The sequence below is a fragment of the Nerophis ophidion genome, linkage group LG13 (genome assembly GCF_033978795.1).
Source record: "Nerophis ophidion isolate RoL-2023_Sa linkage group LG13, RoL_Noph_v1.0, whole genome shotgun sequence".
Lineage (NCBI taxonomy): Eukaryota > Metazoa > Chordata > Actinopteri > Syngnathiformes > Syngnathidae > Nerophis > Nerophis ophidion.
In genome coordinates, this window is record NC_084623.1 from 41,213,146 (window position 1) to 41,274,093 (window position 60,948).

The following is a 60,948-nucleotide window of genomic DNA, read 5'->3' on the forward strand; positions in this document are numbered from 1 at the left end:
CGTTAAAGATTTCTTTTTTTGTGAAGAAATGTTTTGAATTAAGTTTATGAATCCAGATGCAGCTCTATCACAATCCCTAAAGAGTGCTATTTAAGTTGATGATTACTTCTATGTGTAGAAATATTTATTTATAATTGAATCACTTGTTTATTTTTTAACAAGTTTTTAGTTATTTTTATATCTTTTTTTCCAAATAGTTCGAGAAAGACCACTACAAATTAGCAATATTTTGCACTGTTATACAATTTAATAACTCAGAAACTGATGACATAGTGCTGTATTTTACTTCTTTCCCTGTATTTTTTTTAACCAAAAATGGCCTTCCTCTGATTAGGGGGTAATTGAATTAAAAAAATGTTCGCAGGGGGTACATCACTGAAAAAAGGTTGAGAACCACTGCTCTAATAGACTAAATGTGTAGAATTGTATTTTTGATTAATTATTAAAATGTTGGCTATTTAATAGATTGTATGTTTAATCTTATGATACCCTTGCATTTCTGCCTGTCAGTCTCTCTGAGTCTGTGTGTTTGTGTGCGTGTTTGTTAAAATGCCTTTTTTTTTTCAACATTGCAAATTGACGCTGCTTTAAAACGTACTTGAATTGATGTCGACAATGCGGGGTGATTTTGGCTAAAATGATAGTTAAAGTTATTTTTCACAAAACTTTGTCTCACTCTTATTAGCTAGCTAGCAAGTTAGAAGCTATCACTCTAATCGAGGTTGAGTCCGCATCCTGCCTCCAAATATCTGACATCATGTTCAACTTAAAATGCTTGCGTATTAGAGATGTACTGCCTTAAAAACAAGGTCACCTTTGCAAAATTAGCAAGGTAATGATGTTTTAAACAAGAATAACAAGAAATATCTTCAAACTTTACACGTAGTTTACATGCAAGTGGCAGTGCAGACCTTTTCCGCCTGGAAAAACATGAGTGATGACGTCTCAACTATTGTCGACAAATATAATTGTCAGCCACAAATTTTGTTCTTGACATTTGTCGGCAATGTCGACTAATCGTTGCAGCCATACTTAACAGTAGTCAGGCTGTCCAAAGGGTCGTCGACATTTCACTGTTGTAGATTATTGGCCGTTATAGGCACCAGACAGGAATGCATTGTTTTACAATCTTTACCCTGCTGCTACTCAGCTTTGATGATGTTGAAGATAATGTTTTTCTAAGTGGTGCAGAGACACCAATACCACATTGTTACGACACATTGACGGTTTAACACAGTTTGAGTGTACCAAGAGTTACAAATGGCAAGATAAGAAAACATAACCATACATACTATGATAATCAGGTAAACAGAAAACAATTCCCACCAAAACTTGGAACGAAGCAAGCATGAGTCAACTAAACACAGAAAAAGAGGATAATTAACCAATAAAAGACACGTTACATTAAAAAAAAACAGGCCAGATTAGGTACAACATTAACTACAAAATGTACACAACGTTAAAGTTATCACACTTCTTGTACTCACTGTCATGAGAGTCGCTGGTAGTTTGCTGGCTGCCTCTTATGGGGAGCGTCGACTGATCACTGTAGGCTGATCTGATGCACCCTTAAGTAGCATGCACTGATTGGCCTGGTTAGACACACCTGGGCTGCACCTCCAGGTGTCTCAGGTATTTGCAAAGAGGCAGAACAAAAAAAAACAACCATGCACACAAATACACTACGGGACGCAACACACAGGCACAATGTGTTTAATAAGTCTTAACTTGGTGTATATCTTTGAATCACCTTGGCAACAGGTACAGACAGAGCTGTTATTGGGGCATGGGAGAATGCATTTCTGCCAGGAAGCTCTGAAGAAACAAGAGGATGGAAAAGAGGATAATTTAAACAGCGAGAAGAAGGCAAGAATGTGTCTGCTCCAGGAAAAGCTACAGAGAGAGGAACAGGAGGAAGAGGAACAGTTAGTAAAGGAAAAGGAGAAAAGAATACGTTTGCGTCAGCAAGAGCTAAAGAAAGAAGAGGAGAGGGAAATGGAATTGTTAAAAAGGGAAAAAGAGAAGAGAACACATCTTCTACGGGAGAGGCTGAAGAGAGAGGAAGAGGAAGAAGCGCAGCAGTTAATGATGGCGAAGGGAAAGAGAATCTGTGTCCTCCAGGAGCGGCTAGGTGAAGAAAAAGACGAAAAGTTGAAAACACTTTATGATGAGAACCTGAGAAGGATAGATGGCAGCAAAACATTGAACACATATATTGAAACCAGAGCACATCGTAGACAGGAGGAAGAAGATAAGGAAGAACAGTTGAAAAGTGACCAAGAGGAACTCAGTACGGAGGAAGAAAATGATGCTGAAGAAATAAAAAGGGAAAAAAAGTCAAGAGCACACATATTCCAAGAGGAGTTCTCTAGTGAGGAAGAAGAAGAGGATGAGATGTTGAAGAAGGATAAAGACATCCAAAGTCAGGAACAGCTCAGCAGTGAGGAAGAGGAGGTGGGACAATTGAAGGTGGAAAAAGAGAGAAGAACTAGCTTCTGCCTGGAAAAGCTGGAGACAGAGGAAGAGGTAGCACGGTTAAAGAGAGACATTTTCAAGAGAAAAAGTCTCCTCCTGGCAGAGCTTTGTGCAGACTTTAAGAAAGAGCTGCAATTGAGAATACAATTCTCCCACGACGAGCTGATAAGGGAGGAAGAAGAGGAGCTTGAGAAATTGAAGAGGGAAAAGGAAAGAAGAACGCATCAACAAAAAGAGAAGCTGTTGAGGGAAGAAGAGGATGAGGTAGCACAATTAAAGAAGGAGAAAGAGAGAAGAATTTGTTGCTGCCGCAAAGTGCTCAGAAGACATGAAGAGGTAGAAGTGGAGCAACTTAAGCAGGAAAAAGAGACAAGAATGCGACACCACCTGCAACAGCTTGACAGAGAGGAGGAGAGTTTCTTGAAGAACGACAAGCACATGAGAAAAAATCTCCAAAAGGAGCCTAGTAGGCTGGCAGAAGAGGCTGAGAGATCAAATAGGCAAAAAGACCTGACAGGTCTTCGCCAACAATTACATCCGAAAAAAGAAGAAGAGGAGGATGAGCAGTTGAGCAACGCAACTACAACATGGCTTTGGCAGGAGGAACTAAGGAGAGAAGAAGAAGAGGATGAAAGGAGAAACTTTAACTTACGACGAGACAGACTTCTCAGAGAGGAGGATTTGGATCTGCTAAATAAGGAGAAAGACAGGAGAATGAGTCTTTACCAGGAGAGGCTGAGGAGAGAAGAAGAGGAGGAGTTGGAGTTTTTGAAGAGAGAAAGTGTGGCCAAAGTTCATTATCACAAGGAAGCACTGAACAGAGAGGAAGAAAAAGAGATAAAGCAGTTAAAGACAGAAAAGGAAGAAAGAATACGGGTTTTCCAAGAAGAGTTGAGGAGAGAGGAAGCCAATGAAAGGGAACGATTAAAGAGGGTAAGGGAAAGGAAATCGTCACCTGGCCGGGAGGAAAAAGGTAACAAGCAGTTAACAAGGGAAGAGACAAAACTGAAGCCCCATGGAATGGATCCGGGAATAGAAGAAGAGGAGGCGATGCGGTTAATGAGAGAGGAGATGCTCTGCCATGAAGACTCTAGGAGAGAAGAGGAAGAGGAATTAGAGGTCTTGAAGATGGATATTATAAGAAGGTGGCTGCAACAAGAGAAGGGGGGAGAAAAGCTCGAGCAGGATGTTTTCAAGAAGGAGGTTAAGGCAAGAACACAGCTCATCCAGGACGGGCTAAGTAAAGAGGATGAGGGGCTGAAAAGGGAGAATGAGAAAATAATGTATAGCTGGCAAAAGGAACTGAGTTCAGAGGAAGAAGAGGAGCCAGTAGATTTAAAGTGGGAAGGGGAGAAGAAAAGAAGCCTGCTACCACAGGAAGCAGTGCTTTTAATAAAGAAAGAGGAAATTACAGAACAATTACCGACGGCTAAGACATGTGGAACACATTTCCGCCAAGAACTGAAAGAGGAAATGGATGAAGCAAACCGGTTTAATAAGAAAAAAGAAAAAGGCATCTATCACTGGCCTCAGGAGCTCGAAGGGGAGGATGAGGAGCAAGTGGCGAGGGATGTGAAAGTTTTAGCAAGGGAAAAGGAAATAATAATTCATTCTGGCTCAGAAGAGTTGAAGAGAGAAGAAGTGAAGCAGTCAGAGAGGGAACAAAAGAGTAGACTCTGCATCCACCTGGAAGAGCTGAGAAGAGAAGAAAAAAATGAGGCAGATGAATTGAAGAAAGAAAAGGAAAAGAGAATACGTCGTCTCCTGGAAGAACTGAGGGAAGAGGAAGAGGAGGAGGCTGAGAGGTTAAAGAAGGACAAAGAAAAGAGAATGCGCCTCCTCCGAGAGCAGCTGAGGAGAGAAGAGCAGGGAGAGCGATTGAAAAGAGAAAATGAAAGAAGAATACGGCTTCAGCAAGAGGAACTTATTGGACAGGAAGAGGAGGAGTGGTATAGGATGGACAAGGAGGAACAAATGCGACTCTACCTGGAAAAACTAAGAAAAGAGGAAGAAGAGACAGGAGAGCAATTGAAGATTAAAAAGGAGAAAACAATGCAGAATTACCACGAAGAGCTGAGGAGAGAGGAAAGGATGCAGGTGGAACAACTACAGAAGGAAAAAGAGAAGCGGATAGGTCTTCTCCTGGAGGAGCTTAAGAGACAAGACGAGCAACAATGTAAAAAGGAAAAGGAAAATAAATTGCATGACTGCCGGGAAATGCTGCTGAAAGAGGAAAATGATGCCGTGGAAATCTTTAAAAGGGAGAAAGAGAAGAGAATTAATTGCTGTCAGGAGGAATTGAAGCGAGAGGAAGAGGAGGAAGAAGAGCGGTTGAACAAAGAAAAAGAAAATAGAATACGCCTTCTTCAGGATAAGCTGAAGGAAGAGACAGAAGAGTTGATGGTAAGATTGAACAATGAGAAGGAGCATAGAATGCGTCTTCGACAAATAGATCAGAAGGGAGAAAACGATGAGAAGAAACTGAAGACTGAATACAAAGAAAGGCTGAGGTAGGTTAATCTTCATAAATCATCCTCATATAGCATCTGGTAAAGTGAAGAAGTTACTTAAACCCAAATTTACCAAGTAGATTTTTGGTGATTAGTAAAAATGGGTCCCAAAACTCACCAAGTTTTCGTTTGATACTGTAACATCTCACAGCATTATTGTGAAGATACCGTGGTATCTACAATACTGTTACATCCCTAGTAACTACTGTTCAAGCCATTATGGCACCAAGTTTCAGTACGCATTCAGAGTGGTGAGGTCCATAGCTGGTGGGGCACAAATTTTTGAGTCAGATTTAAAAATTGAATAGCTCAAATTTAACGTAGAATACACAGTATGCACATTGACTGCTGGTAAATATCTCAAATAAGTCAATTTCAATTAACTTTATTGCCAATCTCTCACACAAAAAATGTGTCAAATATTTCCAATACACACCCTGCGATGAGTTGGCGACTTGTCCAGGGTGTACCCCGCCTTCCGCCCGATTGTAGCTGAGATAGGCGCCAGCGCCCCCCGCGACCCCAAAAGGGAATAAGCGGTAGAAAATGGATGGATGGACAATAAATTACCCGGCAATGAATTCTGGTCTGAAGTTAACATACACTCATCATGGGTTTGACCGTCTTAGTTCTTTATGATTCTTTTTCAGTTTTTATTGGAGGATGGGTGGATTATATGTACAAAACCCAAAACTAGTGAAGTTGGCACGTTGTGTAAATGGTAAATAAAAACAGAATACAATAATTTGCAAATCCTTTTCAACTTATATTCAATTGAATAGACTGCAAAGACAAGATATTTAATGTTCGAACTGAGAAACTTTTTTTCTTGCAAATAATCAATAAATTTAGCATTTAATCGCAGCAACACATCGCAAAAAAGTTCGCACAGGAGCATTTTTACCACAGTGTTACATGGCCTTTCCTTTTAACAACACTCAATAAACGTTTGGGAACTGAGGAGACCAATTTTCATTTCATGAAAGCTGATATTATACCCAATCATGGCACCCACCTGTTCCCAATTAGCCTGTTCACCTGTGGGATGTTCCAAATAAGTGATGGATGAGCATTCCTCAACTTTTTCAGTCTTTTTTGCCACTTGTGCCAGCTTTTTTTAACCATTTTTGCAAGCATTAAATTCTATATGAGCTTATATTTGCAAAAAATAACAAAGTTTCTCTGTTCGAACGTTAAGTATCTTGTCTTTGCAGTCTATTTAATTTAATAGAGGTTGAAAATGATTTGGATATCATTGTATTCTGTTTTTATTTACCATTTACACAACCTGCCAATTTCGCTGGTTTTGGGTTTTGTACATGTAACGAGGGAGGCGCTGAACATGGACCATGTTCCGTGCCTCGAGGTGGTTGGTGACAGCTGTGGCGGTAATTCCAGAACCCGCCTTTGGACACCAGTGGTGAGAGATGCCTTCAAGCTGAAAGAGTCCTATCGGGTCCTTTTGGCTTATGAGACTCTGGAGGCAGCGGACATGTATTGACAGGCCAATCGGTGTGCGACTTTAGCTGTTGCAGAGGCAAGAAACTCGCACATGGGAGGAAAAGCCATGGAGAACGACTTCCAGACTTTTTCAAAGCGATTCCGGACCACCATCTGCTGCCTCGATAAGGGGTGCACTGTCAACACCATGTAAGGTGGGGACGATGTGCTGCTGACCTCAACTGAGGATGTAGTGGATCGGTGGAAGGAATACTTCGAAAATCTCCTCAATACCACCTACATGTCTTTCAATGAGGAAGCAGTGCCTGGGGACTTTGTGGTAGGCTCTTCTATTTCTGTCCTGTGAGGAGAGCTCAGAGAGTATGGGGTATCAGACTGCCTGACTGTGGCAGTCCTCTCCCTGTATGATCAGTGTCAGAGCTTGGTTGACATTGCCGGCAGTAAATCAGACCCTTTTTCAGTGAGGGTTGGACTCCGCCAGTGCTGCCTTTTGTCACCGGTTCTGTTTACAACTACTATGGATAGAATTAGTAGGCCCAGTCAAGGGCGTTGAGGGGATCCGGTTTGGTGGCTGCAGGATTAGGTTTCTGCTTTTTGCGGATGATGGGGCTGGCTTCATCTGGCTAGGATTTTCAGCTCTCACTGGATAGATTTGCGGCGGAGTGTGAAGCGACTGGGATGAAAATCAGCACTTCCAAGTTCAAGTCTATGGTTCACACCATCTCAGGGTTGAGGATGAGATCCTGCCCCAAGTGGAGGAGTTCAAGTACCTCAGGGTGTTGTTCGCAAGTGAGGAAAGAGTGAATCGTGAGATCGACAGGCGGTGAGGCATCTGCAGTGATGCGGACCATGTATCTGTCCGTCGTGGTGAAAAAGTAGCTGAGCCGGAAGTTACTGGTCAATCTACATTCTTATCCTCACCTATGGTCGTTAGCTTTGAGTTATGACTGAAAGAACAAGATCACAAGTACCAGCTACCAAAATTAGTTTTTGTCTGTAAGGTGGCAGGGCTCTCCTTCAAGATAGAGTGAGAAGCTCTCTCAGAGCAAAACCACTGTTCGAGATAGGGTGAGAAGCTCTCTCAGAGCAAAATCGCTGTTCCTCCACATTGAGAGGAGCCAGATTAGGTAGTTCAGGCATTTGCTCAGAATGGCCCCCAAGTGCCTCCCTGGGGATGTGTGTAGGACACGCCCGATCGGTAGGAGGCCACAGTAAAGACCCAGGACACATTGGAGACACTATGTCTCCCAGCTGGCCTGGGAAAGTCTCCCCCGGGAAGAGCTCAAGTAGCTGGGGAGAGAGAAGTCAGGGCTTCCCTGCTTAGGCTGCTGTCCCCGCAACCCGACTTCGGATAAGCGAAAGAAGATGGATGGATGATGGATTATACAGAGTACATCTTCACTTCACATGTACAATTTTGGATTTCTTTAGCCTTTTTTACAAATGTTTTACACATTAGGGTAAAATCAAAAATCCCATTACAGTTTTGATTTAATTGTGTTTTTTTTAAACACATAGAATACATACGCTAGTGTGCTGTAGCACCTATGCTAAGTAAAGTTCCTTAAGGGCAATCCATTGAATGTAAAAAATAAATCACAACACGCTCATTTCCAGACAATTTACAACGTCAAACCATTTGGTATTAATACACATTTTATTTTGTTTATATTTCTACCGACAAAAGGTTATCGTCAGTTTCCATGTACGTATGTGCAACAGTATGCAGCACAATGTGCAGGCATTCTTGTAGTTTAGTTGTAGTTTCCATACCTTTTATTTTCTCCCACATGATTAGGCTTGCCCTAGGCACACAGATCAAAACTTTGTGTCCCATCTCCCTTTTGGCTTTCATGTTTTTGTTTACTGTTAATAAGTCATCACTCACTTTCCCTGACAACATTCGCATAGACAGTTTTTACTTTGGAACAAGTTTTAAGGGTCTGATGAACACTACGGCTGTGTATATGTACATCCTGAGGTCTCTGCGACAGTGTATTCTGGCCAAGAAAAGAGAAGAGGAAGAACTGTTGAACAAGTTATCTGGCCAGAAAGAATTACGTCACTCTGTACTGAAGGATCGAGAAGAAAAAGAAATTAGGCTCAGGTCAGACACACACAATTGTAGAGACACACACATCGTTGGAGACAATTTCTTTAAGGCTCATTGCATTTTTATTTCATTTGTAGTTGTTAAGTGTTTAGATTGGTCAGTGAAAGACATACATGGTTTCAATTTAAAAAATGAAGTCTTAAAAGGGGTATTACAATTTTGTTGCTAGATTTAAAGGTGCCCTATTATGCAAAATAACTTTTCTAACATTATGGCACCTGCTGTTCCTTCATATATTTGGATCTGCTATTTAAAAACTAAACCATGGTGGTATTGCAGTGGTATATATACACATATATACATACACATATATATGTACACATGTATACATAAACACATATGTAAATATAAACATATATATCACATATGTATATACGTTCACATATACAAACCCCGTAGTTGTTAAGTGTTTAGATTGGTCAGTGAAAGACAAATACATGGTTTCAATTTAAAAAATGAAGTCTTAAAAGGGGTATTACAATTTTGTTGCTAGATTTAAAGGTGCCCTATTATGCAAAATAACTTTTCTAACATTATGGCACCTGCTGTTCCTTCATATATTTGGATCTGCTATTTAAAAACTAAACCATGGTGGTATTGCAGATATATTTATAAAATAATCTTGCCTTCCTACCTACTGTCACCAAACGAGCCGTTAGTAATTGCTTCCCCAATTGTGACGTCAGCGGATGTGGTAGAAATGTACCCAAACATCTTTGCGCGAATCTGCTATTTTTAATTTATATTTGTTGAAGATAAAAGTAACAATACATTCAAAAAATAAAAAAGGGATATAGGGAGGTGTACTGATTTACAAACAACAAATGTTGGCTATGGATTGTTAATCTAAATAAGGGGTGCCCACACTTTTTGTGCAGGCGAACTACTTATCAAATGACCAAGTTGATTTACCTCATACACATATATATACATACACATATATATGTACACATGTATACATAAACATATATGTAAATATAAACATATATCACATATGTATATATGTTCACATATACAAACCCCGTTTCCTTATGAGTTGGGAAATTGTGTTAGATGTAAATATAACGGAATACAATGATTTGCAAATCCTTTTCAACCCATATTCAGTTGAATGCACTACAAGGACAAGATATTTGATGTTCAAACTCATAAACTTTATTTTTTTTTTTGCAAAGCTTAAAAAATTGGTCTCGGTTCCCAAACGTTTACTGAGTGTTGTTATTAGGAAAGGCCAGGTGACACAGTAGTAAAAATGCCCCTGTGCCTACTTTTTTGCAATGTGTTGCTGCCATTAAATTGTAAGTTCATGATTATTTGCAAACAAATACGTTTTTTGGTTCGAACATTGTATTTGCAGTCTATTCAATTAAATAGAAGTTGAAAAGGATTTGCAAATCATCGTATTTTGTTTTTATTTATGAATTACACAATGTGGCAACTTCACTGGTTTTGGGTTTTGTATGTTCCCTGACCACCCCTTTTACTGAATTTTTTATATTGTTTGTATAATGCCACCAACTGTATGTATCTGTGATTTCAGAGAGGACCGAGAAAATGTTCTCAGAGAGATTTGCCTTGCGCTAGAAGAAGAACGGCTGGTCAAACATGGTATGATAAAAGGTCAAAGAAGGCCGTACTTTGAGGATCTGAGGTCAGAGTCAGACGAGGAACTGCAAGTACTGAAAACCAGACTACGTGAAGAGCGAAAAGAGGGCCTGAAATTTTTATCACAGGAGGTACAATAGTTAATGATGTTGATGACTGAACCATTTTAGAGTATTTATCTTTTAAATAATGGATGTCAAAGTCAAATAAATCAGAGGGCCAAAAAAACAAATTTGCTACAACCCGAGAGCCGGAGTGGTTCAATGTTTATTAAAACATATTAAAATGATTCCACATGACCTATTGAACCAAGGCCTAACACCAGTTTACTGTATTTTATTTAATCAGTAAATGAATCATCCAACATTTTTGTATGGTTCTCTCACTAATTTCAAGTGAAAACATTTTTCAACAGGCTCACAGACAAAAACTAACTTCCTTCAAATCAAGTGGCTGTGGCCTGCTGACCGCTTCTAAAACTAATCAAATATCATCCATAGACAATTAATTTGCCGGCCTTGACTTTGACATCACTGTTTTAAATCATCTTGAACTGCCAAGTTGCAGCTGTGATTGTATTTTACGCCTGTCACCATGAATGAAAATGTGACCCAACAGGCACGAGAGATTATGCTGGGTCCGAGCTTCTGCAGCTCTTTTGATCCACTGGGTGGAACAGGTACAGTATTACTCTTCTTTTCAAGTAAAAATAAAACAAGTATAAAATAATAAATATCCTTTTTCATCTTTCCTCAATAGCTTTGGGGTCCCAACATCACATATTAGGTGGTTTGGGACCAATTCATGTGAACACCTCCCATTTTTCATCCTTGAACCCAACTCTGTCTCTTGCTCTCTCAATGCCCGCCTCTGCCAATTGCCTTGCTTATAGACCCATGCATCCCTCATTGAGTACTCCCGAGCATCTTCCCGGACCCGTAAGAACAGCTGCTTGTATGGACCCGTTAATCTCTGCTCCCTACATAGCAAATCCTCTGGGGTACTGTGATCAGCTGAGCCTAAATAACTTCAATGAGATCACAGTTCATCGATTCCAAAAACAAAGCGCAAACTGGATTCCTTTTTTATCCATATAAGAAAATGAGCTACAGTATATGAATGAATAGGGTTCAAACAGCGTAGACATTTTGTCCTAAAGAACTGCAGTAGTCTTGTATAGCCCGTTGGATATTACTTGCAAAAAAGTTTACCATTACTGAATCTGCATGGTTCAGAGAATTAGTCAAAAGCTCCTCTCCAGCACATCCTCTGATTTGTGTTTCTAATTGAAGATTCACGTCTGTCAGTCTATTGGACAGGTCAACCAAAAATTGAGCGTTTTGGCATTGATGCTGATTATGACCCCAACGACGCCTTCCTACAACTACATTCATTTTTGGGGCTTTTTTGTGCTGTGGATAGAGGAAGTCTTGACTGTATTGAAAGACCAACAAAAAGGCCCATGAACGGTAGATTGAACGTCTTGGCTTTAACACTGAAGATGGCTAATCTTTAAGCTTGACAATGGACAACAACAAAGGGCTGACTCAAAATGAAGAACATTGTGATGCTGGAGTGGCCGACCAGCCTCCAAACCTTAATCCTGTGAAACGATTGTGGAAGGATTTGAAACTGGAAAGTGACAGCCCCGTTGAAGCATTCAGGATGCGAAGGATATCTGTAAGAGTGGACCAAAATCCCTCCTTAGATATGCTTAAACCTGTTGACTTTACAAAAAAGGTTTGACCTCTGTGTTTGCCAAATCTTTGCTTAACTACCAAATATTTATAATCACTAAATACAAATTATTACATATATTTTTTTAAACTTTGTTTTAATGATTTCCCAGATTTTTTTCATATATATTTGTATTAACTTTATTTTTATATATATATTTTTTTCAGTGTTAAAATCTTTTATAAAATTGTTTTTTAATTTAATTTGTGATTAATTATTGATCATGATTATAATTGGAATACAACACAGTATACCAATTCTAGACAAACAAGAAAGACCAAAAGCCTATTGTGAAAAATTAAATACAGTGATACCTCAGTTTTGTACATCCTACTTTTTGTGTGATTCTTTTCTTTCTACAAAAATTTGTCCAGTTTTTCAAATACTTTCTCTGTTATTGTACAGGCAAACATTGCGCGTAACCATCACCAACAGCCTGGGATGCCATCCGTTTATAGGGAAGTTTAAGAAAAACAAAAAAAACGTAATTGTCATGACCCAATGTCGCAAGTCATGTCTTGTTTTGTGTTTTCCTCAACATTCCTTTCTATGTTTTAAGTCCATTTATGTTCTAGCGCGCTCTGCTTTTTGTTTACTGGTTGCTATGGTTTAGGGACACCTGCCTTTTGTTTATTGATTAGCGTCCTCATCTGCTTTTGACCCAAATCACTCCCCTTTACCTGGTGTCTCAGCCTTTGTTGCTGGATCAATCGCTGCACGCTACAAGTTACGTGTTTGGTTTGCGTCTGCCTTTAAGTACATGCTATCTGCTACAGCATTCTGTTATTTTTTCGTCTTTTGTAAAATGAAGTGTTCTTACCGGCACTTCGCCTCCTGGTAGTCCTTTGCATCCTGAGAAATGAGACCAGCAACACAACAAAATCGTGACAGAGTGAATCCAGCCCGATTGAATATTTCTCACAAAGGATGTGAAGCAGAGGATGCTTGTGGCGTTATCAGCGGATGTACAGCAACCGTGGCGTTTTCTGAAGTTTGAGGAGGATTTGGAAGAGGAGACTGAAAAGGCCTCTCCCGAGGCGATGAGTGCACGGGGTCGATTGATTGCGCAGGTGAATGAGGCAAAGAGCCGCTACTTTTCCAGACCTCAGCGCGGCCGGGAGGTCTTCCCCAGCACGGTGCTCAAATGCTTCTTCCCCATGGCGCAGGTGAATGAGCCAGAGAGCCGGTGGTGCTGGTAGCTGTGCAGCTGGTGACACAAAGCTTCCCCTAGTACCAGTCCTTTGTCCTGCAAGGCCACCACCTCCTTCAAGGGTGCTACCCACCTCTTCACCAGCGGGGACAACGTCACCTTTACCTCCAGAGGCACCCCCACCGCCAGTTCTTCCTGCCAAACTAGCAAACCATGACACCATGTAGAACAGGGGTAGGGAACCTATGGCTCGTGAGCCAGATGTGGCTCTTTTGATGACTGCATCTGGCTCTCGGATAAATCTGAGCTGACATTGCTTAACACAATAAGTAATGAATAATTCCACTTGTAATCACAGTGTTAAAAATAACGTTCAAAATATAAAACATTCTCATGCATTTTTAATCCATCCATCCGTTTTCTCCGCACCTGTTCAAGAAGTGGCGTTAATGGTAAGAAGTTATTTATTTATTTATTATTGGTTAGTGTGGGGATTGCCCTCCTGGGGGTTCTTCAGACCGCCAAGCACCAACATGAGAGCCTGTTTCAGGGTTACAATATTGTTTTATTTCTCAATAAGTCTCTCAGTTGCTTTCCAGTAATTGTCTTTTTCTCTTTCGTTCTCGCTCGCGCTCTGGCTCCAGCCCCAGCCCCAACCCCGTCTCTCCTCGTGACGTGTTTTTCATTTGTCATACGCACAATTAAATTAAGTGTTTTCAGCCTGGATTTGAACATTGCCAACATTGAGGCCTGTCTCACATCTTCTGGAAGACTTTCAGATTTTAGGAACATAAAGCTGAAAAGACAGCCTCACCATGTTTCGTAATCTGTATGAATATCTATGAAAACAAAACCAAACTCTCCCCGTGACTGCGTGGGTTCCCTCTTGGTACTCCAGCTTCCTCCCACCTCCACAGACATGCACCTGGGGATAGGTTGATTGGCAAAACTAAATTGGCCCTAGTGTGTGAATGTGAGTGTGAATGTTGTCTGTCTATCTGTGTTGGCCCTGTGATGAGGCGGCGACTTGTCCAGGGCTAACCCTGCCTTCCGCCCGAAACGCAGCTGAGATAGGCTCCCGTGAGCCCGAAAGGGACAACCGGTAGAAAATGGATTGATGGATGGTGTGTTCTAATTTACAAGTGCTCATGCAAGCAAGGATGGTGTAATGCACTATTGAGCCTCAGAGGGGCAGGAGTTAGCTTTCCTCTTTGCATAACATATTGTTTCATTCAAGTCTTAGGATATGGCCTGTAATTATTATTATTTTTTTGATACAGATAAATAGATGTTTATCTACCCATGTAATCTTTTTTTTTTTTTATTAAATGGGGATGTTCGTGGAGGCTCTAAGGTGTTTTGCAACATGGTAACTTCACAAAAGTTATTTAGTCTAAGTACAAAAATTAGGCTAAGATATTTTTAAGTGTTTTTTGTCAACACAAAAATATGACTAAATAAGTTGAGTCAGCATTATTTAGATTTTGGACACTCGTGTGGATAATTTAAGTGAACTCAACTGCTTCATCTTTTTGTGTGTACTTCCTGTGGATGTCTGTGTGTTAAACACAGAGAGGGAGTCTGTCACAGCGAGAGCAGCCAAGTTCAGTAGCTGATGGTAAATAATCTCTCGCTCATTCTTGAATGAGTGCATTGAGAAATTGCAGGGAAAAGAATATCATCTTGAGAAAAACATGAAAAACAAGATCGCGCTGACCTGGATTCACCTCCTGATAACAGTTGCCGGGGCAGCTGATCAAGGTAAATATTTCCAAGTTTTAATTGTTATATTTGCATTTTATGTTATAATTTACTTACATCTTCATTGTCGGGTGATTACAATAAATTGAAAATTCACAATTACTGTCACGGTAGTTTGAGAAAAATTTCCCCAGTTTTCTGGATTTTAAACCTTTAGCCGCCATTTTACATCCATATTTTGCCAATGTTTAAGTGATGTATGCAAGCCAGTGAAAATCAGCATCTCTCAGCAGGCACAAGACATTGGAACAGCATTGAGAACTTGTTGAATTTGGTCCTGACGCTGAGCAACTCAAACCTAACTTTGAAACAACCTGCTTCTTTATGTTTAATCTGTTGGATTCTGACGTTGATTTGACCTTTGAATTTTTGGTCATTTCACAACCAATATTCTACAACATGCTTTTTGGCCACATTTTTCCAATGTCAGGTTGTGACATGTGTTTGTGACGTTGATTTGACCGTTAACATTTGGTCATTTCCCAACCACCAACGTAGATCTAACATAAATTTACAAATTCAACTATTTTGCAACTTTGTTTGGAGGTCCGTTTTAAGAAACATATGTATAATCAACCATAGGCAAGGCCGAGCAACCATGTGGGATTGGCGGCAACTTTAATTCTTTTACATAATTTTTGAAAAATCAATTCTGTTGTTAAAATAATGGCGTGTTTGGTCTGTTACACACAATAAAATAGTCACAAATCAAATAGGCTATAATTAACAAAATCTAACAATCATCTTGACTCTGAACATGCTGCCCACCAACGAATGAAGTGCATGCTTACTTAACAGCCATACATGTTACACTAAGGGTGGCTGTATGAACAATGCCAACACTGTCATATACATGTGCCATATAGTGAAACCACACTAAAAAACAATGACAAACACATTTTGGTCATAAACATTACAGAACAAATTCCCGGAATTCCCTGCAGCACCAACTCTACCGGGACACTACAATATAAAACGCCATTGGAGGATCTACACCTAACATCCACTGTAATGATACCACGATTACATGGATATTTTTTAACATCACAAAATCTTTCTTTTTTTTTTAAATTTATGTTATGTTTATAAATTCAGGAAATATGCCCATGGACATATGAGGACTTTGAATTTGACCAATGTATGATCCTGTAACGACTTGGTATCGGATTGATACCCAAATTTGTGGCATTATCCGAAACTAATGTAAAGTATCAGAAGAATAAGTGATTATTACATTTTAACAGAAGTGTAGATAGAACGTGTTGAAACAGAAAGTAAGCAGATATTAACAGTAAATGAACAAGTAGATTAATAATTTTCTATCATTTGTCCTTCATAATGTTGACAAAATAATAGAATGGTAAATGACACAATGTTACTGCATATGTCAGCAGACTAATTAGGAGCCTTTGTTTGTTTACTTACTACTAAAAGACAAGTTGTCTTGTATGTTCACTATTTACTTTAAGGACAAAATTGCAATAAGAAACATGTTTAATGTACACTAAGATTTGTTTTTAAAATAAAGCGAATAATGACATTTTTTGTGGTCCCCTTTTATTTAGAAATGTACTGAAAAATACAGAAAAACCTTTGGTACCGGTGCCAAAATATTGATATCGGGACAACAATACACACACACCGAGCACCCACTGACAGAAATGTAGATCGGCGCCTATGTACTCGTTGTATCAATGTCTTGTGCCTGCTGGGACTAGTGTGGTGTAACAACTGAAGGAGCGTGATTGTAATTCTGTCTTATTCGAGGTGGAGTATCGTTCTGGAAAGAAAGCTTCACGATGAAATGTCCACAAGATGGGAAATGGTTCCATGGAAAAAGTGAAGTGGGGCCCAAAAGCAGCTCCCACACTGTTTATTACGATGGAAATACCAAAGGCCTTTATCATTGTGAATACGGTCTCCAAATGCCTACCGTAAAATACTATTTCTACGTTGAAGGAAACGGTGAGTAAAAGTTGTGTATTTCTTGTGATCTTCGTATTTGCCGAAGTCCAACTTATTGTCCGCCTTCGTCTAGGCTGCTCACATTGTTTTGAGATGGATGGAGTCCTGTTGGGGCTGGCTATTGTTGCAGATGTGAGTGTAACAGCAACAGTGATGATCCTGATCTACCGTTGCGCCAAGAAGAGAAATGCCGCACAGGGTAAGAATTCCAATTCAGATCATTAAAAAGGTAATAGTGGAACAGATAAAAATAATCCTGTTTTAAAGAAATCAAAATTATCACTAGAATAAAGGTTTTCCTGATATATGCCCCCCTTGCGTATTGGCCAAAATTGATCCGATAGGACAGTGGTTCTCGACCCTTTTTCAGTGATCTACCCCCTGTGAACATTTTTTTTAATTCAAGTACCCCCTAATCAGAGCAAAGCATTTTTGGTTGAAAAAAAGAGATAACAAAGTAAAATACAGCACTACTTCATCAGTTTCGGATTTATTAAATTGTATAACAGCGCAAAATATTGCTGTTTTGTTGTGGTCTTTCTTCAACTATTTGGAAAAAAAGATATAAAAATAACTAAAAACTTGTTAAAAAATACTGCGATGAGATGGCGACCTGTCCAGGGTGTACGCCGCCTTCCACCCGATTCTATTCATATTTTGTTGATAAAGTATTGAACAATAGATATTTTTATTGAACAATAAGGATTTTTGAATTGTTGCTATTTTTTAGAATATTTTCTTAAAATCTCACATACCCCTTGGCATAACTTCAAGTACCCCCAGGGGTACGCGTACCCCCATTTGAGAACCACTGCGATAGGATATCAGCACAAATCATATGGTTTTTTTTATTTTGTCCTGTCGAATGCTAGGCTTGATCAAGGGAAATTAATCAAAGAACAATGGTAAAGTAAAAAAAGAGCCTTTTATATTTCCATCTGGAATGGATTTATGCTGACTTTAATAAATACTGCTCTTTTATGAAAGACATGGCGACGGATATACGTATATATTTTTTTATCGCATTCTAAACAAAAATCCGCTTACAAAATAACCAAAAAGTCCCAACGATACTCTAGTTACATTTTGTGACTTGAATATTAGTCATTGTTAATATAAGCGCTAACGCAGACACACTATTTATGGCGGCGCCGTGATCACAAGCTTGTGTGCCAATGTGTACATGATCGACTGATCAGCTGCTTCATCGTTTCCTTGCTCGTCAAACTTATGAATCATGCCTATCCCAGCTGCACTCAGGCAGAATGCGGGTACACCCTGGACAAGTCGCCATCTCATCGCAGGGCCAACACAAGCGGTATAAAAATAGGACGAATACACAAACTATGCCTCATATATCATTGTCTTGAAAATTAGCAAAGCCTCCTGTTTTTGCTCTGTGTGAACAAAATCTACCAAACAAGTGGACAGTCTGGCAGAATGGACTCACTGAGATCGGACAGACTGTAATATTGGCGACGATAGGAAAGTGACAAAGATATTAGGTCAGAGCAAAGTTCTTACTGTACATACAGTAAATAGAACAAATGGCTGACAATGTTGACATATAGGCCTACTGAAACCCACTACTACCGACCACGCAGTCTGATAGTTTATATATCAATGATGAAATATTAACATTGCAACACATGCCAATACGGACGGTTTAGTTTACTAAATTACAATTTCAAATTTCCCACAGAGTTTTTTGTTGAAAACGTCGTGGAATGATGACGCGTGTTTGTGACGTCTCGGGTTGTAGCGGACATATTAGCCCAGCACCACACACGGCAAATAGTCATTTCTTTTCATCGCATAATTACACAGTAATTTGGACATCTGCGTTGCTGAATCTTTTGCAATTTGTTCAATTAATAATGGAGACTATAAAGAAGAATGCTGTTGGTGAAAAGCGGTGGATTGCAGCTGCCTTTAGTACCGAAACACAGCCGGTGTTTGTTTGTTGTGAAGCTATAACACAGAGCGGTCAAGCGAACATGTTTCTCTACGTCAACCAGCAAGTTTTTGGATGGGAAAATTGTGATATTAAGCCGGCTCTTACCGGAGACATCAGTGGATTATGGGACCTCCTCCTGTAGCTGTCAAAAAGGCAGCTGTGATCTTGGCTCCTCGGCTTTTCTCAGAGACACTTCTCAATTCCGACTTTGAGATATGACTTTACAATCTCACTAAAACACTATTAAAACAATAAGCAGATAAGGGATCTTCCAGAATTATCCTAGTAAATGTGTCTAATTTTTTTTTTTTTTGTGCTTCACTTTCCTCTTTAACAAATCTTTCATCCTCACTCAAATTAATGGGGAAATTGTCACTTTCTCGGTACGATTAGCTCTTGCTGCTGGAGGCTATGATTATAAACAATGTGAGGATGTGAGAAGCCCTACAACCCGTGACACCATGCGCACATCGTCTGCTACTTTCGGTACAGGCAAGGCTTTTTTATTAGCGACCAAAAGTTGCAAACTTTATCGTCGATGTTCTCTACTAAATCCTTTCAGCAAAAATATGGCAATATCGCGAAATGATCAAGTATGATACATAGAATGGACCTGCTATCCCCGTTTAAATAAGAAAATCTCATTTCAGTAGGCCTTAAAGGCCAACTATTGATGGGAATGGTGTATTGTAGTAACTTAGACTATGTTCGCAGATGACACAACTGCGTTTTGTTCAGGAGAGAACACACAGAAGCTACTACAAATAATAACAGATGAAATGAACAAAATTAAAATGATGGTTTGACAAAAACAGACTGTCTTTTAATGTAGTTTGTATGTAAAACTAGAATAAACCTATGTGGTAAAAGCAGAAGAATACAAATAGTCGGACCGGACATTGAAAGAGTAAAAGTAAGCAATTCTGGGTGTAATAATAGACGATAAAATGAATTGGAAATGTCATTAAAAAATACCTAAAGTAGCAAGAAACACGTCAATAATGAATAAAGCAAAACATGTTCCGGACAAAAAAAATCACTCCATATTCTCTACTGCTCGCTAGTGTTGCCATATCTGAGTTATTGTGCAGAAAGATGGGGAAACAACCACAAAAGTACACTTCATTCACTAATGGTGTTATAAAAAAGATCAATTAGAATAATACAGTACATAATGTTGGATATAGACAACATACAAACCCTTTATGGAATAAAAAATAATGCAGCTTAGATAGGCTGCAGCAACCCACGCGAACCCAGAAGGGTCAAGCGGTACAAAATGGATGGATGGATGGAAATTCAATGATTTGGTGCATTTTCAAACAGCTAAAATGATGTTCAAAGCAAACTATTACTTGCTACCCAAGAATGTACAACAATTATTTTTTTTTAAAGAGGAGGAATATAACCTTAGAGGAAAATCCATCCATTATTCCATCCATCTTCTTCCGCTTATCCGAGGTCGGGTCGCAGGGGCAGCAGCCTAAGTAAGGAAGCCCAGACTTCCCTCTCCCCAGCCACTTCGTCCATCTACTCCCGGGGGATCGCGAGGCTTTCCCATGCCACCCGGGAGACATAGTCTTCCCAACGCGTCCTGGGTCTTCCCAGTGGCCTCCTACCGGTTAGACTCGCCCTAAACACCTCCCTAGGGAGGCATTCGGGTGGCATCTTGAACAGATGCCCGAACCACCTCATCTGGCTCCTCTCGATGTGGAGGAGCAGCGGCTTTACTTTGAGCTCCTACCGGATGGCAGAGCTTCTCAACCTATCTCAACAATTCTTCTCAAAAAAAGAGGAGGAATATAAACTTAGAGGAAAATGTAATTTAAAATCTTTGTATGCACGTACAGCATATCAGTATGTGGAATTTAATAATGGAATTATGGAATCAAACAGTGTACTAATGTGATCCAATTTAAGAACTTGTTCACGTTGTTTACAAATTACAAGGAGGAAAAATCCTGATAAACATTTTGAACCTTATTTAAAAATGAGCTCATCTTACTTATCTCATTATGTGAATGAACTTAATCAACTGTTTATTCATAAAAAATCTATTAATTGTTTATTACCGTAAATAATACTTATTTACTGACTCATGTTTATATCTATTCACTGTTGTGTTACAGACTGCATAGCAACAAATGTGTAAGAAATCAGCAATGAAACAAAGAGAGTGGGAATTGAATGAGCTGTGCTTCATCCTACTCCTTTTCAGCCATGTTATCTTGAAAAACTCTAAACGTGATGTATCATATTGTAATTTATATGCATGTTCGAAATAAACTAAACACCATAACCATATCTATGTACAGATTGTCAACACTTTTGTCAAGGTACTGACTGTATTTGTGACTTTACCGTGTGATTTATACCAAGCAACTGCTGGAGGTACAAAGAAAATCACATCAGCGTTTGTCTGCTTGCAAGTGGCGAGGACATATTAACTATCGGGCAATGCAAAGCTACAACGTAATGGTTTTCATGTGTTGCGTCTGACTAGTCTTCCTCTCAGGGAATAAAACGCACTCGACATATATGTTGGGTAAGAAGGACCACAAAGACAGAACAGCAATATTTTCAAGTTTTACTAAAGCTTTAGGAGACCAGCCTAACAATGTGTTAATAGCAGCATCACGAAGCGGTCTGAAAATTAAACGGAAAGAGTCAGCTTATTTAGTGTGAAAACAGCCCCCTCCCGCCCAGAAAGAAATACAGCCTTTTTTGTTCTAAACTGATAAGGCATTCTCCACAAAAAGGGAGTACATTATACTCCCAACAGACATTCCAGGTATTCAAGAGGAAACACAGAGTTCACTAACGAGCATAAGGAAAAAACACAAAGTGGTTGGGAAAATGGTAAAATATTAGCTGCTTTAAACATGACTATGGATTTAAAAAAAAGAACTCTTAAAAATATATGCATTTTCCACACGTTATTCAAACTGAGGGGGTAGAATCTCCGATATTCGGTTAAAACTGAATCTGACAAATTACGCACATGTAGACAACTATTTTTAAATGTATAAATAACCATCATTTCTGTGATATTCTTGCAGCAAATGAAGGTCCAATGCCACCCTCACCTGACTATGAGGTAAGTACAGGGTAACATACTCTAAGTTAAACAGTAACATCACACATTATTCACATCAAACTGTAAACTCTGAAGATACGAGGTCCGATCAATAATTTAGATTGAGACTTACACCTTGATATATATATATTTTCAAATTTTCCATCAATTGCAGTAATTGTACTACTTTTATGACAAACTCCCAATCTAATCTTGTGAGACCAAGCGCTCCACTATTGCACTTACTACCAAAGAAGTGTTGCACCAGGAATACAACTCACACAAAAAAAACTCATCATGTACAGTATAATAAATGGGTTGTATTTGTATAGCGCTTTTCTACCTTCAAGGTACTATAAATATCAATATTATATTAATATTCCAATTTAAGCACTAAGAAGCGCGGTTGAAGCTGAGCACACAAAAATAAAGCATGTCAATTTTAACTTACACAACATACAAAATAATTTCATTTAAAATAAATAATTTCACTTTTTGAAACCGATACCGATTATTTCCGATATTACATTTTAAAGAATTTATTTGCCGATATTATCGGACATCTCCAATAACAATACTTACCTTTACAGCAAACTCCCCATCAAATTAATAAACATGACAATAAATGTTACGTTGTTCTTGACAGCATATTACTGTAAATTGAAAAAAAAACTACTGTTTTTTACGTTAAAATTCTGCCAGTTTTTGACTGTAAAATATACGGTTGTTGTTTTTAACGGTGTATTACTGTAAATGGAAAGACATTTGTACATTTCTTTTATGGTAGAATAACTGCCAGCTAAGTTGCCAGAATAAAAAAAAAAACTTGTACTGTTTTTCCATTAACAATATAATGTTGGAAAAAAATACAAATGTAAATTTAACACACATTTTCTGCCAGCTTTTTCTGCAAACCCCCCCCCCCCCCCCCAAAAAAAAAACAGTGGTATTGTTTTTCCATATACCGTAAAATGTTGAAAAAAACAAAAAAAAACACTATTTTACAGTAAAATTATATATTGTATATAGTAGTGTCCTGGAAGAGTTAGTGCAGCAAGGGGTTCTGGGTATTTGTTCTGTTGTGTTTATGTTGTTTTGCGATGCGGATGTTCTCCCGAAATGTGTTTGTCATTCTTGTTTGGTATGGGTTCACAGTGTGGCACATATTTGTAACAGTGTTAAAGTTGTCTATATGGCCACCCTCAATGGGACCTGTATGGCTGTTGACCAAGTATGCATGGGATTCACTTGTGTGTGTGTGTGTGTGTGTGTGTGTGTGTGTGTGTGTGTGTGTGTGTGTGTGTGTGTGTGTGTGTGTGTGTGTGTGTGTGTGTGTGTGTGTGTGTGTAAAGCAATAAATTGGGCTGGCTCGCAAATGCAGTGACTTTAAGGTTTGTTGGTGCTCTATACTTCTCCCTACGTCCGTGTATACAGCGGCGTTTTAAAAAGTCATACATTTTACTTTTTGTAAACGATTCCGATAATTTTGAAAGCGATACCAATAATTTCTGATATTACATTTTAAAGCATTTATCAGCCGATTATATCGGATCTCTCTAGAAACAATACATCTCCTTCATAAAGAAAGTGCAAGATTTTTTTGGCATATTTTTTCCCAGGCCATGAACTGTGCCCCACTATAATAATAGATTATAAAATTTGGTCCCTCGTGGTTTATTGCACATACCATATTTTCCAGACTATAGAGCGCATCGGGATAAAATCCGCATGCACAAAATTTCAGGGAAAAAAAAAAGTTTCCATATGTTAGCCCCACAAGGCGATAAGCCACAAGTATATATATATGTATATATATATATATATATATATATACACGTTGTGAAATGAGTTATTTACCTACTAAGATTCTGTAAATGTTTATTTACATACCCTAACTGTTTCAAAACAGTGTCTGTCGCACGGCAGTAAAACGGCTGATAAAAACAAAACAGAAGTCATTGTAATGGAACCACTAGCTGTGAAAACTAGCTCTAATCAGCTAAACAGACTCAATAACTCCACACTGACGTTTTGGTGAATACTGAGGAATATGTGAAACTGAAACAATACAAAAATAATGCCATTGTAAGTTAATAATGCTAACACAGACACTTGTAAACATGTTAGCATATTAGCCAATGACGCTAGCGTCATTACATTACAATAGCGTGTGCAAATATGCATAAAAACACTCCTATAGACATCACACATTGGACGGATTACATTTTTAGTTATACTGGAAAACTTACATGGAGTGATGAAGGATCCATACGAGTAGGAGCACTATGGACGGCTAGAAGACAGAAAAAAAAGCACCTTGTCCAAAAGATGGTGCCATAGCACAAACAATAAAACACCCTCTCAGTGTTTTTGCTTGTTTTTTTGTTTTTCTATAAAAATAATTTCATCATCGCCGCAAGCTAAGAAAAATCCATAAATCAGCCGCTCCATTTTATAAGCCGCAGAGTTCAAACCGTAGGAAAAAAGTAGCGGCTTATATTCTGTAATTGATATTATTGATGCACTGTGTCTCTGACATTGTCACTCTTTCATTGGCAGCCCCTCAACATACATGGCCAGGATGCATACTCCTTCCTAAACAACACCAAAACAAGATGAGGGTGGGAAGTTGAAACATTTCACCGGCAAAGACAAACAACTGCAAATGACGGACGGAAGACTGGGAAACTTTTTTTTTTTTCCAGTTTCCTCGTATGCTGGCAATGTGGAAATGTCAAGAATAGTTATTCTGACAGTTTATTGGCAATAATACATTAACAGACATCAAACAAACTAAGATCGCGGCACGACTTCTTTGCTCAATAATTTAGTATACTGTATTTACAGTTGATATTTAGTATGAAACACATTGTGGTGAAAGTGAACTATTATGCCACTTCTCATGCAACGATGTATTAGATTATACACATCACAAATATGGCTAAGATACTGTTTTTATAAACGCTCCCATTTGGTTGGATTTTAAAATGTTTACTATTAAGTAATTGTAATCTAAATAATCAATTATACGTTAGGTCAGGAAAAAACACAGAGGCTATTTAATCCCTACAAGCCTGTTTCGCAGGTTTTTATGCTCTTCAGGTGGAATAAAAATAAAATCCCCTGAAGAGCAGAGAAACCTGCGAAACGGGCTTTTTCCTGACCTAACGTATATTCCGCTCTATAACGGATAAACCACAGAAACCTTGACTTTAAATAATCAATTATATAATCAAACAACTATGTAAATAAAGATAATACAACTGCCTGTTAAATGCTGAGCATATAGGGCAGCTCACTGTGTTACGGCGGGGTTGCAGCTTGCTGAGAGTTTTGTCCCCCCGGGATGCAAACGGACGACTCCGGACGAAAGCGTGCAGGTCGGAGAAAATTTAATTGTCATAAAGCATAGCAAAACAGAAAAGCAAAAAAGGATGCGTGCTGATCACACGCGGAATCTAAGGCAAAAAACTTAGCACAGGAAAAATAGAAACAAGAACTAGGAATATCTAAACCTAACAGTTGCATGAAGCCAGATTGAGCGGGGCGAGAAAGGTCAATAAATAGCTCTCTGATTAGTGGTAGACTGCAGCTGAGCGTTCCGACCATTAACCAGAGGCAGGTGAACCGAATTAATCCCCATAGAAACCAAAACTAACCCAGAGGTGCACAAAAGGAGGAGTCCAAAAATAACAGAACATAACAAAAACATGATCTGGGCCACGGATCATGACACACTGAAAGCAGGTAAAATGTTCTTACCTGGAATAAAAGTGTAAAAAGAAGTTAAATGCTACATATAAAAAAAGGGGGGGGACTCATCCAAAACTTTAAATAATACACTGACAAAAAAAATGTATATGAGCTTATAGTTAAGGTTACAGCTAAGGTAAAACGTGTAGTAAGAGATAAAAAAAATAAAAAAAAAGTAGGCTATCTCGTTAGTCAAATGTTTTTAACCTGAATTTCAGGTCATTTTTGCAGTTTGCATATGAAGGGAGAGTCTATCATACCCATCAACCCTTCTCTACATGAACTGAACTGGAAATTCCGTGACCAAAAAAATAGAAACCTAGAAGAGAACGGGTAATGCCGGAAACCCTGACCTTTAAAGCTGGCCAAGGAACACCCGGGTAACACATCCTGTCGAGTAAAGTCAGGCCTTCATAACAGCAACACAGTAGGAAGTCCACCAGCCGGTGAAAAAAAAAAAAGACTTTTCTACTTTTTTTCTAGAAAACGTCCCTAATTTTCAAACGCAAATACCATTTTTTTAATTGTTTTTTTAATTATTATTTTAGCAACGTGTGGTTGCTTTAGTCATAATTTGCTAAGCAATCAACAGGCATTTCCCATATTTGATTATGACTCTGTCACACGTTTCTTCTTTGGAAATTTTTGCATAACAAAAAAGATAACCAAGAAGCAAAACAAATCATTATTCGGGTCGACAATCACTGAGTGGAAGACTCACAAAATTGATTGGGATTGTAGAGTCGTGTTGTACAGTCCAAAAATATGTTAAAAAAGTTCTACTGTGTTATGTGAAATTCATTTAAAATGTTATGTTTTATGGATGGTCAAATGGGACAAATGAAATTAATACATATGTCTTTAATTTAAGTGTGTGAATCAGTGTGTGAATGGATGAATGTGGAAATAGTGTCAAAGCGCTTTAAGTTCCTTAAAAAGGTAGAAAAGCGCTATACAAGTATAATCCATTTACCATTTAAATAACCACTTGAAGGTGTCCTTAATTAAAATATGAATTAAATAGATAAATGGGTTTGAAAAAAAGGTGTCAATGATTAATTTAATGTTCAATCATTAGATATTTAATTATTGAATTATTAATGATGCAATTATCCATCCATCCATCCATCTTCATCCGCTTATCCGAGGTTGGGTCGCGGGGGCAGCAGCCTAAGCAGGGAAGCCCAGACTTTCCTCTCCCCAGCCACTTTGTCCAGCTCTTCCCTAAAACATTTTAATTATTAAATAATTGCATAAAAAATAAATGATGCAATTTTTTAATGATTGATTTATTTTCAATTATTTAGTTCCATAATTATGTCATGATTTTGAGTGCTTCATGAATTTATTTCATCCATCAAACTAACCCATCAAAGTCCTGAGTTGGAATAGGTAAAATATTTGAAATAGTTGAATAAATCATGAAACAATTCTTTAAATCATAAAATAACTAACATAAATCATGTAATAATTCATTAAATTATCAAACAATCATTCAAATTCTTAGTTAAATATTAAAATAATTAATTAAATTGTGTATAATTCCAATTGTAAATAATTAGACTTTTAGGTAATTATTTATTTATCTTGTTTTGTATCATTTGACCCTCCATAATATTTGCCATCATTTAATAAGTTATAACACATTTGATGTTTTTTTTTTAGCATTGGCAAAAAAATGTTTGCTTTTTTAAAAAATTATGCAACATCTCAACTCATGGTATTATACTTATAAATTAAAATGCTTTAATAAAACTGTTTTCTCATGTACTGTAAACACCTATGTAACATTTCTTTGCTATCATTCACTTTCTTTGTACCATAACTTTATTAAGTTCTCATTTTACTTACCGTTAGCGAAGTTAATAATGGAAAATACCTGTGTTACTGATTTTGTGGGGGGGAAAAAGTAACAATTTGGTTGAGAACTGTTTTATATGTACAATAATGCAATAGAGGATGTGAATCATTTATTTTTGGAATGCGATGCTGTACATTTGTTTTGGAAAAATAAAAGGTATAGAAACGCCACATTTACTATAGAATAGATTACATTTGGCATTTTATTTAAAGATAGCAATTTCGAAGTGTTTGGTAATGTAGTTATGTTTCAAACTACATTTTTCATACATAAAAGTCAATTGTTATTTTTTCGGGAAGATTTTAAGCTTTTTTAGATGAGATTTTTTTTTTTTTTTTGTATATTTTAATTTCATTTGTATTCTTATATTTACTTTTACTTAACAGGTTTTGTTTGTATGAAGATTGTGTTTAATTAGATGTATTATGTGAAATGCTCAACCTGTATAAAACGTAAAAAAATCTTATTGTATTGGAAGTGCCTCAATGAGTTTGTACGTTTTATATGTATGTTCATTCTTCAATCAAAATATTTTATTTATATTAAGCTAACATTTTACTCATAGTAAGCTAACATTTTACTCATTGTAAGCTAACATTTTACTCTTGAAGCTAACATTTTACTTACAGAGCTAACATTTTAATAATAGTTAGCTAACATTTTACTCTTGAAGATAACATTTTACTTATAGAGGTAACATTTTACTTACAGAGCTAACATTTTACTAATAGTTAGCTAACATTTTACTTACAGAGCTAACATTTTACTAATAGTTAGCTAACATTTTACTTACAAAGCTAACATTTTACTAATAGTTAGGTAACATTTTACTTACAGAGCTAACATTTTACTCTTAGTAAGCAAAAATTTTACCCATATTAAGCACGCATTTTATTTACACAGCTAACATTTTACATACCGTAAGCTAACATATTACAAAACAAAATGTAAAATTCTGATTCGGGGTTCACAATAAGCACTGACTATAGTTTCTAAAATATGCATCATATTTGTGCAATCCTGCTACTTTCCAATACAATGTATAAAACCCAAAACCAGTGAAGTTGGCACGTTGTGTGAATCGTAAATACAACGTTTCCATATGAGTTGGGAAATTGTGTTAGATGTAAATATAAATGGAATACAATGATTTGCAAATCATTTTCAACCCATATTCAGTTGAATATGCTACAAAGACAACATATTTGATGTTCAAACTGTTAAAAAAAATAATAATTTGAAAATAATCATTAACTTTAGAATTTGATGACAGCAACACGTGACAAAGAAGTTGGGAAAGATGGCAATAAATACTGCTAAAGTTGAGGAGTACTCATCAAACACTTATTTGGAACATCCCACAGGTGTGCAGGCTAATTGGGAACAGGTGGGTGCCATGATTGGGTATAAAAGCAGCTTTCATGAAATGCTAAGTCATTCACAAACAAGGATGGAGCGAGGGTCACCACTTTGTAAGCAAATTGTCAAACAGTTTTAGAACATTTCTCAACGAGCTATGGCAAGGAATTTAGGGATTTTACCATCTACGGTCCGTAAAATCATCAAAAGGTCAGAGAATCTGGAGAAATCCCTGTACGTAAGCGATGATATTACGGACCTTTGACCCCACAGGCGGTACTGCATCAAAAACTGACATCAGTGTGTAAAGGATATCACCACATGGGCTAAGGAACACTTCATAAAACCACTGTCAGTAATTACAGTTGGTCGCTACATCTGTAAGTGCAAGTTAAAACTCTACTATGCAAAGCGAAAGCCATTTATCAACAACACTGAGGAACGCCGCTGGCTTCGCTGGGCCCGAGCTCATCTAAGATGGACTGATGCAAAGTGGAAAAGTGTTCTGAGGTCTGACGAGTCCACATTTCAAATTATATTTGGAAACTGTGGACGTGGTGTCCTCCAGAACAAAGAGGAATATAACCATCTGGATTGTTATAGGCGCAAAGTTCAAACGCCAGCCTCTGTGATTGTATGGGGGTGTATTAGTGCCCAAGGCATGGGTAACTTACACATCTGTGAAGGCACCATTAATGCTGAATGGTTCATACAGGTTTTGGAGCAACATATGTTGTCATCCAAGCAACGTTATCATGGACGCCCCTGCTTATTTCAGCAAAAGAATGCCAAGCCACTGGTTACAACAGCGTGACTTCATAGTTAAAGAGTGTGGGTACTTTCCTGGCCCACCTGCAGTCCAGACATGTCTCCCATCGAAAATGTGTGGCGCATTATGAAGCATAAAATACGACAACAAGACCCCGTACTGTTGAACAACTTAAGCTGTACATCAAGCAAGAATGGGAAAAAATTCCACTTTCAAAGCTTCAACAGATAGTTTCCTCAGTCCCCAAACGTTTATTGAGTGTTGTTAAAAGAAAAGGTGATGTAACAGAGTGGTGAACATGCCCTTTCCCAACTACTTTGGCACGTGTTGCAGCCATGAAATTCTAAGTTAATTATTATTTGTAAAAAAAAATAAAGTTTATGAGTATAAACATCAAATATCTTGTCTTCGTAGTGCATTCAACTGAATATGGGTTGAAAATTATTTGCAAATCATTGTATTCCGTTTATATTTATATCTAACACAATTTCCCAACTCATATGGAAACGGGGTTTGTAAAAACAGAATACAATGATTTGCAAATCCTTTTCAACTTATACTCAATTGAATAGACTGCAAAGACAAGAGACTTAACGTTCGAACTGGTAAACCTTGTTTTTTTTTTTGTTTTTTTTTTCAGATATTAGCTCATTTGGAATTTGATGTCTGCAACATGTTTATAAAAAAGTAGGCACAAATGGCAAAAAAAAAAAAGTTTGATAAAGTTGAGGAATGCTCATCAAACACTTATTAGGAACATCCCACAGGTGAACAGGCTAATTGGGAACAGATGTGTGCCAAAATTTGGGAATTTGGGTGCCATGATTGGGTATAAAAGCAGCTTCCATGGAATGTTCAGTCATTCACAAACAAGGATAGGGCGAGGGTCACCACTTTGTGAACAAATACGTGAGCAAATTGTCGAACAGTCTAAGAAAAACATTTCTCAACCAGCTATTGCCAGGAATTTAGGGATTTCACCATCTACGGTCTGTAATATCATCAAAAGTTTCAGAGAATCTGGACAAATCGCTGCACAAAAGTGGCAGTTCCATCCCTCAGGCGGTACTGCATCAAAAAGCGACATCAGTGTGTAAAGGATATCGCCACATGGGCTCAGGGACACTTCAGAAAACCACTGTCGGTAGCAACAGTTTGTCGCTACATCTGTAAGTGCAAGTTAAAGCTCTACTATGCAAAGCGAAAGCCATTTATCAACAACACTCAAAAACATATCTGGCTTCGCTGGGCCCAAGGTCATCCAAGATGGACTGATGCAAAGTGGAAAAGTGTTCTGTGGTCTGACGAGTCCACATTTCATATTGTTTTTGGAAACTGTGGACGTCGTGTCCTCCGGACAAAAGAGGAAAAGAACCATCCGGATTGTCATAGTGGCAAAGTTCAAAAGCCAGCATCTGTGATGGTATGGGGGTGTATTAGTAACTTACACATCTGTGAAGGCACCATTTATGCTGAAATGTACATACAGGTTTTGAAGCAACATATGTTACCATCCAAGCAACGTCTTTTTAATGGACTCCCCTGCTTATTTCAGCAAGACAATACCACGCCGCGTGTTACAACAGCGTGGCTTCATAGTAAAAGAGTGCAGGTACTAGACTGGCCTGCCTGTAGTCCAGACCTGTCTCCCGTTGAATGTAGTTAAAAGGAAATGCCATGTAACACAGAGGTAAAAATGCCCCTTTGCCAACTCTTTTGCAATGTGTTGTTAATGATTATTTGCAACAACAAAAAAATAAGTTTCTCAGTTCGAACATTAAAGGCCTACTGAAATGAGATTTTCTTATTCAAACGGGGATAGCAGGTCCATTCTGTGTGTCATACTTGGTCATTTCGCGATATTGCCATATTTTTGCTGAAAGGATTTAGTAGAGAACATCGACGATAAAGTTCGCAACTTTTGATCGCTAATAAAAAAGCTTTGCCTGTGCCGGGAGTAGCAGACGATGTGCGCGTGACGTCACTGGTTGTAGGGCTCCTCACATCCTCACATTGTTTATAATGTGGGCCACCAGCAGTAAGAGCAATTCGGACTAAGAAAGCGACGATTTCCCCATTAATTTGAGCGAGGATGAAAGATTCGTGGATGAGGAAAGTTAGAGTGAAGCACTAAAAAAAAGAAGAAAAAAGAAAAAAGGCGACGGCTCCAGGATAATTCTGGAAAATCCCTTATCTGCTTATTGTGTTAATAGTGTTTTAGTGAGATTATAAAGTCATACCTGAAAGTCGGAGGGCTGCGGTGAACGCCAGTGTCTGTGAGAGAAGCCATGGAGGAGCCAAGATCACAGCTGCCTTTTGGATAGCTGCTGCAGGAGGTCGCATAATCCGCTGGTTGACGTGGTAGAGAAACATGTTCGCTTGACCGCTCTGTGTTAAAGCTTCACAACAAACAAAGAAACACCGGCTATGTCTCATTGCTAAAGGCAGCTGCAATCCACCGCTTTCCACCAACAGCATTCTTCTTTATAGTCTCCATTATTAATTGAACAAATTGCAAAAGATTCAGCAACACAGATGTCCAAAATACTGTGTAATTATGTGATGAAAAGAGACGACTTTTAGCCGTGTGTGGTGCTGGGCTGAAATGTCCGCTCCAACCAATAACGTCACAAGCACGTGTCAACATCATTCCGCGACGTTTTCAACAGGATACCTCGCGGGAAATTTAAAATTGCAATTTAGTAAACTAAAAAGGCCGTATTGGCATGTGTTGCAACGTTAATATTTCATCATTGATATATAAACTATCAGACTGCGTGGTCGGTAGTAGTGGGTTTCAGTAGGCCTTTAAGTATCTTGTCTTTGCAGTCTATTCAATTAAATATAGCAGGGGTCACCAACGCGGTGGCCCGCTGGCCTGTTCTAAAAATAGCAGCACTTACCAGTGAGCTGCCTCTATTTTTTTAAATTCGATTAATTTACTAGCAAGCTGGTCTCACTTTGCTCGACATTTTTAATTCTAAGAGAGACAAAACTCAAATAGAATTTGAAAATCCAAGAAAATATTTTGAAGACTTGGTCTTCACTTGTTTAAATAAATTAATTTAGTTTTTACTTTGCTTCTTATAACTTTCAGAAAGACAATTTTAGAGAAAAAAATTACAACCTTAAAAATTATTTTAGCATTTTTAAACACATATACCTTTTTAATTCCTTCCTCTTCTTTCCTGACAATTTAAATCAATGTTCAAGTATTTTTTTTTTTATTGTAAGGAATAATAAATACATTTTAATTGAATTCTTCATTTTAGCTTCTGTTTTTTCGACGAAGTATATTTGTGAAATATTTCTTCAAATTGATTATGATTAAAATTCAAAAAAAATATTCTGGCAAATCTAGAAAACCTGTAGAATCAAATTTAAATCTTATTTCAAAGTCTTTTGAATATTTTTTAAAATTTTTGTTCCGGAAAATCTAGAAGAAATAAGGATATATAGCTTGGTCCAATTTGTTATGTATTCTAAAAAAGTGCAGATTGGATTTTAACGTATTTAAAACATGTCATAAAAATCCTACAATTAATCAAAATGAGGAAAATTTACTAATGATGTTTCATTAATAATTTTTTTTATTTTTTTCAAAAAGATTCGAATTAGCTAGTTTTTCAATTAATTTTTTTGGTTGAATTTTGAATTTTAAAGAGTTGAAATTGAAGATAAACCATGTTTCAGAATTTATTTTCATTTTTTTCCTGTTTTCTCCTCTTTTAAACCGTTCAATTAAGTGTTTTTTCATCATTTATTCTCAACAAAAAACCTTCCGTAAAAGGAAAAAAAATGTACGACGGAATGACAGACAGAAATACCCTTTTTTTAAAATATATTTATCTGTTTCTGTATATATTTTTTGTGAGAAATCATTAAGGTGATCAGTGTTTCCACAAAGATAAATATAATTATTTATTAATAATAACATAGAGTTAAAGGTAAATTGAGCAAATTGGCTATTTCTGGCAATTTATTTAAGTGTGTATCAAACTGGTAGCCCTTCCCATTAATCAGTACCCAAGAAGTAGCTCTTGGTTTCAAAAAGGTTGGTGACCCCTGGAATAAAGGTCAAAAAGGATTTGCAAATCATTGTATTCTGTTTTTATTTACCATTTACACAATGTGCCAACTTCACTGGTTTTGAGTTGTGTACATTTTTTGACAATCCTTGTTTAGATTTAACAGTAAAAACTGCCCAAATGATTTGAAGGTACTGGTGTATTGCTGGTTAAAACATCCAAACCTCCATTCTACACTTACAACACATAATGTATTACATCACTTTAATTTGTATAATTATGAAGGGATGTTCAATAAATGCAGCGAATGTTCATTTTCATGTTTGTGGTCAGGACGACGAGCGTGCTGTTTTTACAAATGAGTGCAAGCTCAACACGTGACTCATAACGCGGGCCTCAAAACCACAGCTCATATCCGTCCCACTCCCACATGAGCACGACTCGTATCACTTGCATATGTGAGGGGCATTACGAGGAAAATCAACAGTCCTTTTCACAGCTCTCTCACTCTCCAAAAGTGCATTGTTTTTCTCCATTCATTTTTGCACCATGGCAGAAGAAACATCATGTATAATGATGGAGAAAGACAGTTAGGCATTTGAATATGTGCACAAAGACAAAATGATTCCTCTACTATTAAAATAATGTGTACTTTTTTTTTAGATGTACACCGTAGCATTTACACTGTTAATTAGATAGATGTTGGTAATGGTTGTTTGCAAATATGTGCCTGTGACCCTAACAAGGACGAGTGTTAGAGAATGTACAAATGGCATTGTTAACCCACAGGACTGCAATCTAGTTGTGGCAGTGGATTGGCGAAGGCGAGACGACGTTTAATTTGACAAAAAAAGGTAAGAAGACCTAAAAGACAACAAAAACCTTTATATTGACGGATAGATCTGAAGTTGTTTTAAGCGGTGGAAGTAAAAAAAAAAAAATAATAATAATATGTATGACCCAAAGGGTGGAATGCCATCTCCGGGTTGGGGAGGAGACCCTGCTCCAAGTGGAGGAGTTCAAGTACCTAGGTGTCTTGTTCACGAGTGAGGGAAGAGTGGATCGTGAGATCGACAGGCGGATCGGTGCGGCGTCTTCAGTAATGCGGACGTTGTACCGATCCGTTGTGGTGAAGAAGGAGCTGAGCCGGAAGGCAAAGCTCTCAATTTACCGGTCGATCTACGTTCCCATCCTCACCTATGGTCATGAGCTTTGGGTCATGACCGAAAGGATAAGATCACGGGTACAAGCGGCCGAAATGAGTTTCCTCCGCTGTGTGGCGGGGCTCTCCCTTAGAGATAGGGTGAGAAGCTCTGCCATCCGGGAGGAACTCAAAGTAAAGCCGCTGCTCCTTCACATCGAGAGGAGCCAGATGAGGTGGTTCGGGCATCTGGTCAGGATGCCACCCGAACGCCTCCCGAGGGAGGTGTTTAGGGCACGTCCAACCGGTAGGAGGCCACGGGGAAGACCCAGGACACGTTGGGAAGACTATGTCTCCCGGCTGGCCTGGGAACGCCTCGGGATCCCCCGGGAAGAGCTAGACGAAGTGGCTGGGGAAAGGGAAGTCTGGGTTTCCCTGCTTAGGTTGTTGCCCCCGCGACCCGACCTCGGATAAGCGGAAGAAGATGGATGGATGGATGGATGGATGGATGGATGACTAGAGATGTCCGATAATGTTGAGCTGCCGATACTATCTGCCGATAAATGCGTTAAAATGTATTATCGGAAATTATCGGTTTCAAAAAGTGAAATGTATGTGTCTTTAAAACGCCGCTGTACGGAGTGGTACACGGACGTAGGGAGAAGTACAGAGCGGCAATAAACCTTAAAGGCCTTTGCGTGCCGGCCCAGTCACATAATATCTACGGCTTTTCACACACACAAGTGAATGCAATGCATACTTGGTCAACAGCCATACAGGTCACACCGAGGGTGGCCATATAAACAACTTTAACGCTGTTGCAAATATGCGCCACACTGTGAACCCACACCAAACAAGAATAATAAACACATTTCAGGAGAACATCCGCACCGTAACACAACATAAACACAACAGAACAAATACCCAGAACTAACTCTATAAGCCATTTTGGAATTTTTTTCCCTAACTTGTGTTGATTTATTTTGGAAAACCTTGTTGCATTGTTTAATGCATCCAGCGGGGCATCATAACAAAATTACGCATAATAATGTGTTAATTCCACGACTGTATATATCGGTATCGGTTGAAATCGGAATCGGTAATTAAGAGTTAGACAATATCGGAATATCGGTTATCGGCGAAAAAAGCCATTATCGGACATCTCTATATATGAATTACTTTTAAGACTTGAAGAAACTCTTAGGTCCGGTGGACCTAAATACATTCACCACATTTGGGGGATCCACGAGGATTAATGTCACAAGCAAGACTGAGCCACGTATGAAAAATTTTGGATGATGAGGGGACCGACTTCTCTTTGAAAAGAATGCAGGGTTGCCTCTCCCTCTATGCAGATCACATGGGTGATCCTTATGAAATTTTGCTGCAAACTTATTCCCAGCAGCTTCCAGCTTCGTCATTGATAACAACTAGGGGTGACCCGATCCGATATTGATTTCACATATCAGTATGATATCAGCAAAGAAAACATGCAGGATTATATAGGCTCGCATGTGAAAATATCCGATTTAAGCAGTCCGGCACCGTGTTTACTTGCGCAAAGCTGGACATGTGATCCCAAAATGCCACAAATTCAGCCAGTCATTTTGAATATTCCGCGCCGAACACCTTCGTCCGGAGATTGACGTGACTGGAGTAACCTTTCTGCACTCTGACCTTCTTATCTGATCAGTCATACTGGAAATATGCAAAAAAAAATAGATAGAGGTGTTCTGTCTATCATTCACAATTCGTATATAAGACATGACCACATTTGTTTTTCTTTTTCTTTTCCGTGCATTCTAAGTTGTAAATAAATAAATACGTAAATGGTCCGCTAACAATGTAGTCAATGGGGGCTCTCTATTTTGCCCACAAAACTCTCTAAATAACCATCCAAAACCCACCAACAATACTCTTCATACATATTGTTGAAATGTCTTTTTGACAACGTTTATTCAATGTCAGGTTGTGACATTAATTTGACCATTGAAATCTTGTCATTTCCCAACCAACCAACAACGTGAATCCGTTAATGTCTCAGTTGCAACTTCTTTCTCGATGTGGATGTTTTTTTTGTGATCATTACCCCGGTTTTTAATATTGACCTACATTTTAGGTAGCAGCAGGATGATATTGTGGTCAGACATACCCAGAAGTGGGCGTGGTTTAGAAACGTATGCTCTGGGTAAATTTCCATAGCTCAAGTCAAAATGTTCCCTGGTTGGAGTTGTGACATATTCCTCCAGGCTGGGAAGATGTGTGGATATATCACACCTGTTGAATTCACAAAGTAGGAATACAGATTGTTCTCCAGTTTTCGTGACTGCTCTGTTTTAGTTTTCAGCATTGCCATGGCAACATTAGGTCCGGGGACTTACACTAAAATGACAGTGATCTGTGACAGTTCTCTGGGTCAGTAAAATTATCAAAATGACACAGTTACATTTCATAGTGTTTGCAGCACTGGACTGTGTTAATGTCAAATCCTTCAGCTGAAAGTCTTCAGAGAGCCATAGATACTGGTTCATTGATAATCCAGATCGGACTCGATCATGGTGCAAAGCTTGTTGGTCTTATTGTGTAGCGATCGGACATTTGACAGAATGATGGCAGGTAAAGGTTCTCCTCGGCCTGTTTCATATCGCTTCCACTTGTGACCCCGTCGTACAGGGGTAGGGAACCTATGGCTCTAGAGCCAGTTGTGGCTCTTTTGATGACTGCATCTGGCTCTCAGATAATTCTTAGCTGAATTACTTAACAGGATTAGTAATTAATAATTCCGCTGGTAATCGCGGTGTTAAAAATAACATTCAAAATACAAAACATTCTCATGAATTTTAATCCATTAGCAGAAGTGGGTAGTAACACGCTACATTTACTCCGTTACATCTACTTGAGTAACTTTTGGGATAAATTGTACTTCTAAGAGTAGTTTTAATGCAACATACTTTTACTTTTACTTGAGTATATTTATAGAGAAGAAATGCTACTTTTACCCCGCTCCATTTATCTACATTCAGCTCGCTACTCGCTACCGATTTTTATCGATCTGTTAATGCAAGCTTTGTTTGTTTTATTTTGTCAGACAGACCTTCAAAGTAGGATCTATCACATGCCTGCGTTTCACCAATCAAATGGAGTCACTGATGACTTTTGATTCCATTTCACCAATCAAATGCAGTCACTGGTGACGTTTCACCAATCAAACAGAGCCAGGCGGTCACATGGTTAACTGTACTTTTTTTTTTTTAATAAACCTTTATTTATAAATTTCAACATTTACAAACAGTTGAAAATAATAATCAAAGTAAGTACAAAAACAGTACAAAACAGTATAAAAATCGTACAAAACAGCACCAGGGGGTTGTAAATTCAAAGTAACTAAAATAAAATGCAATATATATATATATATATATATATATATATATATAAAATCAACAAAGTGCAATGCCATAGGCTCACTCAATCTCAGTAAATAACTTAAATTTGAAACACAGCAGCATCGTTTTCACAGCTTTTTGGTTGTTAAATGTTTTTTAAAGGCTCAAAAAACAAGTCGGGTATTGAGAAACTTACATTTATGAAGATAAAACTTAGCCAATAGTATAATGAGGTTGCAAAGGTCAAATTCATTTTCAATTTTTTTTTTAATACAGTGTAAAACCAAATATATATTATTTAATGTATATTATTGTTTTAGTTGCATAAGAGATATTCCTGGCTCTGAATTTGTTCATTGCTATTTTTATGTTTTTGTGCATTACTTGTTACCGTCATCATTAAACGAACAGGTTACTCATCAGTTACTCAGTACTTGAGTAGTTTTTTCACAACATACTTTTTACTTTTACTCAAGTAAGTATTTGGGTGACTACTCCTTACTTTTACTTGAGTAATACATCTCTAAAGTAACAGTACTTTTACTTGAGTACAATATCTGGCTACTCTACCCACGCCTCTGTCCATTAGTTCGTTTTCTACCTCACCTGTTCAAGAAGTCGCATTAATGGTAAAATGTATTTTATTTATTATTGGTAGGCTTCAGAATAACAATGTTATTAAAAAGAATGAGAGACTTATAATACTCTAAAATGTTGGTCATACTTAAAAATGCATGCATTTAGTCATATTCAGTGTTAAAAAAAATATTATATGGCTCTCACGGAAATACATTTTAAAATATTTGGCTTTCATGGCTCTCTCAGCCAAAAAGGTTCCCGACACCTGCCGTAGTATCTCCAAAGCAGTGGCGGATGCTGGTCTCTCAAGGACGGTAAGTTCAATTTCCGCCTACATCATAAGATGTGTTGGTTTATTTATACGTAAAGTCTACCCTCCGTTCCTTTATAAGAAAGTGATCTGTGACCCTGTCGTACCAAGAAGGCGTCTTTTCCAGGGATTGGACAAGTGTCCTCTCAATTGCCAGCACAGCTAGGCTGCTTAAACGGCCTTGGCCCATGGTGTTGCGGGTGTAAGACTTGAGCCGCTTTAAACAGGAGAATCTCCTCTCTACACCTGCAGATGTAGCTTCAATCGTTGCCACTGATGACAGTTGTTTGTATACCTGTGTGTGTGATGGGATGTAAATTTAGTTAGTAGTATAATTCAGTGATTGTATGTAGTGGAGTAGGCGCTTGAGTTATATTCCTATGTCATTTTATATTCACAACTTAAATATGTGTATTGTTAAATGGCAATAGTAGAGCACCGTTATTTGTAATATAGGGAGTTAATTTTGTTGTAATTCCAGCATTAATAAGAGCCATTGCAATACTGGACGACTCCAGCAGGGGGCGCGTTGTACTGGGAGCTATACTAAGAAGACACGTGACTTCTTCGCAGTCATTACAGACGTGTACAGAACGAAGTTGTGTCCTTGTGTCTGTATAACTAAAACATCTCCCTTCTCAGGTACAAGTATTTTTATGTAAGTAGTTTTACCCCCGAATTTATCTTCGTACTGTTAAAACATGTTTGAAAGAATATATTGTTATAATCTGTGTCTTCTCAGTCGACAAGGCTTTATATATAACCAAGCTAATGCTAACTGCCGATGTCAAAGCGAAGGCTAGCTGCATCATCAGTGTTGGATATATACAAAGGTACTGTGTGTAGTTCATTATTAATCTGCGTGTATTTCTGTTTAAATGTGTGTTTATAGAGTTTATGGGACTAATTCAGTGTAATTAGTTATGTTAAGGAATGATTAATGACTTTTGCTACTCGAACAATATGGGCTTACTGTATGGGATGAACCTTTGTATTTACTTGAGACATCTTCAAATACTGCGTACATGTATACAAGTTTGATGTTTGATTGTGGCAGTCATTACAGACGTGTACAGAACGAAGTTGTGTCCTTGTGTCTGTATAACTAAAACATCTCCCTTCTCAGGGCGATTACATGTGCATTTGTGTGCATTAGAAATGTATGTTTGTTGTTCGATTTATCAATAACATTTAAAATTTTCCAGAGGGAACTTTCCTGAAGGAATCATAAAGCACTATCTATCTATCCATCTATCTATCTATGTATAGCTTTCTACCGCGAAGTTAGTGCGAGGCGTGTCTGTCTCTGTGCTTTGAGGCGGTGGAGGGGCTCAGCAGCACCCGCTGCTCGGTAGGGACAGAAACTGCAGAGTGAAGTGAAGTGAAGTGAATTATATTTATATAGCGCTTTTTCTCTAGTGACTCAAAGCGCTTTACATAGTGAAACCCAATATCTAAGTTACATTCAAACCAGTGTGGGTGGCACTGGGAGCAAGTGGGTAAAGTGTCTTGCCCAAGGACACAACGGCAATGACTAGGATGGCGGAAGCGGGAATCGAACCTGCAACCCTCAAGTTGCTGGCACGGCCGCTCTACCAACCGAGCTAAACCGCCCCAATGAAAGAAGTCAGTCTCCAAACACAAAAAAACACCAGAAATAGAAGCTCTGTTTGTCGCCAGTCATTTTTAACAAAGAAAATGTCGCTAAGAGGATCAGAAAAGTCAACGGTTCAACTCAGAACAACAGATTAAATATGGAAAAATGCTCCAACAGAAGTTTACAACACAAGATTGCTAAATTCGCTGTCAATCAAACAGGGAATCAGCCTTAGACAGATCATCCAATTATCATGCAGAAGTTGAGCGTCCTGGCCAGCCGAGGCCGGACCACTGCCCTATAGACCCCCAGAGACGCTTAGCGTCCACTGATACAAAGCCCGGCGTTTATCCAATGACTCGTCTGGTTTTGTTTCACTGCAGTGTATGAACTCTGTGGATGGCCAGTATCTACCTTGTTTAAAACACTGTGAAGCTGCGGGAATGAGAGAGAGGAAACCGCGTCGTTACCAGTCATAAGAAGCTGATTTTGAACGAAAGAGCGCGTTCTAGCGCATATTTAGTCAATAACATGTACACACAACACTATATATTTAATCACTTCTTATTTTTTGACATTTTAGGGGAAGCTGAGCTTCCCTTGCAGTCAATCGCCACTGGTCCAGAGATATGTTTAGTTCATCCATCCATCCATTTTCTATTCCTTGTCCCTTTTGGGACCCCAGGGGGTGCTGGAGTCTATCTCAGCTGCATTCGGGCGGAAGGCGGGTACACCCTGGACAAGTCGCCACTTCCTCGCAGGGCCAACACAGATAGACGGACTACATTCACACACTAGGGGGGCGGTATAGCTCGGTTGGTAGAGTGGCCGTGCCAGCAACTTGAGGGTTGCAGGTTCGATTCCCGCTTCCGCCGTCCTAGTCACTGCCGTTGTGTCCTTGGGCAAGACACTTTACCCACCTGCTCCCAGTGCTACCCACACTGGTTTAAATGTAACTTAGATATTGGGTTTCACTATGTAAAGCGCTTTGAGTCACTCGAGAAAAGCGCAATATAAATATAGTTCACTTCACTTCACTAGGGCCAATTTAGTGTTGCCAATCAGCCTATCCCCAGGTGCATGTCTTTGGAGGTGGCAGGAAGCCGGAGTACCCGGAGGGAACCCACGCAGTCACGGGGGGAACATGCAAACTCCACACAGAAAGATCCAGAGTCCGGGATTGAGCTCAGGACTACTCAGGACCTTTGTTTTGTGGGGGACATGCACTAACCCCTGTGCTACAATTCCATCCATCCATCCATCTTCTTCTGCTTATCCGAGGTCAGGTCGCGGGGGCAACAGCCTAAGCAGGGAAACCCAGACTTCCCTCTCCCCTGCCACTTCGTCTAGCTCTTCCCGGGGGATCCCGGGAAGTGCTACAATTCATAAAAAATTCTGCGGGTGTCGTTGCCACTACGCAAATTAAGGAGTCACGGGTGGGACCTGATCTTCAGCTGGGAACAAGTTAAATAATAAATAAACACAAGACATATATGACCATTCGCCACAACACGATCAGGCTTATTTTTAATTTCCCACAAATTAATCCTGCATAGCAAACACATGGATTTAATTTTATAGCGCTTTTCTTGACCCTCAAAGCGCTTCACAGAGAAGTGAGAACCCATCATTCATTCACACCTGGTGGTGGTAAGATAGATTTGTAGCCACAACTGCCCTGGGGTAGACTGACGGAAGCGTGGTTGCCAGTTTGCGCCTACGGCCCCTCCAACCACCACCCATCATTCATCATTCACCAGTGTGAGTGGCACTGGGGGCAAGGGTGAAGTGTCCTGCCCAAGGACACAACGGCAGCGATTTGGATGGAACCCTCAGGTTTCTGGCACGGCTTTTCTACCTACTACGTCATGATAAAATGTTGGAAGCCGAAGCCTATTCACGGTACCGTACATCCAATTCAAGTCCTGCTGGTAAGTGTTTCTGTTCGTCCCAATTCTGCACAGGCCAATGATGAATCCACAAAACGGTCAAAAATAAGGATTTGTTCCATGAAGTGGCTCCGTCGCAAAACGATTTGGCTGACAGGTGCTCCAAGTGGTATCTGACGTCAGTTTTCGCTTCCACCTGGCATCGATGCCTTTTATAGCCCCACTTTCTATTAAGTTATCCATCCATCCATTTTCTACCGCTAGTCCCCGGTCAAGCCGCCACCTCATCGTAGGGCCAACACAGATAGACATACTTCACACTCACATTCACACACTAGGGCCAATTTAGAGTTGCCAATCAACCTATCAATCAATCAATCAATCAATGTATTTTATTTCGGCAATCTTCACATAAAACAAAGAACAACAACAAGAAAAGAAAAAAAAAACACTCATTTGAGCAATGATTGAGCCGAAAGGGTGTAGGTTGAAGTAACGCTTATATAAACCTACCCCATCACAACAAGAACAAGGTTCAAAATATATAAAATCTAAAACATGCTTCACTTATATTACTTTTTTTTAAACAATATATAAGCAACATATATGTAGCACACGTCTCATATACACAGTTTAACATTTAAATCGAACATATACATTTGTACACTTTTATATATATATATATATATATATATATAAAGTGGTGATATATACATTTTAATAAAACCTATATGTATAATTATGAAATGATAAATTGTATTTATATACATATTATATATTATTGTCTTTCTAAAACAATGTTTGTTCTTCTTTCTTATATTTACTAATGATAAATGATTTAAAAAGCTTTTTAAACTGGTTTATGTTGGTGCTGTGTTTTATTTCTTCCTTTAAACAGTTCCATATTTTAACCCCTGCTATTGTTATACTCATTCGTTTCTGCGTTGTTCTACAATATTGGATCTTAAAAAGTAGTTCTCCTCTTAAATTATAATCCCCAAGTGCATGTCTTTGGAGGTAGGAGGAAGCCGGAGTACCCGGAAGGGAACCCACGCATGCACGGGGAGAACATTCAAACACCACACAAAATATCCCGAGCCCGGGATTGAACTCAGGATCTTCGTATTGTGAGGCACAAGCACTAACCCCTTTTTTTCTACCATGCTGCCACTTTGAAACCCATCCATCCATTTCCTACCGTTTGTCCTTTTCGGTGTCGCGGGGGTGCTGTAGCCTATCTCAGCTGCATGCGGTTGGGAGAGTGGCCATGCAAGGAACCTGAGGGCTCCTGGTTCAATCCCAACCTTCTACCAACCTAGTCACGTCTGTTGTTTCCTTGAGCAAGACACTTCACCCTTGCTCCTGATGGGTCGTGGTTATGGTCTTGCATGGCAGCTTCCGCCACCAGTGGGTGAATGTGTGTGTGAATGTGGAAAAAAAGGGCAGCACGGTGTAACAGGGGTTAGTGCGTCTGCTTCACAATACGAAGGTCCTGAGTAGTCCTGGGTTCAATCCCAGGCTCGGGATCTTTCTGTGTGGAGTTTGCATGTTCTCCCCGTGACTGCGTGGGTTCCCTCCAGATACTCCGGCCCCTACTTTTCTACTTTGCATCAGTCCATCCCAGCGAAGCGTTTCTGGGTGTTGTTGATACATGGCTTTTGCTTTGCATGAACAGGTGTGAACACTCGCTGAAGATAACAACAAAGTCCCGTCATTATGTGTTTGAGAGCGAGGACGAACAAGCTGAAGATAACAACAAAGTCCCGTCATTATGTGTTTGAGAGCGAGGACAAACAAGTCGAACCAAATCTATCTGTGGCGGGATTTTCTTTGGCATTATTATGAAGACAAGGGCTCCTAAGTATAAGCAGAAGAATGAAAATTGCTTCTAAGTAAAAACTTTTCCTGTGATACAATACATGGCAACGTATATATTGAGTTTATTGAAAATTCACGCAAAATATGTAAACAAATTACACATTTCGGTAAGAAAAAAATACGACCCATCAGAAAGGGTCACATCACCAGATTTCATGCACATTTTGGTCAAACAGAAGCCTGAAAAGTAACAAAAACCGATAAGGTTCACATACGTAGCAAATACATGAGATAATGCTGCACATTTATGATGACATAAGCATGAGTGTACATTTTATACGTCCACATGGCACGGTCATTATGAGTGCTTAAATCTGGCATCAATAAATCAATCAATGATTATTTATATAGCCCTAAATCCCTAGTGTCTCAAAGGGCTGCACAAACCACAACGACATCCTCGGTAAATCCAACATAAGGGCAAGGAAAACTCACACCCAGTGAGACGTCGGTGACAATGATGACTATGAGAAACCTTGGAGAGGACCGCATATGTGGACAACTCCCCTTCTAGGGCACGGCCTTATAAATACGTTTTGGACATGTTGACATCATTGTTAAAAGTCTGTAAAACATTACGTTTTGGAGGTATGATGGGCTACCCTAAAATGTATATATATATATATATATAAACGCATCTTCTTGTGATAGAGATGTATTATTTCAATTTCATTTCATTTCAATTGCTGACCACTGGTTTATGCCAACTTCATGTATATTTTTTAATTGGGCAATCATTTGCCCGTGAGTGTGTTGTATATTTCTTTATTGCCACCTTGAAGCTGTGGGAGGAACAGAAAAGCACCATTAGTTATTCCTTTTCAAAATGAGAGCTTTGTTTTGACATTTTAGCGCCTGTTTACCTCCTGATAATCATCATTTTGGACTCTGGTTCTTTCCTCCATTGGAAGGAGGTGTTTCCTATCAGACCCTGCAGGGAGAAGTAATAATCATGTACACCTAAGGAGTCCAGGAATGTAAATATATTTGAAATAAAAAGGTCTTATGTATTTACTTTTGTGTTGAGTGGAGACGAGGCCATTGTGAGTCTGGGATGCAACATGGTACACAGCCACGCCGAGCACGATGGTAGCCATCAAATCTCCAAGAGCTAGACCTGCTAGGGAGACCGTGTCGAGCTCCACGCAGTTGTCGCAGGCTGGGGACAAACACAAAGACAAATATTGTGACAATGTGCTCTGAATACGTGCAGTGGTACATTATAACACTGAGCCTCACTCACTAAATCCTTTCTTGAGTCGTTGTGTTTGTACGTTGGTACCTCCACTTTACACAAAAAACAAACATGAGTTCTAGAGGTGTCCGATAATGGCTTTTTTGCCGATATCCCGATATTGTCCGACTCTTAATTACCGATTCCGATATCAACCGATATATACAGTCATGGAATTAACACATTGTTATGCCTAAATTTGTTGTGATGCCCCGCTGGATGCATTAAACAATGTAACAAGGTTTTCCAAAATAAATAAACTCAAGTTATGGAAAAAAATGCCAACATGGCACTGCCATATTTATTATTGAAGTCACAAAGTGCATTCTTTTTTTAAAACATGCTTCAAAACAACAGCTTGGAATTTGGGACATGCTCTCCCTGAGAGAGCATGAGGAGGTTGAGGTGGGAAGGGGGGGGTGGTGTAGCAGGGTTGTATATTGTAGCGTCCGGAAGAGTTAGTGCTGCAAGGGGTTCTGAGTATTTGTTCTGTTGTGTTACGGTGCGGATGTTCTCCCGAAATGTGTTTGTCATTCTTGTTTGGTGTGGGTTCACAGTGTGGCGCGTATTTGTAACAGTGTTAAAGTTGTTTATACGGCCACCCTCAGTGTGACCTGTATGGCTGTTGACCAAGTATGCTTGCATTCACTTGTGTGTGTGAAAAGCCGTAGATATTATGTGTCTGGGCCGACATGCGAATGCAGTGCCTTTGAGGCACTGCATTTGCTGGGTGGATATCGGGAGAAATTCGGGAGAATGGTTGCCCCGGGAGATTTTTGGGAGGGGCACTGAAATTCAGGAGTGTCCGAGGAAAGTCAGGAGGGTTGGCAAGTATGAATGGTAGACGCAACTGCTCTGTACTTCTCCCTACGTCCATGTACCACTCCGTACAGCGGCGTTTTAAAAAGTCATAAATTTTACTTTTTGAAACCGATCATTTCCGATATTACATTTTAAAGCATTTATCGGCCGATAATATTGGCAGTCCATTATTAACGGACATCTCTAACGAGTTCTGATTCAACTGTTGACGTGCGCGTTTGAGCGCCACTTAAGAGATCGACACAATGCTGCAGAATGTTAGAAAAGGCCTGATCAAGTGAAATATCTCAAACAGAACAATGGGAGCTATTAAAAACTCGAATCTATTTAATATCAACTGTCTGGAATTGACGTATGCTTTGTTTAAGATGAAGTGGAGTGGTAATGTTTTTTCTACGATACTTAACACAAGTACAAGTAAATATACCATACCAAATTTAGGTCCATTAATCAGTGGTTCTCAACCTTTTTTCAGTGATGTACCCCCTGTGAACATGTTCTTAATTCAAGTACCCCCTAATCAGAGCAAAGCATTTTTGGTTGAAAAAAGGAGATAAAGAAGTAAAAGACAGCACTATGTCATCAGTTTCTGATTTATTAAATTGTGTAACAGTGCAAAATATTGCTTATTTGTAGTGGTCTTTCTTGAACTATTTGGAAAAAATGATATACAAAATAAACAAGTGATTCAATTATAAATACATATTTCTACACATAGAAGTAATCATCAACTTAAAGTGCCCTCTTTGGGGATTGTAATAAAGATCCATCTGGATTCATCAACTTAATCTTCTTCACAAAAATGGAAATCTTTAACAGCAATATTTATGGAACATGTCCACAAAAAATCTAGCTGTCAACACTGAATATTGCATTGTTGCATTTCTTTTCACAGTTTATAAACTTACATTCATATTTTGTTGAAGTATTATTCAATAAATATATTTATAAAGGATTTTTTAATTGTTGCTATTTTTAGAATATTTAAAAAAAATCTCAAGTACCCCTTGGCATACCTTCAAGTACCCCCAGGGATACGCGTACCCCAATTTGAGAACCACTGCGCTAAATGATGCAGATACTATTAACAGACCTCTGCCTTGGACACTTGGTATGTGTAAGTAATATTTAATTACCATTATTTTAAACTGTTTTAGACTGCAACATTGTTTACTTTCCGAGCAGGCACAAGACATTAAAACTACGTTGAGAACTTGTTGAATTAGGTCCTGACATTGAGCAACTCCAACCTAAAGTTGGAACAACATGCTTTTTGACGTTTAATCAATGTTGGGTTCTAACGTGGATTTGACCGTGGAATTTTAGTCATTTTACAACCAATATTTTACAACACAAATACAACGTTAAAACAACATGATTTTTGACAACGTTGATTTGAACGTGGAAATTTGTTCGTTTCCCAACCAACAACGAGGATCCAAACGTTGTCTCAATTTACAAATACAACTATTTTGCAACGTTGTTTCAAAGGCAGTTTTAAAGGACATGTATGTATAATCAACGTTGTATCAATCTCTTGTGCCTGCTGAGTTATTCCAGCTCCTATGCTATTGTGTGCTTAGCTGGTGTGTAGCTGCTAGCTCCTAGTATCCTCTAGCCTACCATGTTTACCTTTTGTAAACGAATTGACTAAAATAAAATAAAAGACTGATCTAATGTGCTTATTGGAGGATATCTAGGTGTTAATTGGCAAGTAAACGCACTGCAAGACTGCTTGTATTAAAGCGCTTAAATCAGAGATTTTAAAGTAAACCTATTTGTTTTTTGCTGATATCAGACCGATATCTCATATTAGTTTGGGATCGGGACACCTCTATACAGGAAACAAGAGTTCAATCGAAGCCGGCGGTCAACAACCCGCGGCTCTATCTTTAGCGCCGCCCTAGTGAGTCCCTGGAGATGTAAATGTTGTTGTTTTACTATGGTTTCTGTAGAAGAACAAACATGACACAAACCTTCGTAATTGTTTGAAATCTCACTGTTTATATTATGTTTACATGTACTTCTTTCTCCGATGCCGCCACAGAAAGACGTGTTTAATGCCACGTCTTCTTTGTGTCATTTTGTCCACCAAACGTTTTGTGCTGTGCGTGAGTGCACAGAGGTGAGCTTTGTTGATGTTATTGATTTGTTAGAGTGCTAATCAGACATATTTGGTCAATGCATGACAGCAAGCTAATCAGTGCAAACTTGCTAAATAGGGTAGCTGTATGTACATATTGCATCATTATGCCTCATTTGTAGGTATATTTGAGCTCATTTAATTTCCTTTATTTATGTCCTCTTTGTAAAAGGGAATAAGCGGTAGAAAATGGATGGATGGATATTTAATTATTTATTGCATGTCTCATAACACTTTATATGTAATATTGGCTGCATTTCTGATAATTGTTTGTGTGCCATGTTGTTCCAGACCACAGCAAACGTTACCCAGCTTTTTATTTAATTTATTTATTTACAGACAGACATAGTTTTGTATTTCATTATTGTTTCTATTGTTGATATCAGAGTCCGTTCTGCAAAAAGGTCATCCCTAGAAGCACACAGCTTATAGACAGTGACCCACAGTTAAAAAATACATCATCATCCAAAATACAATACGATACATTTTAAAATCTACCCACAAAAATACCCATTTATATTTTCAGTTATAGAAAAAAAAGGAATCTTTAAATGCACCAAATCAGTCTCAATGTCATATTATTCAAATTTGATCAAAAGTTTGCATCTTGAAGATCTGCGATAATCTCATCATACATACAGAGGTCAAGATTGTAATAAATCCATTAGGACAGGTCTGGGCAATTATTTTGACTCGGGGGCCAAATGTAGAGAATTAAATGTCTGGGGGCCGGTATATCTATTTTTAGGAAAACTAATACAAAACCTCACAATAAAGTCTGATTGAACGCTAAAAATGTTATGACGGACCGCCTTAAAAACGGAATGGAATTTAAACATTTTTCTATGAACGATAAAACCCTGAATATTGAAGATATATGAACGTCACGCCCCTCTCAATCGACATATTTTACAATCAAGCCAAATGCAACAAACACAGCGAAATATGAACGTGAAGGGTAAAAAAACAAAAAACATCAACAATGTAATATACAGGTAGGTGATTTATGACTAAGCTTTAGAACTTTCTTGTAAAAATCTCCTTCCACATCTGTCCCTGGCCGCTCTGGAAACACTCTGTGGAAACGCTCCCCACCCACACTGCTTGGTGCCTCATCTGACCTGCTGTGATAGTAGATTACCATAGTAACTAATAGGGTTGTACGGTATACGGGTATAGTACCGTGACATTAATGAATCATATTCGGTACCATACTGCCTCTGAAAAGTACCGGTCCACCACACCCTAAGATTTTTTGTTAAAATAATGCCAATAATGCAATTTTTTCTGGTCCCCTTTATTTAGAAAATAATTGAAAAGTACCAAAAAGTATCAAAATAATATTGGTATCAGGACAACACTAGTCACTAAAATATCATGCAAAAGCGCAGATTCCAACTATTGAAATATGTTGTACAGTTCATAAGGGTGTGGGAATAAATCGATTCGAATTTGAATCGTGATTCTCACGTTGTGCGATTCAGAATCGATTCTCTTTTTTTTTTAATCGTTTTTTTTTTTTTAATCAATCCAACAAAACAATACATAGGAATACCACAACAATGCAATCCAATTCCAAAACCAAACCTGACTCATCAACACTCAGAACTGCAATAAACAGAGCAATTGAGAGACGACACAAACGCGACAGAACCAACCAAAACTAGTGAAACAAAAATGAATATTATCAACAACAGTATCAATATTAGTTATGATTTGAGCATAGCAGTGATTAAAAATCCCTCATTGACATTATCATTAGACATTTATAAAAATACAAAAAAAGAACAATAGTGTCACAGTGGCTTACACTTGCATCGCATCTCATAAGCTTGACAACCCACTGTGTCCAATATTTTCACAAAGATAAATTAAGTCATATTTCTGGTTCGTTTAGAGTTAAAACAAATTTACATTATTGCAATCAGTTGATAAAACATTGTCCTTTACAATTATAAAAGCTTTTTACAAAAATCTACTACTCTGCTAGCATGTCAGCAGACTGGGGTAGATCCTGCTGAAATCCTTTGTATTGAATGAATAGAGAATCCTTTTAAATCGGTAAAAAAATCGTTTTTGAATCGAGAATCGTGTTGAATTGAAAAAAAAATCGATTTTGAATCGAATTGTGACCCCAAAAATCAATATTGAACTGAATCGTAGGACACCCAAAGATTCGCAGCCCTAATAGTTCAAGATTTATGGTAATTTGAAAACATCACTGCATATCATAATGACGACTACACTTTCCATCTTAAAGATCTAAAAAAAAAAATATTTGGGAATGTCCGGCGGGCCAGATTGAGAAGCTTTTACGTGGCTTCTCAATCTGCCCAGGTCTGCATTAGAAGAAGACAACCTTCCTTAATCTTGGACACACACATCTGTACCTTTGGCCATTAAAAGCCAGTAATTTACAGGAATTATCTAACCCTTTGAGAAGCCTCCAATTTACTAATGTTTTCCAATTGTCATGCCTGTGAAGCAAGTCTTATGTTTGATCATGCTATGTCTAGTTTTTTGGACATTCAGCTCTTGCGTTTGCACTTCCCTGTTTTCTTTGTCACCATGGCTACTCATTAGTTCCCACCTTCTCACGCCCCTGCCCTCAGTCCCGCACCTGTTTCTCATTACCGCAGCTACTATTTAAGTCATTTAGTTTCTGTCAATCGGTCTGGGAACTTTGCATTTTGCGACTGCATACTGCTTTACCTACCTTGCCTTGCCAACCTTCATGCCTTGCCACGCTGCTTATTGTGTCGACCACGCCACGTAAGATTTTGTTTCGTTTGTATATAGCCATGCCATCATGCTGTTTTAGTTTATAGTTCATTGTTATTCATGCCATCGAGCAAGTGTTTTTGTTTCCTGTTTGTGTTTCATAGCCTAGAATTATACCTCCTTGTGAGTGCCCTTTGTTTGATTTATTTTTGTATTATAGTGTGTAAAAAAATTTAATCATGTACCTGAACTCACGCCTGGCTCGTCCTATATTCCCTCTGCGTCGAAGAAGCAAAATTAATCCACGCCCAAGACCTGACACCAATGTTCCAAAAACGCGTAGAATAAAAATTAAAATACCGGTACAACATTTTTTGTCAACAAAGACTTGTGTCAGCCTTTGATAGTAGGCTAATATCGCTAATATGGACACGTACATCATGTGTTGCCTTCATTATAACACTTACAGTATATAAGGCTTTACACCAGACTTTTTTTTGTATATTTGGTATATTTGGTTCTTTCAACATTTTGGGTTGCAGACCCCTGGTCTAGGCAGAATTCTGTATTGTGCTAATTGCTCTTTTCCCCATTATTTTATTCAGGCTTTCCAAATCTTAAAAACGAATAAACTAAAAAATTCCCCCTATAAAGTCAGTTTGTATAAAAATTGAACTTTTGTTCAATTGCAAGTTCAATTGAGGGAGTGTGGTGAATGAGGTCTGCTGTGTGCAGAACTTACATCGAAACTTCACAAAGATACTTGTGCCGTTCGGGTTCTGTCCATCATTTCCTGGCGCACATTTGTACTCCCCGGAGTTCTCATCTTTGATTTTTAAAGGGTAGGCCACAGACTTTCCAGTCGGCGATACAACTTCATTCTTCCCGTTACAAGTAATGGTGAACTTGCCCGACCCAACTTCCACTTTAACGTCTGTGTCCGGATAAAATCATAAAGTGAAATCAAAACAGAATATTTTTCATCACGTCAGAAATGGACAAATTCGGATTTACCTTCATTGCACCAGACAATCTCTGTGGGAGGATTTGGAAAGACATATTTATCATAAAAACGTTACTATGAAAAAAGAAAAAACATTGAATGCAAAAGTGTCATGACAGACTTACCAGTCAGCGCCCAAAGCAGCGGCAGAGAAGAGAGAAAAGTGTTGCATTTCATTGTGAGAGCGTTGTGCGGCTGACAGAGTGAGATGCTGGCAGTGCTGCCAGCAAGTCGACGACAGGAAACGTGTCATCTGTTTACTCGGTTTGGTTCCAATCCAAAATTTGCGTTTTCACCCAGCTTAGCAGTAAAAAGCCAGATCAACAATAATGCACTGAAAAAAAAAAAAAAAATCATTGTAAATTCACATCAAAACACTGGCGAATATTTGCATTGCTTTCACAGTGATGATAAATTGAACTGGAAATCTCATGTAAAAAATATACAACATAAAGTAGCAAGAAACACGTCAATAATGAATAAAGCAAAACATGTTCTAGAACCAGGGGTCATCAACGTGGTGCCCACGGGCACCAGGTAGCCCGTAAGGACCAGATGAGTAGCCCGCTGGCCTGTTCTAAAAATAGCTCAAATAGCCGCACCTACCAGTGAGCTGCCTCTATTTTTTAAGTTTCGCTTCGCTCGACATTTTAATTCTAAGAGAGACAAAATACAAATAGAATTTGAAAATCCAAGAAAATATTTTAAAGACTTGGTCTTCACTTGTTTAAATCAATCAATCAATCAATGTTTACTTATATAGCCCTAAATCACTAGTGTCTCAAAGGGCTGCACAAACCACCACGACATCCTCGGTAGGCCCACATAAGGGCAAGGAAAACTCACACCCAGTGGGACATTGGTGACAATAATGACCCAGTGGGACGTCAGTGACAATGATGACTATGAGAACCTTAGAGAGGAGGAAAGCAATGGATGTCGAGCGGGTCTAACATGATACTGTGAAAGTTCAATCCACAATGGATACAACACAGTCGCGAGAGTCCAGTCCAAAGAGGATCCAAGACACAGCAGCGAGAGTCCCGTTCACAGCGGAGCCAGCAGGAAACCATCCCAAGCGTAGGCGGACCAGCAGCGCAGAGATGTCCCCAGCCGATACACAGGCGAGCAGTACATGGCCACCGGATCGGACCGGACCCCCTCCACACGGGAGAGTGGGACATAGAAGAAAAAGAAAAGAAACGGCAGATCAACTGGTCTAAAAAGGGAGTCTATTTAAAGGCTAGAGTATACAAATGAGTTTTAAGGTGAGATTTAAATGCTTCTACTGAGGTGGCATCGCGAACTGTTACCGGGAGGGTATTCCAGAGTACTGGAGCCCGAACGGAAAATGCTCTATAGCCCGCAGACTTTTTTTGGGCTTTGGGAATCACTAATAAGCCGGAGTCCTTTGAACGCAGATTTCTGATAAATTCATTTATTTTTTTTAAAGTGCTTCTCATAACTTTTAGAAAGACAATTTTAGAGAAAAAATACAACCTTAAGAATAATTCTAGGATTTTTAAAAACATATACCTTTTTTACCTTTTAAATTCCTTCCTCTTCTTTCCTGACAATTTAAATCAATGTTAAAGTAATTTATTTTTTTTAATTGTAAAGAATAATAAATACATTTTAATTTAATTCTTCATTTTAACTTCTGTTTTTTCGACAAATAATATTTGTGAAATATTTCTTCAAATTTTTTATTAAAATTCCCAAAAAATATTCTGGCAAATCTAGAAAATCTGTAGAATCAAATTTAAATCTTATTTCAAAGTCTTTTGAATTTATTTTAACATTTTTGTTCTGGAAAATCCAGAAGAGATAATAATTTGTCTTTGTTAGAAATATAGCAAAGTGCTGATTGGATTTTAACCTATTTAAAATCTGTCATCAAAATTCTAAAATTAATCTTAATCAGAAAAAATTGCTAAAGATGTTCCATAAATTCTTCTCATCATTTTTTTCGGTTGAATTTTGAATTTTAAAGAGTCGAAATTGAAGATAAACTATGTTTCAAAATTTAAATGACATTATTTTTTTGTTTCCTGTTGGGACGGGGGGGGGGTGCTGGAGCCTATCTCAGCTGCTTTCGGGCGGAAGGCGGTGTACACCCTGGACAAGTCGCCACCTCATCACAAATGCAAATCAATAATCCTAATAATGTGCCATTGTCTAGTGCCTGTGCTGTGTAGAGCTTGGCAGGGTAACCATGTAATACTCCATATCAGTAGGTGGCAGCATTGTTTTGTAGAATCGTGATCCCAATATGCAGAGCACAGCGGGAGACAGAGTAGTGGTAAAAAGGTGTGTGACGCTTAGACCAAAATTTAACAAAAGGCAAGTCCCGCTAGGAAAAGGCATTGAAACATAGGGACGGCTATGCAAAACAAAAGTAAAACTGAACTGGCTTCAAAGTCAACAAAGACAGAATGCTGGACGACAGCAAAAACTTACAGCGTGTGGAGCAAAGACGGCGTCCACAAAGTACATCCGTACTGCACATGATAATCAACAATATCGGGCGGTATAGCTCGGTTGGTAGAGCTATACCGCCCAACTTGAGGGTTGCAGGTTCGATCCCCGCTTCCGCCTTCCTAGTCACTGCCGTTGTGTCCTTGGGCAAGACACTTTACCCACCTGCTCCCAGTGCCACCCACACTGGTTTAAATGTAAAATTAGATATTGGGTTTCACTATGTAAAGCGCTTTGAGTCACTAGAGAAAAAGCGCTATATAAAATCTAATTCACAATTCACATAATTTCCCCACAAAGGATAGCGTACGCACAACTTAAATTGTCTTGATTGCGAAAACAAAGCAGGTGCGGGCAATAGCACTCAAAGGCCGCCACAGGAGAACACCAACAAAACAGGAAGAGTCACCAAAATAACAGCGCAAGACAGGAACTAAAGCACGACACACAGGAAACAACAACAAACTCAAAATAAGACACGACAACCTGGTGGAGTTTCATTTTTTTAACCTTTTCTGCTGGTGGCGTGCCTCTGTATTTTTTTTGTATAAAAAAAAATGTGCCTTGGCTCAAAAAAGGTTGAAAAACACTCTTATGGTTAATTACAACAACATTACAGCTAAAAAATTTAACTTCACAATTGGAATTTTTGGGGTAAATAATCATTCAGTTTAATATCATACCACCACCTACTAGGGTTGTACGGTATACTGGTATTAGTATAGTACCGCAATACTAATGAATTATAATCGGTACTATACCGCCTCTGAAAAGTACAGGTTAAAATAAAGCCAATAATGCAATTTTTTGTGGTCCTCTTTATTTAGAAATGTACCGAAAAGTATCAAAATAATTTTGGTACCGGTAAAATATTGGTATGGGGACAACACTACCACCTACTGTACAAGAGTGTGCAACATAGTCATGGAACGACTTGAGAAACAAATCAGGTTGAATTTACAGTCAGGTTCAAACACTTATGACATCTATTAAACGAGACAAGAAGCAAGGAATTAAACAAAGACAGAATTAAATTTGGCTCAACTTGAGGAGAGATGCCCGTACACTGTGCCCTTGTACAGTGTCTCAACACGCTCTGGCGAAAGATTGTACGCCACCTCTTTTTATTTGCACTTTCTCTGTTTACATAACAACAGCTGTTTCTAAAGGAATGGGGGGGTATGTAATCAACCATTGTTTTCGGTCACATTAACACAAAATAAAAAGATGCCTCGGGCTTGGACTGGTCCTGGATCGAGCCTGGGCAGGTCTTGGATCAAAATAGATAACCCCTCCCGTCTCCTCCCATCGCACACAATGGAATTTTACAAGCTTTTGGCTTGGTACAACAAAGACAGCCTCCGTCTGTTCACTGGGAACTCAGAGAACGGATTTTTTTTTTTTGATAATTGACATACAATGTTTCTGACACATACTGTAAAATATAAGGATATTGTCATTTTTACAGTCATTTGTTGTAATGTTACAATACCTGCTCAGTGGCCTTGTAAAAATGGGACCCATTGCCTCCCTGCTCGGTACCCGACACAAAGGGTTGGAAAAAGAACAATAGTGTCACAGTGGCTTACACTTGCATCGCATCTCATAAGCTTGACAACACACTGTGTCCAATGTTTTCACAAAGATAAAATAAGTCATATTTTTGGTTTGTTTAATAGTTAAAAAACATTTACATTATTGCAATGTGTTGATAAAACATTGTCATTTACAATTATAAAAGCTTTTTTACAAAAATCAACTACTCTGCTAGCATGTCAGCAGACTGGGGTAGATCCTGCTGAAATCCTTGGTATTGAAAGAATACAGAATCGTTTTTAATCGGTAAAAATCGTTTTTGAATCGAGAATCGCATTGAATCGAAAAAATCAATTTATAATCGAATCGCGACCCCAGGAATCGATATTAAATCGAATCGTGGGACACCCAAAGATTCGCAGCCCTATTATTTATGTAAAATACCCTATGGACGTTGTACTTTTGTATTGTTTATTTTATGTTTCTATTTTCAGACTTACAAACCTAAAAGCAGGAAGAAGTGTAAAGAAACAAAACTGAGGAAGGAAAATCATTCCAAAGAAGGAACATCAATCCTCAACAAAACTTCTGGTGCTTCTGTTTCTTCCTGCTTTTCTCTGCACACCCTGGAAACGAGCAAGAGCAGACTAATTAATTTATTGACAGTGCGGTGTGTTTGTCAATGTGTTTTACTTTGTAATTAGGTAAACTGCGGCCCTCGTAGTTTAATAGCCCTGGTGTATAAAGACCCCCAAATGGCACCTGTGGAGGAATATTAGCTGCTGTTATGTTTTGCAATATTATGTAAAACCAACTGTTCTTACCTATTAGTACCTGTCATTGAGTATTTGGGATCTGCATAAGTCCGGAAAATTTGCAATTAAACCGAGATTTCTAAAAAAATAATTTTTCTCTATCCTCTTGTTGTGGGGCATGGTTATGCATTTGCCGCTCTTGCCATTTTTACTAGAAAGTAGCGTACAGTTCAAATGTATAGCTGTCAGTAGATTCGCTATGGAAGCGTTAAAAACTACAACAAAGATGACAGAGAGAAGACGCTGTCGAAAATAAGACGCCCTACAAAATGGCGCATCCTGAGGAGACTGTCAGAAAGCAGCTGTAGATAGTCTGTAAATTATCATCTATGCAACATTTTGACCAAATAAACCACCATTACATTTTATTTAGACCATAAGGAAATGTTTAAATTTGACAAAAAAATAATAATATGACCCCTTTAATGGGCCTTCATCCTCATGAAAATAGACACTGCGCCTATATAACTTAGTACCCTCTTATGGTATTACATTTTTATTACTGTGAAAAAAATACTTTTAATTTTTAAAGTGTGTATTTTTGTCGACGTTAATAATTACTGACAGTAGAATATGTAGTTTCCACTTTGTTTGTCAACTGTGTTGAGCTTTGCTGCCAATGGCACAGGAAGTGAGCGTGACTGGCTCTTTTGCTCATAAAATTTCAGAGTCTTCACTTTTTTCCGCATTTAGAAAAATGTGTATATATAAAAATCTTTTATAAAAGCATGCAAATGTGAAACTATTGTTTTTCATTTATCTGAAACTAAATTGGACACCTAATTAATATTTTCTTAGGAGGCCCCCATCCTTATTACTAAAAGGGTTACACATTATTTATGTGAATTTCTTTTTTAATACATTTTCAATCAAACTTAAATGAGATTTTCTTATTTAAACGGGGATAGCAGGTCCATTCTATGTGTCATACTAGATCATTTCGCAATATTGCCATATTTTTGCTGAAAGAATTTAGTAAAGAACATCGACGATAAAGTACGCAACTTTTGGTCGCTAATAAAAAAGCCTTGACGTCACAGGTTGTAGGGCTCCTCACATGCTCACATTGTTTATAATGTGAGCCACCAGCAGCAAGAGCGATTCGGACCGAGAAAGCGACGATTACCCCATTAAATTTAGCGAGGATGAAAGATTCGTGGATGAGGAAAGTTAGAGTGAAACACTAGAAAAAAATTTGAAATAAAAAAATAAAAGCGACGGCAGTGGGAGCGATTCAGATGTTATTAGACACATTTACTAGGATAATTCTGGAAAATCCCTTATCTGCTTATTGAGTTACTAGTGTTTTAGTGAGATTATAAAGTCATACCTGAAAGTCGGAGGGGTGTGGTGACCGCCAGTGTCTCTGATGGAAGCAATGGAGGAGCCAAGAAAGTCGCAGCTGCCTCTTTGACAGCTGCAGGAGGACACGAGCTCCGCTCATGTCTCCGGTAAGATCCGACTTATTACCACCATTCTTTCACCGAAACCTGCCGGTTGACATGTGGTAGAGAAACATGTTCGCTTGACCGCTCTGTTCCATGTTAAAGCTTCACAACAAACAAAGAAACACCGGCTGTGTTTGTTTTGCTAACGGCAGCTGCAATCCACCGGTTTCCACCAACAGCATTCTTCTTTATAGTCTCCATTATTAAATGAACAAATTGCAAAAGATTCAGCAACACAGATGTCCAAAATACCGTGTAATTATGCGATTAAAGAAGACGACTTTTAGCCGTAAGTGGTGCTGGGATAAAATGTCCGCTCCAACCAATAACGTCAAACGCACGCGTCAACATTCTGCAACGTTTTCAACAGGACACTTCCCGGGAAATTTAAAATTGCAATTTAGTAAACTAAAAAGGCCGTATTGGCATGTGTTGCAATGTTAATATTTCATCATTGATACATAAACTATCAGACTGCGTGGTCGGTAGTAGTGGGTTTCAGTGGCCTTTAAATTTAATTTGATGCATGTTTTGAACAAATTAGTGGGAGAGAAATTATTCAATTATTCAAGTTTTTTTCAGAGAGAGACAAGCTGTAGAAAATGGATGGATGGATAGATAGTGCATAGTAAACAAACTTAACATTATTAAAACTGTTATGGGGCCTGCATGGCATTGTCGGCATGAACCCAACATGCAGAGAAGGCAGGCGGTGTGTGAGCAGAAGGCCCCGGGAAATAAAGCAAAAGAAAAAAGAAAAGCACACCGACGTGGGAAGAGTGGTCAACCACATGTGAAAATGCAGAAGAACAACTGTTGGTGGAAGAACTACTTAACTGAGGTGTGCACTCAGTAATGCACAAGCTTATAAAGCGCTCAGATGGTGATAGTAACAGGTCAGTGTCCTAATCACCAAACGGAGGCAGGTGCGTCACCAGCACAGGATATGGAAAAACAGGAAGGAAGGAGCGTTGACTAAACAACACCAAATACTCGGAAATTTTAGACCAGGGGTCACCAACCTTTTTGAAACCAAGATCTACTTCTTGGGTACTGATTAATGCGAAGGGCTACCAGTTTGATACACACTTAAATAAATCGCCAGATATAGCCAATTTGCTCAATTTACCTTTAAAAAATAAATCTATGTATATATATATAAAAAAATGGGTATTTCTGTCTGCCATTCCGTCGTACATTCTTTTATTTTCCTTTTACGGAAGGTTTTTTGTAGAGAATAAATGATGAAAAAACCCTTAATTGAACAGTTTAAAAGAGGAGAAAACAGTTTAAAAAAAAAAAGAAAATTAAATTTTGAAACATAGTTTATCTTTAATTTCGACTCTTTAAAAATCAAAATTCAACCGAAAAAAAGAAGAGAAAAACTAGCTAATTCGAATCTTTTTGAAAAAATTTAAAAAAGAATTCATGGAACATCATTAGTAATTTTTCCTGATTAACGTTAATTTTAGAATTTTTATGACATGTTTTAAATAGGTTAAAATCCAATCTGCATTGTGTTAGAATATATAACAAATTGGACCAAGCTATATTTCTAACAAAGACAAATCATTATTTCTTCTAGATTTTCCAGAACAAAAATTTTAAAAGAAATTCAAAATACTTTGAAATAAGATTTAAATTTGATTCTACAGATTTTCTAGATTTGCCAGAATATTTTTATTTTATTTTAATCATAATAAGTTTGAAGAAATATTTCACAAATATACTTTGTCGAAAAAACAGAAGCTAAAATGAAGAATTAAACTAAAATTGATTTATTATTCTTTACAATAAAAAAATTAATTTACTTGAACATTGTTTTAAATTGTCAGGAAAGAAGAGGAATGAATTTAAAAGGTAAAAAGGTAAATGTGTTTAAAAATCCTAAAACCATTTTTAAGGTTGTATTTTTTCTCCAAAATGGTCTTTCTGAAAGTTATAAGAAGCAAAGTAAAAAAATTAATGAATTTATTTAAACAAGTGAAGACCAAGTCTTTAAAATAATTTCTTCGATTTTCCAATTCTATTTGAGTTTTGTCTCTTACATTTAAAAATGTCGAGCAAAGCGAGACCAGCTTGCTAGTAAATAAATACAATTTAAAAAATAGAGGCAGCTCACTGGTAAGTGCTGCTATTTGAGCTATTTTTAGAACAGGCCAGCGTGCTACTCATCTGGTCCTTACGGGCTACCTGGTGCCTACGGGCACCGCGTTGGTGACCCCTGTTTTAGACAACGCCAAAACAGTTTGCAATCCTTCCTGAGACTACTTCGACCTTGGCTCAATGCCAACATAATTTTAGGGGGCATTTGCAATTGTACTATTATCAGTGACACAGCAGGAATGAGCTAGGAATAAGTTTGCGATAAAATATCACATGAAGCAGCTT

At 38.3% G+C, this 60,948-nt stretch overlaps 3 protein-coding genes across 5 annotated transcripts in view; 2 read left to right on the forward strand and 1 right to left on the reverse strand.

Moving 5' to 3' along the window:
- LOC133564569 (trichohyalin-like) overlaps window positions 1-12,234 on the forward strand; it is a 68,529-nt gene extending 56,295 nt beyond the window's left edge. For 2 of the 3 annotated variants that reach the window (XM_061918949.1, XM_061918950.1), the window contains 5 exons: window positions 1,762-4,985; window positions 8,428-8,553; window positions 10,100-10,295; window positions 10,783-10,843; window positions 10,924-12,234. In XM_061918949.1, the coding sequence (XP_061774933.1) occupies window positions 1,762-4,985; window positions 8,428-8,553; window positions 10,100-10,295; window positions 10,783-10,843; window positions 10,924-11,261 (3,945 nt within the window). In that variant the 3' untranslated portion in view covers window positions 11,262-12,234. The remainder of the gene's footprint in view (window positions 1-1,761; window positions 4,986-8,427; window positions 8,554-10,099; window positions 10,296-10,782; window positions 10,844-10,923) is intronic. The other variant, XM_061918951.1, reaches the window with a different exon arrangement.
- A 2,273-nt stretch (window positions 12,235-14,507) lies between these two features.
- On the forward strand, window positions 14,508-27,589 carry LOC133564571 (T-cell surface glycoprotein CD3 epsilon chain-like). The gene is made up of 5 exons (XM_061918952.1): window positions 14,508-14,812; window positions 16,580-16,777; window positions 16,851-16,976; window positions 21,794-21,831; window positions 24,370-27,589. The coding sequence occupies exons 1-5, from the start codon at window positions 14,746-14,748 to the stop codon at window positions 24,427-24,429; spliced, it is 489 nt and encodes a 162-aa protein (XP_061774936.1). The 5' UTR covers window positions 14,508-14,745; the 3' UTR covers window positions 24,430-27,589.
- Window positions 27,590-44,397: 16,808 nt separating this feature from the next.
- LOC133564572 (T-cell surface glycoprotein CD3 delta chain-like) lies at window positions 44,398-52,554 on the reverse strand. The gene is made up of 6 exons (XM_061918953.1): window positions 52,406-52,554; window positions 52,292-52,312; window positions 52,020-52,211; window positions 45,373-45,516; window positions 45,221-45,288; window positions 44,398-45,139 (listed from the first exon to the last, which is right to left on the reverse strand). Exons 1-6 carry the CDS (start codon window positions 52,455-52,457, stop codon window positions 45,092-45,094), a joined length of 525 nt encoding a protein of 174 aa, XP_061774937.1. The 5' UTR covers window positions 52,458-52,554; the 3' UTR covers window positions 44,398-45,091.
- Window positions 52,555-60,948: the final 8,394 nt, after the last annotated feature.

Bases quoted from the DNA above. Each gene is read 5' to 3' on its own strand.
- LOC133564571 (XM_061918952.1), top strand. From the start codon at position 14,746: ATGAAAAACAAGATCGCGCTGACCTGGATTCACCTCCTGATAACAGTT. The intron at 16,778-16,850 runs GTGAGTAAAAGT...GCCTTCGTCTAG, and splicing joins TTTCTACGTTGAAGGAAACG to GCTGCTCACATTGTTTTGAG. The intron at 16,977-21,793 runs GTAAGAATTCCA...ATATTCTTGCAG, and splicing joins GAAGAGAAATGCCGCACAGG to CAAATGAAGGTCCAATGCCA.
- LOC133564572 (XM_061918953.1), bottom strand. From the start codon at position 52,457: ATGAAATGCAACACTTTTCTCTCTTCTCTGCCGCTGCTTTGGGCGCTG. The intron at 45,517-52,019 runs GTAAGTTCTGCA...GTTTGTCCCCAG, and splicing joins TATCTTTGTGAAGTTTCGAT to CCTGCGACAACTGCGTGGAG. The intron at 45,289-45,372 runs GTAAATACATAA...TTCTCCCTGCAG, and splicing joins CGTCTCCACTCAACACAAAA to GGTCTGATAGGAAACACCTC.